The sequence below is a fragment of the Panthera pardus genome, unplaced genomic scaffold (genome assembly GCF_024362965.1).
Source record: "Panthera pardus isolate Hobbes unplaced genomic scaffold, ASM2436296v1 HiC_scaffold_19, whole genome shotgun sequence".
Taxonomy (NCBI): Eukaryota; Metazoa; Chordata; class Mammalia; order Carnivora; family Felidae; genus Panthera; species Panthera pardus.
In genome coordinates, this window is record NW_026526754.1 from 9,718,031 (window position 1) to 9,790,119 (window position 72,089).

Genomic DNA, 72,089 nt, shown 5'->3' on the forward strand with positions numbered 1-72,089 from the left:
TTAATTTTACACAGAAACTTTTGAAGAACTGGACAGTGGCTTCTTTCTGTTGCAAGTCTTTGTCTTATCTCATTATCTTCTCTTGGGCCTCTTGGTGTTTCCAGCTCCTTTAGAACTAGTTCCTTGTATAAAATATCCTCTACTAAAATACCTGGCATAAACTCTATTTCCTTGACTGAATCCTGACTGTGATTTTTTTTTTAATATTATACATGGAAATCAAACCTATTTTTTCTCCTAAGTTTCTTTTCTTTTTCCTAAAAGATAATGAAAGAGACCATAAAGTTATTAGTATTGTCACGTTAATTAGATTATGCAACTTGAACGATTACATGCCATCTCTATCCTGGTGACAGTTCTTTTGAACCCATTTTATTTCCCCATCTCTGTGTGTAAGTAGTTTACTTGGAAAGGGATTCCAAGATGCTCTAGGAGAGAAGGAGGGAAGTGAGACAGGTAAAGGAAGAAGCCAGTGCAAGGAGGATTGATGAGTAGGGGGCGGTTGATGGCAATTGGGATGCAGTCCTATTTAGGACTTTGAAGAAATTGTATAGAGCATGTCTTAGAGTTTTCCCACCTGAGAGGCATGGAGGCTGGGATATCTCTTCACTGTTTTTAATTTGTCACTGGTTGAAGACTACTCCCCAGTATGAGAAATAAGCTCACCATCCCAGTCAAAGGAGGGACACAGAGACTCAGAGAACAGTTGAACAAGGCTTTAATCAACATTCTTGGAAGAGTGGGTATCTGATGGACAGGCACACAAGGGGCAGTTATAGCAGACAATTTATCTCTTAGTGTGCAAGTCCTTCCTCTGGTTCCTCATTGGCTGACTCCTACAGAGGTTACAGTCTTACCCTGATGTCACCTATACCCACGTAATGGAAAAATTAGTCTGATTGGAACAAATGTACATTCCCTGAGATGATGCAGAGACTTTTAGTCCCTCCTCCCTTTGTTCTTTGGCGCATGCTCATTGCAAGCCCCTGAAAATAAGCCCACAAAATGGAGAGGGGAAGAAGAACCAGTAAGTGAAGGCTCTAAGAGTTTGGGACTCCATTGTGGTGGTGGTGGGGGGAGCAGGGGATTTCATACATATTTCCAATGTAGTTGTAAACCTGTTCACTAGACAACACAGCTTTTATTTGGTATTTCTGAAAATGAATCTTCTCCCTTCTCACACCAGGGAATTCATACTCTCAGCCCTTTGGGTATGGTACTGTGGCTGGAGAAAGTCCACAGGCAGTGACCCAGGTACTTGTAGTAAGAGGGGCTGCGAGAGAGTGTGTGTGTGTATGTGCATGCACACTTCTGTTACCATATGCCTGTTGGTGGGAGCTGGGGGAGATCTGTAAACACCTTGAGGGTAGAGACCTTGCATTTGTAGGTTTAAATTTTACTTGTAAATAACATCTAGTTGATTTTATGCATTCATGAAAGAAACTGCCACAAGGAAGAAGCTTCCTGAATCTCAGGTAGGAACTGTCACCTTATGTTTACATTAGAGCTCTACTTTCAGGTATTAGCTCATCTCAAAGTTGTACATGTTGAGAAAGAACCACAAATCTTCAATTTGTAACCAGACCATCAGCTGCATTATCAGCACACCTTGATTGAAGCCCCACAGAAATACAAAGTGAAAATTTCCTTGATGCCTTTAGCTGCCCAGAAGGGAAATTAAAATCGTATGCCTAAACTTTTCATAGACACAAAGCAGAATGCTTCAGAAGTTCATGAACAATGACAGGTATTAAAAGAAAAGATAGATTAAAAACCAGCAAGCTGTAGGAGTTTCTTAAAACAATGGGCCAATAGACAGAACATGTTTAAATAAAAAAGCAGTGATAAAAATGGAAATTAGTGGTTGCCTGTGGATCTCTTAACCAGCAGAAAAAATTTAGATGGAATCAACTCTCCTCCCTCAGATTAAGGCTGTGTTTTCATTAGTTTGAAAGCAAAGGTGATAGAAAAGTGGAGAGTTTTATAAGTTATTGAGAAGTGACTTGTCTATTTGTTAAAGCCATTAACATTTAGGAAGTTTCTCTCCCATTCTTGAATCTAGCCCAAAACTCCCTTGGGGCAGGGCTGGCCAGATCTAAACCATTTTAAAGACTTTTCAGTTACTCCTGCCCCTCCAAACAGGTCTTGGTAATCACTGTTATAGAAGTTAATTACAGAAACTTGACTATCACTGCCTTGACCTCTATATTCTGGAGTAGGAAATGGTATTTAATCGTATCTGGCATAGTTTGCCCATTCGGAAAGTGACAGCAACTTACAGTTTGCACATACCATCTTGCACCTTCTATTTAATGCCCTCAACTCCCCCCGCCCCCCATAATCCTGACTGTTTCTTCATGGACAGTGTAAATTTATGCCAATCTTGTCACCTCTTGGAACCTCAGTCTCCTTGGCTATCGAGTGCAGATAATAACAGTAGCGATTTGGAAGTACTTGGGAGAATGAGATGAGAACATGAGTGCCAATAGCTTCCTGCAGAGGCTAGACACAGTAGTGCTGAATGAATGGCAGCAATTGGGATGACATCCATGTCCTTCAGCTCCATTCATCGGTTCAACAATACTGTGAAAGCCTTATCTGAAAACCCTGGTTTTGAGCTCACCTAAAGAACTTACCACCAGTATTTTGAACGTTATGAAAGGACCCTTGAAAGACTTGCTAGAAAGTCCTCATAGGAATTTTCTCAAATTGTGAGTCAGGGGTGAATGCATGCAGAACGCTTCCTCCATTATTTCTCTGGTATTACCAAACAACATGAAATATGCTGAAGCAGAACAGGTGCTGGTGCTGTGGTCAGATGGTTGCTGGTGACAAAAGATTGTTGAGCAGAAGTGATGATTACTATTTTGGTGAGGAATTCATTCTCAGTGTGTAACTGTAACAGTGAAGGGTGTTAAGTGGCTTTGGCTCTTTATAATTATGTACGTATTAAAATCAGGATTTTCTGTGGCTGTTAAGGGAGAATTGTCCTGTTGGTGTGAAACTTCATCTTTTTTTTTTTAAGGTTTATTTTATTTTGGGAGAGTGTGGGGGAGGGGCAGGGGGAGAAAGAATCCCAAGCAGGCTCTGTGTTGTTAGCTCAGAGCCCCATGTAGGGTTCAATCTCACAAACCACGGGATCATGAACTGAGCCGAAATCAAGAGTCCAGTGTTTAACTGACTGAGCCACCCAGGTGTCCCTGGAACTTCATCTTTAAAAAAAATTTTTTTTTTAATGTTTATTTTTGAGAGAGGGAGAGACACAGAGCGTGAATGGGGGAAGGGCAGAGAGAGAGAGAGAGGGAGACACAGAATCTGAACCAGGCTCCAGGCTCTGAGCTGTCAGTGCAGAGCCCGATGCAGGACTTGAACTCACAGACTGCAAAATCATGACCTGAGGTGAAGTCCGACATTTAACTGACTGAGCCACCCAGGTACCCTGTTGAACTTCATCTTTTTAAACCCAGTGAAGATAAGCCAAAACTCCTTTATTATAATTAGTCACTGAGAGTTCCTTTCTTATCACTGAGCAACTTATTTTCAGGTTTTTATAAACCAGATTTATATATTGGATCCGGATATTTCATAGTTAAGATTTTTCATTAAAAATTTGATAAACATTTTAGGGATACAGTTATGGCAAGCAAGATTTTATTTAAAAAAAAATTTTTTTTTAATGTTTTATTTATTTTTGAGACAGAGACAGAGCATGAATGGGGGAGGGTCAGAGAGAGGGAGACACAGAATCCGAAACAGGCTCCAGGCTGTGAGCTGTCAGCACGGAGCCCGACGCAGGGCTCGAGCTCACGGACCGCGAGATCATGACCTGAGCCGAAGTCGGCCACTTAACTGACTGAGCTACCCAGGCGCCCCGAAGAAAGGCTGGATTTTAATTTATAATAATGTTATGCTTCGTTTTGAAATAAATATAGACAAGTAAAAAACAAAGATGACCTAATAAAATTTAAAATAAAATATAATAAGATTGAAGAGTGGGTGGCTTACAGGTGTGAGAAAAATTGTGAATGGTGGTACATAACAACTAAAGTTTAGGACCATGGGCCTTACTGCATCCAAATTCCTCAGCATACCTTCTATGCTGAGTTGAAGAGTGTGCTCCAAACTACTAGAACCTCAGAATGTGAGAAAAATAGAGTTGTAGATGTTATTATTTAGGAAGAAATCCTATTGAATTAGCATGGGCCCTAAATTCAATCACTGGTGTTTTTATCAGAAAGGCATGTAACAATAGAGACAGAAACTGGAGTATGCTGCTACAAGCCAAGGCTTGCCAGCAACCACCTGAAGCTAGGAGAGAGACAAAACAGATTTTCCCTCAGAACCTTCAGAGGGAATAAACCTCACTGACAATTCGATTTCTGACTACTGGCCTCTAGAACTTCAAGAGAGTAATTGCTGTTATTTGAAGGCACTCAGTTTGTGGTACAGCAGCTGTAGGAAACTAATACCTTCTCCCTTCTCAGTTATGTTTATCATTACTATTTAAGTTTATTTTATTTTGAGAGAGAGGGAGCAGGGGAGGGTCAGAGAGAGACAGGGAGAGACAGAATCCCAAACAGGGATTCTGTGCTCTCTGACAGCACAGAGCCCAACTTGGGGCTCAATCCCAAACTGTGAGATCATGACCTGAACTGAAATCAAGAGTCAGACACTCAACCCTCTTAGCCACCTGGTGCCGCCCGCCACCCCCACCCCCAGTCCTCTTTATACTCATTCTTTCTTTCTTAATATTTCTTGAAGATGTATGGTGCTTCACGCTTCTGTTCTGGGCCTTTTCCTTTGTTTGGAAGATGCCTTATGCTTTCCTTCTCCTGCTTCTCTCTCACTGTCTAGTGAAATGTGTTATAAGCTTTGCTCTAATTGACTGCTTCACAATCTTTCTTCCTCCCCCCTCCCACTTCATGTGTACACACTCAACCCTTCATTTGTATCACACTCTTGTATTTTCTCTTCCCACAATGTTAGGGAGAGTTTTTTGTTCAGTGTCTGCATCTCTATTCAGCCATGAACTTCCTGGGAGTTTGTCTGTTTTTCAGCTCCTGTACCTTGGGATGTGATGGGCACATAATCAATTTATATTAAATATTAGCTTAATTAATGAAAATTTCTCTTTTTGTTTCTATCTTGTAAAATCCTTTTTAAAGCTTTTGAAAATTCTCTTTGGAGGATGTGTATAAAAATGAATGTTACTTTGGCTGTCAAAACAGGCCATGGTGAGATCAAAAGTTAAGTCTTTTTGCCCTTGCTGTTAGAAATTGTATTTAAAATTTGTTTAATTTATAACTTATTTTATGAAGACAAATGGCAGAATAAAAGGAATAAACGAATAAATAACTGTCTTGAAATTCTGGAGAGTGAAAGCTTTGGTGACTTCATTGAAGGCCATTAAGAGTAAGGTCACTGTCAGCAAATTAGAGAAATATTTCCATCCGATTAATTGAGGTGAGTTCATAGTATTAAAGACCTGAAAAGCTTTTATGCCCAGAATTATTCTTCATGCCATCTCCTGCCACAGTGTGTGGGAAATAGTTTAGGGAGAAAACTTGTGGGAAGAGGTAGAAAAGTTTTTTTTATTCCAAAATCAGTTGAGGATGATAATAAGACAGCTAAGTCACTGAAAGACCCAGAAAGAGTTGTCCTCTAAGGAGAGAAAGAGAATTAAAAGGGGAGAAGACCAAGTATTTCACAGATTCTCTGTCTATTGAATTCTTGTGTGTTTTTAGAACTATTTTCTGGCATGACAGCATTGACCACTAGTTATGGTGATCTTTTGTTCACAGAACTTGATTCCATCAGGTTCTTAAAAACCATAAATCAAATCCCAATGAGATTATGAATTTGAAAAGGCTACTTGTGGTTGTGTTCTAAAATATCAGTTCTATGTAGTGAAAGAAAAAAAATATTAGCAAAGTGGCTTTTGGTAATAAAGTTTCCTGTAAGACATAATTGGCAAGTTGTTTTTGTGTAATCTTTTCCAGAGAAAGCTTTTTTACAAACATTATTTTATTTGTAGGTGAGAAAGAATCACCCCTCTGGGGCGCGTGGGTGGCTTAGTTGGTTGGGCGACTGACTTCGGCTCAGGTCATTGTCTCATGGTTCGTGGGTTTGAGCCCCACGTCAGGCTCTGCTGACAGCTTGGAGCCTGGAGCCTGCTTCAGATTATGTGTCTCCCCCTCTCTCTGCCCCTCCCCTGATCATGCTCTGTGTCTCTCTGTCTCTCAATAATAAATAAACATTAGAAAAAAAAAAGAAAGAATCACCCCTCTACTAGAGGTGTTCTTGGTGCTTTTACTGCCTGGGTCTCTATTTGGGGCCCCTGTCCAGTGAGTTAAGTCATTTCCCTGCAAAGAGAATGTTTCTGAAATTGCAGCTCTCCCTTCTACTTATGGGGGTGGTGCTCATTTCCAACATTGTCTGAAACTCCTAATACAGACAAACTTCTGAAAATACGTTAAAGGAGAAAAGATAATTTGAACCGCTCTGAAAGTCAGAGGCTACAGATAAATACAGTTGATAGTGGCTGCTTTAGTCTATGTTTCAGTTCTCTTTTGCCTGGAAGTTAAAATGATAGATTTTTCCCCTTATGTTTCTGTAGGCTGACTGGGCTTACTTAGCTGGGTGGTTCTCCCGCCTCATAGGATGTCAACAACTAAGGTTACTCTGTTGGTTGCATTCATTTGGCATCTTGGCTGGGAGGGAAGTTCCAAGAAACCTTCACTCAAATGTCTCATGTTTTGCTGTTTCTCCACATGTTCTCTTCGTGTGGCTGGCCTGGGCCCCCTAAAGGCTAGGGCTGCATTTACTACAGTGTCACTTCCACCTAAGTTAAAATCCAAATTCAATTAGACTCCATTTCTTGATGGGGAGAGTGCTTTGTTCATACACAGAGAGTAAATAATTGATGGCACTTATTTGTTTTGTTTTGTTTTTTGAGAGAGAGAGTATGCATGTGTGAGTGGGGGAAGGGCAGAGGGAGAGAGAGGGGGAGAGAATCATAAACAGGCTTCACACCCTGTTTGAAGCCTGACCTGGTGCTTGATCTCACAATAGTGAGATCATGACCTGAGCCAAAATCATGAGTAGGACACTTAACTGACTGTGCCACCCAGGTGTCCTGATGGCAGCTTTCTTTGGAGCATACTTGCCACAGCCTCATTATTCACTTTAAATTAGCACTATTTAATTTTGTAAATCTGATTTTTTTCATGTGTCTTCAGCTTCCTTGAAAAGAACAATCTTACGTTTACTTGCCAGTGTCAGCCAGCATTTTCTGGTTCTTTAGGGAAGGTAGCCCTAATTATTCTTAGTAATTGGTACTGTTGAGTTAGGCCTTGATGTGTGCTCAGAACTGAGTTTAGTTCTTTATGTATGTGAGCAAGTCCTTATAGCAAGCCTATGAAGAAGGTATTACTTCTCTTTTCTTGATTTAAAGAACTGAGGCTTTGGACGGATAAGAAACTTGCCCAAGTTCTCAGAGCTTATAATATAGTAGAGCCAACTTTGAAAACGTAGAGGTTTCTGATTTCAAAGTTGGTACTTTTGTACTGAAATATTGTAGCTCTTTTTTAGGCCCATTATGAAATTTCTTTTAGAAACTGCTGTCAAATTCGTCTCCACTAGACTTGTTGACTTCACTGAATTCTCACAGAATCACGTGAAATGGATGCTCCTGTCCTTGGCACGCAGACTAGGACAAAGGTCTGTGAAATGATTTTATTAACAAATCCTCCCTCCTCCCCCCTTTCTGACTGCAGGCTTGTCTAACAGCAGAAACATTTTTTGGGACTTTGGCAGTTTCTCCATACCACCCCTTGACATCTCCTTTCCATGCTCACATATTACCCACCTGAGCAACGTGGGAGACATTTCCACATCCTCAGGTCTTACTATTTTCTTGTCCAGTATTAGCATATTTTAATTACATTTTCATTGCTGAAGTCTTAGACCGTGGCTGTCCAGACTGCAGAGAATTTTTCAGTAGGTTAAACAAATATAAGACTGGCTTTTACTATTTTGAGTCTTAGATTCTTGTCATGTTCTCTTGTGAACTTTATAGTCTGTTAAATTTTCTACTGCATTCCTTTAGGCCATTGGTACTTTCTGAGACTTTATTTCACTTTGATGTTAATATTTTATCTTTCTGGTCATGTATTTACTGTTCACCATCATTAAAAATAGTTAAATTGCTCAGTCACAGGCATGGATTTTTATTAATACCCTTGAATTCCCTGAAACCTGTTTTGGTGATAAAAATGACAAATATATCCAGAAATTGGTCAGATTTGGCTATTGGTTTAAATTTGTTAAGTTTATTAGAATTTTTCTGTTACTTTTTGGAGAGGACATAGAGGTAGAACTAGAAATGACCATAAAAAATTGACTTCCTCCCTTTTGCACCATGAGTATAAGAGCTGGGGAGTCATGATGACACCAACTTCTTTTTTTAATGCCAAGGTGAAGATTTTCATTCAAGGTTGAAATTGGTACTGCATCTAAGACCTAAAATACTGGATGAGCTTCCTAAATGTAACCCCTAGTTACCTGCATTGTCTTTGGAGAAGTTTTTTTCCTAAGAAATACGATGCAGAAATCCATAAATTGTGTTTTTATTTTTAATTCAAAATACTTTGTAATTTCTGTTTGATTTCTTACTTTCCCCATGGATTACACACCATGGATATCTTATTTTGTTTCTAAATATTGGGGGATTTTCCAGAGATTTTTCTGCTACTGATTAATAATTTAATTTCATTGTCATTAGACAGCCTACTTTGTGTGACTTGAATACTTAATAATTTTTTAACACTTCTTGTATAGCCCCAATATACTCCATCTTAGACTAGAGACATATGAAATGAATATATATTTTTCTGTCTCTGGATGAAGTATTATATGGATATAAATTAAATCAAGTTGGTTAATATTGTTTTTCATATCTCCTATCTTAGTGATTTTCTACTGTTCTGTCAATTACTGAATTACTTTATTTCATGTATTTTGAAACTGTATTATTAGGTACATAAATATTTGAGATTTTTATGCCCTCTTAATGAAGTAACCCCTTTATCATTATGATATGACTTTCTTTGATCCTTGACAGTCTTTGTTTTAAAATCTACTTTGTCTAATACTAACACAGCCACTTCGACTTTTTTCTCAATTTGCTAGTACGGAGTATCTTTTTCATTCTTTTTACTTGAAAAAAAATTATGGCAGCATAGAGTTTGGTGTTGCATCTTTATTCTCCCAATTTAACAATCCCCAGCTTTTAATTAGGGTTTTAGACCATTTACACTTAATAAGGTTATTGATATGATTGTGTTGGAATCTACCGTCTTGTTATTTGTTTTCTGTATGTTCCTTCTGTTCTATGTTCCCTTTATCTTCATTTTCTCCTTTTTATAAAAAAAATATGTTTATATTTAGTTTTGAAGAGGGAGAGGGGCAGAGAGAGACAGGGACAGAGGATACTAAGCAAGCTCTGCACTGACAGCAGTGAGCTCAATGTGGGGCTCAAACTCACAAACCATGAGATCATGACCTGAGCCAAAGTTGGACGCTCAACTGACTGAGCCACCCAGGTGCCCCTCTGCTTTCTTTTAGATGAGTTTTTTATTTTTATGAATCTATTTTGTCTCCTTTGTTGTCTTATAGGTTAAAACTGTTTTATTGGTTGCTTTGGGGTTTATATTACACAGGTTTAACATAGCACAGTCAACATTTAAGTGATACACGTACAGTGTAAGAACCTTACAATGGTATTACTTCCTTTTCTCCTGGCCTTTAAGCTGTTGTCAACACATTTCATTTTTATGTGTGTTCAAATCCCTACAGTAAATTGCGTTATTTTTGTTTCAAACGGTTGATAATGTTTTAGAGATTTCAGTTAAAAAGCAAGTTTTTATTTTTATTTACCTTTGTAGTTTCTATTTCCAGCTCTTTGTGTGCTTTGAGGTTTCCATCTGGTATCATTTTCATTCTGTTTGGTGCACTTGCTTCATTTCTTGTTCTGCAGGTCTACTAGTGATTGACTGAGTTTTTGTAGGTCTGGGGAAGGTCTTTATTTCACTTGCATTTTTCCATCTATTTCCCTTTTTTAAAAATTTTTAAATTTTTATTTACGTAATCTCTATACCCCTTATGGGACTTGAACTCATGACCCTGAGATCAAGAGTCACATGCTCTTCCAACTGAGCAGGCCAGGTGCCCCTCTTTTTTTTTCCCCCTCCCAGTTAGTATTTTAAAGATCTTGGTACACTATTTTGTAGCTTATGTTGTCTTTAATTAGAAATGTACTGTCCGTTTTATCTTTATTACTCTGTATCTAATATGTCTCCATTTTCCCTCTGTGGTTATTTTTCACATTTTTCTCTTTATCACTGATTTTAAGCCTGGTGATTATCATGTACCTTAGTTTTCTTGTGTTTTTTTTGTTTATTTTTTTGTTTTTGGTGCTTGGGGTTCATGGGAGATTCTTGTATTTTTGTGTCCCTATGAGTTTATTTGGGCAGATGTGGGAATGGGGAGGACCTCGCATCTAAAAGAAGGTGTTGGGGCTTTTGGCAGTAAACCTTGGCCTTTACTGTCAATCCAAGACCCAGTGTGGCAACAAAACTTAATCTTGAGGTTGTGGAACTGATTGCCCATGAACTCCTCCACCCTCATGATATGGATTGTATGGGATTGGGTGCTGTGCTGGGCCCCCATGTCATGATAGCCCTGGGTGACATTGTCCACAGTGGCTAGGTCCCTGTACATCCAGCATATGTGGGTGTCATTACAGGAGTTGTAGCACAGCTAGGTGCCAGAGTTGTGTAGCTGCAGGGGAGGTATCTTAAATACCTGCTGCCAGTAGACCACTTTCCTTGAAGACTTCTTAAGCTGAGACAGAAAGTATGAGAAACAGGACTTGGCTGTGACATGATTAGGTGCAAAGATTGGCATGTGGTAGAGTGCAGGGAGTGGCATTTGGGAGTGAGTAGGCAGTACTCCACCATCTTATATATTCTTGGAGTCTATCTGAGGCCTTCATGGTGCCCACTTTATGCTTGCTGCCACCCACAAAATGAGCTTATGGTTTTCAACAAACTTGGAAATTTTTCAGTCATTATTTCTTCAAATATGTATTGCTTTCTCATCCTTTTAGGGATGCCAGTTACCTTATATTTGGCCCTATGAGGTTGCCCCATGGTTCACTGATGCTTTGTTAATTCTTTTTCCTGTCTTTATTTCTATCTGTGTTGCATTTTGTATAGTTCTTATTGCCATGTCTTGAAGTTGACTAATCTTTTCTTCTGCTTGGTCTAGTCTCTTCCATACAGGATATTTTTGATCTCATACATTGTAGTTTTCATCTCTAGAAATTCAGTTGTGTCTTCTTAAAATATCTTCCAGGGGTGCTTGGTGGCTTAGTCAGTTAAGCAGGTGACTCTTGATTTTGGCTTAGATCATGATCTCAGAGTTCATGAAAATTGAGCCCCATGTTACGCTGTGCACTGACAGCATGGAGCCTGCTTTGGATTCTCTCTCTCTCAGCTCCTCTCCTGATTGCTTTGTCTCTCTCTCTCTCAAAAAATAAATAAAGAAACTTCAAAAAAATTTTTTCATGTCTCCATTTAACATGTTGGATCTTTCTTCTATCATTTTCCCTTTATAATTCTGTCAGTTGTGATTTTTATGTTTCAAAGCCATGTGTTGGGAGCATACAAGTTAATACTTTGTACATATGTGTGTATTCATGTGGGCATATATGTACTGTGTATGTACATGTGTGTATATATATTTTTTCCTGTATCTAAATATTTAACATAAATACTCAAATTTAATATATATCTATGTTCTTACATGCAAATACATACATTCTTTCCATGTATGTAATCATACCTATAAATTCCATATTTATGTATATAAATCTTGTGATTTTTCCCCCTTTATTTTAAATCCTTTTGCTTTATTTTCTACATTGATTACTAAAATTACTAAAAATCACTAAAATTACTACACTACCAGTCTTCTAGTTAGTATTTGATAAATCTGTTCCCACATTTTTATTTTCAGTCTTTCAAGGCCCATTTTTTTAGGCCTATCTCTTGTAAGCACCATAGAGCTGAATTTCATTTTGTTCTTGTATTCTTTGAATTAGAAAGTTTAATATGTTTACAGAGTTTTCTCTTAGTCATTACAAAGAATTAAGTAGTTATAGCTAATACAGGGGGAAGCATAGATGTTTAAGAACTCTCTTACAAAGTTCTTGGTCCTAGACCCACTTTTAATGATTTCTCTGACTTTCTTTCTTGAGTAGAGCCTGGAATTCCAGTAGTGTCCATGACATTATCTTTATTTATGGCATATAAGCCTGAAGACGCTGCTAGAGAAAAATGGGTCTTACTTACATAAAGTGGGAGACTGTATGCAAGGTACTCTCCTGGTCTCTTGTCTCACACAGGAACTGGTCTCTTAAAGCATTTATGCATAATATCATTTTGTACTCTGCTTGGAAGTTAATTTTAAATAATTTCTATCTTTAAAATAAACTTATTTCTTAGTGTTTAGATTTTCTAATTGTCTATCACTGCCATATGATTTAGTTTATGAAGTTACTTCTTTTCAGATGATCATAAGTTTACTTGATCAGTGTTATGGTGACAAAAACCTTTTTTTTTTCCTAATAAACCATGCAGTGTTCAGGGTCGTTTATGATGAGTACAAGGTAACATGCCTGTTACATAAAAATAAAATAATTGTTTTTGTAAAATGAATTGGAAGATGTGGCATAATTAGGCAGTAGGCATTTGTATTCTCCTATTATCACTTTAGAGCTGCAAAAAAATGGAAGTAATTTATTTCATCTTGGTAATGCTCCTTCTTTCTGGTCCAACAATTTATCAGAAATGTTAATCCAGCAAGCAGTAAGTGGGGGGCGGGGGAAGAGGAGGAGAGAGGGGATTTAATATTAGCCTGGAAATATTGCACAACTCATTAAAAATGTAATCATGCGTAAAATGAGATCAATGAAAATTTATCTAAAAGTGCAAGGAAAAGGCATTTTCTAGTATGATACTGGATTTAATAGACTGGATTTTAATTTAGTCAGTTTGCTACAAAAAAATCCCTCCAGGCTAAATAAAACAGTTTTCCCTCCCAGTCATTGTACAGACAGCTAATTTTCAGACCCCTTCCTTCTGATATTCAATCTTATCTCTTGCTGGATATGGGTTTTGGTATATTGCAGAATTTGTTTTCTTTACATTTTCCATTACTGCTTTCATTTGCATGATAAATGATTAGAAGTAGAAACAGGAAAAAAAAACCATGCAGAACATTTCTTTATTAATTTTGTTTAAATTAGAGTATCTTTCTTATTCACACTTCCGCTGCCCTGTTTAACAACCAGTGTATCTGAGAATTATTTTAATAATTTGTTGTATAGTTAGAGAAAAGGGGTACACACTTTTTACTTTGTTTATGTAACATTTTATTTTGTTCTTACATTTATAGTTTACATTTTGGTTCCTATCTTGTGCTGTTAATGATGAGTTTTCTCTTAAAAGAAACCCTTGTATTAAATGTGAGCCTGAGATGCAGACTTTAAAATATGTTGACATTGATGAATTTAAGGATTTGAAGATTTATTTTGCAGATGATACCCTTGTGATTATTAATAAAAAGGATTTGTAAAATTGTGCTTTATTTGAGCTTCTCCCCTTTCCATTTTAGCTGTTTTTCTAGTCTGATAATTTAGAAATCTGATATAACTAAACAACACATCAATGAAAATCGTCTAATGCCTTATGTTCACCTAAGATTGCAAATGGTTAAAAAAAAAAAAAAAAAAAAAGGCTAGCTTCATCAGTAAAAACTTGCCTGAGCAAAAAATTATGTAAGCTGAATAAATGGTTCCTGCAAAATCTGTTTATAAGAGAGGAATCCTATATGATGATTTTAGGATAATTCACATAGGTAGCTTTTTTTTCTATTACACAGATTTTACATAAATACTCTCATGTTGTAAAAAAAAAAAAAAAAAAAAGTTAAGGGGTGCCTGGGTGGCTCCATCGGTTGAGCTTCCGACTTCAGCTCAGGTCATGATCACGTGGTCTGTGAGTTCGAGCCCCACATCCGGCCCTGTGCTGACAGCTCAGAGCCTGGAGCCTGTTTCAGATTCTGAGTCACCCTCTCTCTCGGCCCCTCCCCCTGCTCATGCTCTGTGTCTCTCTGTCAAAAATAAACGAACATTTTTTAAAAGTTTAAAAAAAAAGTAGTACAGTTAATTGAATGTTACATCGGTCATTCCTCTTATCTACTCTTTTCCCTAAAAGTAACACACTGGCTAGCAGCTACTCTTCCTGACATTTTTTTCTGTCAAATAGATATGTACCTCTAGAAATACATTAGTTTTCATTTTTGTTAAATTATTCTAACATAAAAGTATATGTAATAATTTTGTATGAATTAAAAATTTTTTCACTTAATATTACATCTTGAAAATTTTTCCATTTCAATACTTAGAACTGTATTCTGTTGAACTGTTGTGTAATATTCCATAACGTGGAGCTAGAAAGATCTGGAAAGAACAAAGTGTCCAAATAGAGAAATGTTAACCATGACAGACCATGGTGCAATAAAAACCTCTGTGCATATTTCTGTGCACAGTGGAAATGTTTCCTTGGGAAAGATAACAAGAATCAAGCAAGGTTAATGAGTGTATTTCAGTTTTTCTGAAAACTGTTTTACCTGAATCCTACAGGTTTTATTTGGGTCTCAAGTCATTTTAAAATAGTTTACAGGTTCTATACTGATTTTTCTCTTAAATATAAGAGTTACTGTCAAAGGGTTTTATAGTTTCTGAGTCCATAGATGTTTTTGGCTATCTTTTTGATGATGAATCTAATTTTATTTTATTGGGTCCAGTCAATAAGCCTTATATGATTTCTGCTTTATGGGAGTTGATGATATTTTTTCTTCATTACCTAAAATGTTACCAATTTTCTTTTGTGAGGGTCCCTGACTTCTTGAGAAAAATGTTCTTTAATGTGCTTAATGCTCTATTTTATATCTGTTAGATCAAACTTGTTAGATTATTTAAATATTCTATATTCTTAGTTTTTCTTCATCTCTTTTATCTGCTGGTTCCAGGTAGCTGTGTTGTTAGACATACCCCAAAGTTGATATGCTCTTTTTGGTTTTTTTTAGTGCATTTGGCTAAAATTTTGTATTTTTTTCTGATGCTAAGAATTACTTACTATATCTTTTCTTACACTGTTATTGTTACTATTTCTGTGTTGTCTTATTTTAGATACGTGTTTTACATACAGCCTATGGAGTTTTTATTGTAAAATGAAAGTTTCTATTTCAGATTTTTATTTTAATTTCAATTAACTAACATACAGTGTTATATAAGTTTCATGTGTACCATATAATAATTCAAACAATTCCATACTTGATCCAGTGCTTATCGTGATAAGTGTACTCCTTAACCTCCATCACCTGTTTAATCAATTCTCTCATGCCCTACCCCTCTGGTAACCATCAATTTGTTCCCTATAATTAAGAGTCTGTTTCTTGATTTGTCTTTCTCCTAGTTTATTCCCTTTGTTTTGTTTCTTAAATTCCACATGAGTGGAATCCTATTGCATTTGTCTTTCTCTGACTTGTTTTGCTTAGCATTATACTCTCTAGCTCCATCCATGTCATTGCAAGGGGCAAGGTTTCATTCTCTTTAATGGCTGCATAATATTCCATTGTGTGTGTGTGTGTGTGTGTGTGTGTGTGTGTGTGTGTGTGTGTGTGTATATATATATATATATATATATATATATATATATATATATATATAGACACTAAATCTTCTTTACCCATTCATCAATCAATGGACACTTGGGCTGCTTCCATATCTTGCTTATTTAAATAAGGCTGCTTAAATGTAAGGGGGCATGTATTCCTTTGAATTCGTGGTTCTTGTATTCTTTGGATAAATACCCACTAGTGTGATTGGTGGATCATAAGATTGTTCTATTTTTTTTACTTTGTGAGGAACCTCCATACTCTTCTCAAGAATGGCTGTACCAGTTTGCATTCCCACTAGTAGTGCATCTGTATTCCTTTTTCTCCATATCCTCACCAACACTTGTTTTTGTGTTGTTGTTGTTTATTTATTTTAGAGAGAGATACAGAGTGGGGGAGGGGCAGAGAGAGAGGGAGACACAGAATCTGAAGCAGGCTCTGGGCTCTGAACTGTTAGCACAGAGCCTGACGCAGGGCTCAAACTCACAGACTATGAGATCATGACCTGAGCTCAAGTCGGACACTTAACCGACTGAGCCACCCAGGTGCCCTAACAGGTATTGTTTCTTTTGTTTTTGATTTTAGCCATTCTGACAGGTGTGTGATTATATCTCATTGTAGTTTGGATTTGCATTTCCCTGATGATAAGTAATGATTGTGTCTCTTGTCCATCTGGGAGTCTTCTTGGAGAAATGTTCATTCATGTGTTCTGCCTATTTTTAATTGGATACTTTGTTTTTTGGGTGTTGAGTTTTATATCTGTATACATTTTGGATGCTAACCCTTTGTTAGATAGGTTAATAGCAAGTATTTTCTCCCATTCCATAAGTTGCCTTTTACTTTTAATTGTTTGCTTCACTGTACAGAAACTTCTTATTTTGATAAAGTCCATAGTTTATTTTTGCTTTTGTTTCCTTTGCCTCAGGGGACGTATCTAGAAAGAAGTTGGTACAGCCATGTCACAGATGTCACTGCTTGTGTTCTCTTCAAATTTTCTATTTTTAAAATATGTTTGTATTGATTTATTTTTGAGATAGAGGGAGAGCACAAGTGGGGGAAGGCCAAAGAGTAAGAGAGAGACATAGAATCTGAAGCAGGCCCCAGGGTCTAAGCTATTAGGGCAGAGCCTGACACGAGGCTCAAACCCACAAACTGTGAGATCATGACCTGAGGTGAAGTTGGATGCTTAGCCCACTGAGCCACCCAGACACCCCAGATTTTCTATTTTTAATAGAAAATTATTCTTCACCCATACTTAAAATGTGTTTGGACTTACCTTATTTATGTTTTTTGTTACAATGTGCCTTTTTTTGTTTTCCTCCTTTCTGCCTAATTTTGGTTGATTGGATTATTTTATTCCATTTTTTCCCCTCCACTGATGGTTTGTAAGTTATACTTCCCATTTATTTTCTTTTATTAGTTACATTGATAACTTTAACAAACACATTTATTGTATATCTTTGGACCATCAGGTAAAGTACCTGTTGTCCCTGAATGAGGTGAATATCTGATGTATTTTTACTTACCTCACTTTCCATCTTCTTTGGCACTTCTCATGTCTTGAGTTCCAAGTTGTTAAAATATTTTTGTTTGTTTAAAATCAACATGTAGTGACATTTGATTAATTTTGCTGGTGTCTTTGCTCACCCTTGCTTTTTATTTCCAACCTCTCTGTCTCTTTTTTTCTGGAGTACCTTTTTGAGAAATTCTTGTTAGAGAAAGTTTGTATATGGTAAACTGAAATCTTATATGTCTGAGAATGTCTTTATTTTGAAAAATAATTAGGCCTGTAGAATTTTAGGTTCAAATCCTTTTCTCTTAGAACATTAGTGATACTGTTTCATCAGAAATCTGAAATAATTTCAGTTTTTACTTCCTTTTAGGCCATGTCTTCATGTGTGTTATTTTTCTCTCTGGAATGTTTAAAATATTTTTCTTATTCTAGGTAATAATAAAAAATTTAAAAAAATTGCACTTAGAATTCTTCCATCTCTTCTCTCCTGCCTGTTCTCCTCTCTATAGATAAAAATTTTTATGAGATTCCTGGTTATCTTTTCTATATATCTTTATTCAAAGGAAAGTAAAAGCAAAGGTGTATTTCTATTTCCTTTTTGTTATAGAAAAAGTAGTATACTACATAACGTTTCTGAATAGGATTTTTAAAATTTAATTTAATTTTAAATTTCATTATAGTTAATACATAGTGTTACATTATTTCAGGTGTACAATATAGCAGGTGTGTGTGTGTGTGTGTACACGTATGTGTGTATAATACATATATTGGAATATTATTCAGCCACAAAAAAGAATGAAGTCTTGCCATTTGACACAACATGGATAGAGCTAGAAAGTATAATGGTAGGTGAAATACATAGGCCATTTTATATGTGTACAGTTATATCCGTGGGATAGATTCCCAGAAGTAGGACTGCTGGGTCGAAGGGTAAATGCATCTGTATTATTAGTAGAGATAGCTAGATTACTCTCCATGAGGGTTGTACCATTTAACTTTCCCATTAGCAGTGTACCCTCTGAGCCTGTTTCACTCCAACATTAACAGTTGTCAAAATTATGGTGATTTGTATGTTTTTTTTTCTTTTTACTAAGGACTGTGTATCCTTTGTCCATTTTTATTTTGGATTGTTGTTCATGTATTCTTGAATATAGGTAATCTTCATAAATTAGAGAGATCAGGTTTTATAATATAAATCTTAAACTTCTCTCCTCCCAGATTACTCATGGACTTTAATTTTGCTTATGGTGTTTTGTTGTTGTTGTTGTTTGTTTTTTTTGGGGGGGGGCACGTATAAGGTTAAGATTCTTACTCATTCAAGTTTACCAATTTTACATTGCCTTTGGATTTTGCAGTCTAACTTCTAGGGACTTCCCCACTCCATTGAAAAAAACTTTTTTTTTAATGTTCATTTTTGACAGAGAGCGAGCGAGCATGAGTAGGGGAGAGGCAGAGAGAGAGGGAGACACTGAATCTGAAGCAGGCTCCAGGCTCTGAGCTGTCAGCACAGAGCCTGAAGTGGGGCTCAAACTCATGGACTATGAGATCATAACCTGACCTGAAGTCGGATGCTTAACTGACTGAGCCACCCAGGCGCCCCTTCCCCACTCCATTTTTCATGTATTTCTAGTATTTCATTTTTTACCTTTAACGCTTGGATCATTTGGGAGTTTTTCTGTACAGTGTGAAGTTGGGAAACAACTTTACCTTTTCCCAAACTGCTACTCAGCTGTCCAGACATTTATTAAAATGTCCTTCTTCATCTCAGTAATTTGAAATGTTATCTTTATAATATAAATTCCTATTTACATTTTGGTCTATTTATTTTTATTAATTTTTTCTTTAATGTTTGTTTATTTTTGAGAGAGAGAGTGTGCAAATGGGAGAGGGGTAGAGAGAGAGGGAGACCCAGGATCTGAAGCGGGCTCCAGGCTTTGAGCTGTGATCACAGAGCCTGACGTGGGGCTGGAACCCACAGAGTGTGCACCACGAGATCATGACCTGAGCTGAAGTCAGACGCTTAACCGACTGAGCCACCCAAGTGCCCTATTTTGCTCTGTTTGGTCTATTTATGACCATTTTGGCCTGTCTCTTCAGTCACCAGTTACACATTTTTAATTAGTGTGCTAAGAGGTCTATTTCTTAGATTTCTTCTCTTCAGAGTTTTCCTAGATATTTTAAAATTTATTTTTCTGTATGAATTTAGAATCAGTTTGTCTAGTTTTAGGTAAAAACAAAACAACAAACAAACAAAAACCCCACCTTGTTGGTATTTTATTGGATTACATTAAATTAACTGAGAGAGAATTGACTTTTAAGTCTTTCTTTCCAAGAATACAGCATCTCTTTCTCATATTACTATTTATCCTTTGGTAGTAGTTCTTTTCCCCTGTCATTTGGTTTTGCACATTTCATATTAAGCTTGTTCCTAGCTGTGAATAGGCTCTTCCTTCCATTATACCTTTTAACTGTTGTTTTATTATATAGAGTGTATTGATTTCTTTTTAATTCTACATACTGCCACCTGATTGAATTATCTTGTATTTTGCTGTGGTATTTTAGTGGATTTACTGGGTTTACAGATACAAAATCATATCTCAAAATAGAGATAGCTTTGCTTTGTTTCAATCTTACACCTCTCAATTCTCTCTCTAATCTAATTGCATTAGTTCAAGTTAGTGTTAAATATGGTGATGACATCTTTGTGCCTAACGTTAGCATTAATGCTCCCAATGTTTCTACATTATATCAGAAGTTGACCTTAGGGCTGATTTTATGTGTGTGTAGGTATGCACCTGCATGCACTCATCTACCCAGATCCCCCCAGCTGCCCCAGAGGTCACCTGTGGACAGTTATTTTCCATAAGGCAGACTTCCTGGCTCTCTCTGCTTAAGCACATTCACTAACTGTGGGAGGGTGTTCTTGGCCTTTGTGAAGACAAGACAGGGTATCCTGTGGGACTCTTGCTTCCAGGGTGGCCCCTTCACCCAGTGAGGTTTGGAAGTCAATAGATCAAATATTCAAGCTTCTTCATCTCTTCACCTCTTTAAGAGATGTGTTCCACAGTCTATCAGAACACTATATTCTAGAAGGTTTAGGAAAAGGAGAGGATAGAGAGTATAGCTGTTACTGTTGCCCAGCATCTGGCATATGGTAGACACTCTGCAAATTCTCTCTGTGGAGAGGCTGATTAGGGATAAAGGAATACAAGGTGCTAATCTTACCCAAATGGCCCTGGGTGCCCAGGTTTGTTGAGTCTTGGGTAGTCTTCTGTGGAATCCTTGATCTAAGGGCAAATGGAATGGAACTCCTGGTGCTGCTCTTAAATCAAGGCACATGTATTGGCAGTTCTCATAATGGAGGCAGAACTTTATCTGGAATCTTTTAGGATTTGCTTCTTTCTTTGACATTAGGAAAACTTGCCAGAATTTGTGTGTGTGTGTGTGTGTGTGTGTGTGTGTGTGTGTGTGTGTGTGTTACCTCCCCCACCCCTCTCACTCTTTTCTTCTTTGCCTCCTAGCAGACAAATTTACAGTTTCTGGATCTGTCTTATAAATATTTTTTCTTCCTTAATCTCTGAGGTGTTTATGTTGTGTTTTGAGTGAATTCTTGGGCTATATTTTCAACTTGAAGATTTTCATTTTCAGCTTTGTCCATTTTGGTTTTAGATAACCAATTGAGGATTTAATTTCATTGATTTTTTTTAATGTTTATTTTTTCAAAGAGCCAGAGACTGAGCTGTCAGCACAGAGCCAGATGTAGGGCTCTAACTCACTAGCTGTGAGATCATGACCTAAGCCACCCAGGTGCCCCTAATTTAAGTGATTTTTAAAAAGATTTTATTTTTTTAAGAGCAGTTTTTGGTTCACAATAAATGTAAGTGGAAGGTAAAGAGATTTCCCGTATTTCCCATATGTCTCCTGACCCCAGCATGTGCCTAGCTTAAGCCATTATCAACATCCTCCACCAGAGTGGTACATATCTTACCACCTGACCTTGTCATGACATATCCTGCTTAAAGTCCATAGTTGACCTTAAAGTTCAGTCTTGGTGTTGTACATTTTATGGGTTTGGACAAGTGTGTAATGACTTATATTCATTATTATAATATGTATGTATAATATTATATGGAATATATTATTGTACGGTAATATAGTATCATCCAAAGTATTGTCACTGCCCTAAAACCCTCATATTCCTCATCCTCTTACCCTCCAACTCCTGGCAACCACTGAGCTTTTCATGCTCTCCAAAGTTTTGCCTTTTCTAGAAAGTTATGTAATTAGAATCATAGAGAATGTACCCTTTTCAGATTGCCTTCTTTCACTTAGTAATATGCATTTAAATTTTCTTAATGTCCTGTCATAGCTTGATAGCTCATTTCTTTTTACTGCTAAATTATATTCTATTGCCTGGATGTACTTAGTTTATTTGTTCATTCAGCTACTGAAGAACATCATGGTTGCTTCCAAGTTTTGGCAATTATGAGTAAAGATGCTATAAACATCTGAGTGCAGATGTTTTTTGTGTGGATATGTTTTCACCTCCTTTGGGTAAATACCAATGAGCAAGATTGCTGGGTTGTATGATAATTGTATGTTTAGTTTTATAAGAAATTGCCAAAATGTCTCCAAAAGTGGCTGTATCATTTTGTGGTCTTAATAGCAGTGAATGAGAGTTGTTGTTGGTCTACATCCTCACCAGCATTTACTGTTGTCAGTGTTCTGGATTTTGGCCATTCCAACAGGTGTGTAGTGGTATTTCATAACTGTTATAATTTACATTGATATGAAATATGATGTGAACATCTTTTCATATTCATATTTTTAATATATGTATCCTTTTTGGTGAGGAGTCAAGGTCTTTAACCCATTTTTAATTGGATTGCTTTCCTATTGTTGACTTTTTTTTTGTAGTTGAAAGTATCTAAATTATTTATTGAAAGAATTTTTAAAAGACAGGTTGAATACAACCTCAGTCTATCATTTTGGTATATCTATGTTCCAGAAAAGGTTTAAGATAGTTAAACTGTTACTATGTTATATTTTGCTGTAAATTTTAGGCATAGAAATAAGTCTTCACCAGAGCAAATGAAATGCCACTTAGGATAAAATATTACTAGGAACAACAGAAAGTTGTAAAATATGAAATTTTGGGTATCTGAATGATTTACAATCAAGAATGATCCATATATTTACTTTAGTATGCAAAACAGGAATCATGTTCAGCACTCTAATACAGTTATGCAGATAATTGTGGAAAAACAAGGACACTTGATCCTTTTCCTGAATTAGCAATAACAGACACCTAGAAAGGAGTGAGTAGGTCCCCTCAGAAAGATCTCAATTTCCTTATGAAAGAAAATGACTAATGTGCTAATTAAGGGAAAGGAAAATAATAATATAACCACTCAATGTCCATAATGTCTTTGCTGTTTACAAGGACCTTCCATATATTGTTGATCCTCATAGCCACCCTATGAGGTAGACAGGTTTCAGTTATGCATGTAAAAAAATTTCTTTTTAACATATATTTATTGTTGAGAGACAGAGACAGAGCATGAACAGGGGAGGGGCAGAGAGAGAGGGAGACACAGAATCCGAAGCAGGCTCCAGGCTCTGAGCTGTCAGCACACAGCCTGATGTGCGGCTCGAACCCACGAACTGCGAGATCATGACCTCAGCAGAAGTCGGACCCTCAACTGACTGAGCCACCCAGGCGCCCCTCAATTATTCATTTTAATGAAGTATTTTCTCCATAAACACTGAAAAATGCCCAGAGAAGTTTGCTCCTGGACCCTAGTATCCATGTATTTAAATAAGTAAAGCTTTAAAACAGATGTTTTTCTTACTACCTTTAGTTTCAGAGTTGCATTAAACATTTATTTTCACAGCGTACCCTTTACAAAGATAGTAAGAAATTTCTGAAGTCCACCTTTGAATTCTTTTGAGATTCACTCTGGCTAAGCAACATTTTTAATTGAGAGAAGTGTTTCTTAGTTTTGCTCACACTCTTTGAGGAGCAAGTGAGTGTTGAGTGTTGAGATGTTGGTGTCCTGAATATCAAGGTTGAGCTCTTGCATTTGGAACCACACGTATGATTTATGTTTGTAGAACTCAGAGTCTTTCTGGTGTCTTCAGGCCAAGTTTAGTCATAGGAGTGGTAGGACTGCTTTTCAGTGTGGATAGAAAGCTTCTACTTTCACCATGATATTTAACTGTTCTGTTGCATGTTTTACAAGTAATCAACACACTTTTGGGGTCTTTGTATTTTTTCTCAATTTTTGCTTCTTTAAAACTGAGTGTATATTTTCTTGCCTCTCACTAAGAAGTTTATGTATTTTGGGTGGCAGTTTGGATTTGGGTTTGAGGTACACTTGAGAGTTATCCAAGATGAGCAACTGGAAACAGTGTGCACATGTTCCTTCAAAAGTGATGTTATCATTGTGTGATGAACTGTAGGCCCAGAGGAGATAGTGGGCCTGGCCTGGCCAGCTCTCCTGTAGTTGCCATGCTGTAGCCTCAAAGTAGTGCTTCTGCCTCTTGGCTATAGCTGCTGGAAGCCGCTCCCTGCAAGATAGGAGACTCCAGGATCTGGCAGCCTGCTGGACTTTGACCTCTGAATCCCTTCCTATTGTTGACTTTTAAATTCTTGGTTTATTTTGGATAGTATACCTTTATCAGATGTGTCTTTTTGTTTTTATTTTTTTTAATGTTTATTTACTTACTTTGAGAGTGAGAGAGAGAGAGCATAAGTGGGGGAACATAGAGAGGAGGGACAGAACCCCCGAGCAGGCTCTATACCATCAGGGCAGAGTGTGATGTGGGGCTCGAACTCATGAACCATGAGATCATGACCTGAGCTGAAATCAAGAGTTGGTTGCTTAACCATCTGAGCCATCCAGGCGCTATCAGATGTGTCTTTTGCAATCATTATTCACAGTCTGTGGCTTGTCTTCTCCTTTTATTGATAAATCTTTCTCAGACCATGAGTTTTAAATTTTAATGAAATTCATCTTATCCATTATTTCGTTCATGGATTGTGATTTTGATGTTGTATCTAAAAAGTTACTGCCATTCCCAAGGTTATCTAGATTTTCTTCTACGTTATCTTCTAGTTTTATAGTTTTGTATTTTATATTTAGGTATGTGATCTATTTTGAGTTAATTTTTGTGAAGAATATAATGTCTGTGTTAGATTTTTAGATTTATGTTTTTCTATGTGGATGTTTATTTGTTTCAGCACAATTTGTTGAAGACACTATGTTTGCTCCATTATATTACCTTTGCTGTTTATTTATTTATTTTTGAGAGAAAGAGAGAGAGAGAGAGAGAGAGAGAGAGAGAGAGAAGGAGTAGAGGAGGGGCAGAGAGAGAGAGGGAATTCCATTCCTCTGGGCTTGAACCCATGAGCTATGGGATCATGACCTGAACCAAAATAAAGAATTGGATACTTAACCAACTGAGCCATCCAGGCACTACACTGCTTTTGCTGTTTTTTCAAAGATCAATTGGCATGTTTTTATGTAGGTCTATTTCGAGGCTTTTTATTCTGTTCTGTTGATCTGTTTGTCTCAGTGACAAATTTTTGCTTATTTCATTTCTAATTTGTTTTTATTCATAGTTGCCTGCTCTTATTTTATGAATGCAGTGTTCTGTCATATGTTTGTGTGTGTGTATAAATAATTTGTGCATGTATAAATATATATATCAATTTATATACATTATAAACATTATATATGTAAAATATTAAATATTAAAAAATATGTAATATAAAATATTAATGGTGCAACAGTGATTTCAGGAGTAGATTCCTTAATGCCCCTTACCCATTTAGACCATCCTCCCTCCCTGTTTTTATATCCCTCCAGCAACCCTCTGTTTGTACTCTATATTTAAGAGTGATACATGTTTTGTCCCCCTCCCTGTTTTTATATTATTTTTTCTTCCCTTACCTTATGTTCATCTGTTTTGTATCTTAAAGTCCTCATATGAATGAAGTCATAGGATATTTGTCTTTCTTGGACTAATTTTGCTTAGCGTAATACCCTCCAGTTCCGTCTAGGTAGTTGCGAATGGCAAGATTTCATTCTTTTTGATTGCTGAGTAATACTCCATTGTATATAAATACCATGTCTTCTTTATCCATTCATCCATCGATGGACATTTGGGCTGTTTACATACTTAGACTATTGTTGATGGTGTGGCTATAAACATGGGGGTGCATGTGCCCCTTTGAAACAGCACACCTGTATCCCTTGGATAAACACCTAGTAGTACAATTGCTGGGTTGTAGGGTAGTTCTATTTTTAATTTTTTGAGGAACCTTCAGGCTATTTTCCACTTTGCATTCCCACCAGCAGTGCAAAAGAGATCCTCTTTCTCTGCATCCTCGCCACATCTGTTGTTGCCTGAGTTGCTCATGTTAGCCATTCTGACAGGTGTGAGGTGGTATCTCTTTGTGGTTTTGATTTGTCTTTCCCTGATGATGAGTGATGTTGAGCATTTTTTCATGTGTCGGTTGGCCATCTGGATGTCTTCTTTGGAGAATTGTCTATTCATGTCTTTTGCCCATTTCTTCACTGGATTATCTGGATTATTTGTTTAAAGGCTGATTTCCTTTTTTTTTTTTTTTTTAGTTATTTTTTTTAATATTTATTTATTTTTGAGACAGACAGAGACAGAATGCGAGTGGGTTAGGGGCAGAGAGAGAGGGAGACACAGAAGCCAAAGCAGGCTCCAGGCTCTGAGCTATCAGCACAGAGCCCGACGCAGGGCTCGAACTCACAAGCTGTGAGATCATGACCTGGGCCGAAGTTGGACCCTCAACCGACTGAGCCACCCAGACACCCCAAAAGGCTGATTTCTTTTTTTTTTTTTTTTATTTTTATTTTTATTTTTTATTTTTTTATTTTTTAATATATGAAATTTACTGTCAAATTGGTTTCCATACAACACCCAGTGCTCATCCCAAAAGGTGCCCTCCTCAATACCCATCACCCACCCTGCCCTCCCTCCCACCCTGCCCTCCCTCCCACCCCCCATCAACCCTCAGTTTGTTCTCAGTTTTTAACAGTCTCTAATGCTTTGGCTCTCTCCCACTCTAACCTCTTTTTTTTTTTTTTTTTTCCTTCCCCTCCCCCATGGGTTTCTGTTATGTTTCTCAGGATCCACATAAGAGTGAAACCATATGGTATCTGTCTTTCTCTGTATGGCTTATTTCACTTAGCATCACACTCTCCAGTTCCATCCATGTTTCTACAAAAGGCCATATTTCATTTTTTCTCATTGCCACGTAGTATTCCATTGTGTATATAAACCACAATTTCTTTATCCATTCATCAGTTGATGGACATTTAGGCTCTTTCCATAATTTGGCTATTGTTGAGAGTGCCGCTATAAACATTGGGGTACAGGTGCCCCTATGCATCCGTACTCCTGTATCCCTTGGATAAATTCCTAGCAGTGCTATTGCTGGGTCATAGGGTAGGTCTATTTTTAATTTTCTGAGGAACCTCCACACTGCTTTCCAGAGCGGCTGCACCAATTTGCATTCCCACCAACAGTGCAAGAGGGTTCCTGTTTCTCCACATCCTCTCCAGCATCTATAGTCTCCTGATTTCTTCATTTTGGCCACTCTGACTGGCGTGAGGTGGTATCTGAGTGTGGTTTTGATTTGTATTTCCCTGATGAGGAGCGACGTTGAACATCTTTTCATGTGCCTGTTGGCCATCCGGATGTCTTCTTTAGAGAAGTGTCTATTCATGTTTTCTGCCCATTTCTTCACTGGGTTATTTGTTTTTCGGGTGTGGAGTTTGATGAGCTCTTTATAGATTTTGGATACTAGCCCTTTGTCCGATGTGTCATTTGCAAATATCTTTTCCCATTCCGTGGGTTGCCTTTTAGTTTTGTTGGTTGTTTCCTTTGCTGTGCAGAAGCTTTTTATCTTCATAAGGTCCCAGTAATTCACTTTTGCTTTTAATTCCCTTGCCTTTGGGGATGTGCCGAGTAAGAGATTGCTACGGCTGAGGTCAGAGAGGTCTTTTCCTGCTTTCTCCTCTAAGGTTTTGATGGTTTCCTGTCTCACATTCAGGTCCTTTATCCATTTTGAGTTTATTTTTGTGAATGGTGTGAGAAAGTGGTCTAGTTTCAACCTTCTGCATGTTGCTGTCCAGTTCTCCCAGCACCATTTGTTAAAGAGACTGTCTTTTTTCCATTGGATGTTCTTTCCTGCTTTGTCAAAGATGAGTTGGCCATACGTTTGTGGGTCTAGTTCTGGGGTTTCTATTCTATTCCATTGGTCTATGTGTCTGTTTTTATGCCAATACCATGCTGTCTTGATGATGACAGCTTTGTAGTAGAGGCTAAAGTCTGGGATTGTGATGCCTCCTGCTTTGGTCTTCTTCTTCAAAATTACTTTGGCTATTCGGGGCCTTTTGTGGTTCCATATGAATTTTAGGATTGCTTGTTCTAGTTTCGAGAAGAATGCTGGTGCAATTTTGATTGGGATTGCATTGAATGTGTAGATAGCTTTGGGTAGTATTGACATTTTGACAATATTTATTCTTCCAATCCATGAGCAGGGAATGTCTTTCCATTTCTTTATATCTTCTTCAATTACCTGCATAAGCTTTCTATAGTTTTCAGCATACAGATCTTTTACATCTTTGGTTAGATTTATTCCTAGGTATTTTATGCTTCTTGGTGCAATTGTGAATGGGATCAGTTTCTTCATTTGTCTTTCTGTTGCTTCATTGTTAGTGTATAAGAATGCAACTGATTTCTGCACATTGATTTTGTATCCTGCAACTTTGCTGAATTCATGTATCAGTTCTAGCAGACTTTTGGTGGAGTCTATCGGATTTTCCATGTATAATATCATGTCATCTGCAAAAAGCGAAAGCTTGACTTCATCTTTGCCAAAAGGCTGATTTCTTAATGTAATGTTAATGTTTCCAAGTTTCATCCATGTTGTAGTATGTACCAAAACTTCATTCCTTTTTATTGCTGAAAAGTATTTCGTTGTATAGATACACCACATTTTATTTATCCATTCATCAGTTGGACACGTGACTATTAGGAATAGTATTGCTGTGAATATTTGTAAGTTTTTGTGTTGACATGTATTTTCAATTTTCCTTTGTATATACCTAGGAGTGAAATTTCTAACTCATATGGTAACTCTAGGTTTAACATTTTGAGCAACTGTCAGACAGTTTTACAGAGTGGCCACACAATTTTACTATGCCACAGTAAAGTATGAGGGTTTCAGCTTCTTCGTGTGTCAATTCTTCCCTTGTTTGATGCCTTTTCTTTTGTGATGTTGGTTTTCCTAAAATGTTCAGTGATTCTTGGTTGTCGGCTCCTTATTTTGGAGATTCTTGGTTGTAGCTGTATACTGTTAAGTTTTGGATGTTCTATAATTCAGCAGATAACTATAACATGTACATAATTTTAAGCTACAATTAACCCAAATGTTCAGAAAATGGAAATGGATCTTCCTAATTAAAACAAAACAAATCAAGAACACAAAGCAAAAAACCAAACCCACTTTGCTTAAATTCATGTGTTGAAAATTCTTTAAAAAACATTTACATTTTTGTAAAAGGAAATTTACATAAGTTTATGTTTTACTTGCAAACTGTGTTTGTAACATAAAATAACACTGGAATTTTGGGGATTTCAAACACCTTAATGTCGGTTATGTGAGTATGAGTGGCTCAGGTTGGACATGATGATGATGATGATTTTTACAAGTTCCCTTGCTAAATGGACTCTGTCATCTCCCAGCAGTTCACTGAACATGTTGAGTCCCTTCCAATGTTGGAGCATCTTCCATGCTGATGCCTGCTGAGCATGCTCCTGGCCACTTTTTGTGTCTTGATTCCAGGCTGCTCATTTGATAGAGAATAGAGTCAGTGCTGAGAGTATGCAAGGCAGTTTTAGGCATCAGAGAGAGGTACTGTTGAGAACGAGTCATGATGTCTGTGCCTCTAATAGGCATTCAGGAAACAAGGCCATGCTCTCAGTGTGGCACATGGTTGTGCAAAGGCAGAAGGCCAGTACAACTTCCTGGACAAATTTGGCATTACCTAGGGGTGAGTGCTGTAGACTACAGTTGTACCTGGGTCTGAGAATGGTACCTGGTCCCGGGGGATTCAAGATTAGGAAAGCAAAGTGAATTACAAATGTAAGTGACTATGGAGCTGGATCTTAGCTGTGAATCCTGAATGGGCCATACCTAATTTATTGAATTTGTCTTTCTTTCATGTGCATAAATTGGAGGTGGTGCCATTCTGGGTGTGCAGGAATAACATACCTTACCAAGGCCACTAGAAAATAGGGTCTGCAAGTAAAGAATTTCCTGCTCAGAAGTCCTACATGTATTCCTATTCTACTCTGAACCACAGGTAGGCACAGTAGCTCAACTTGGTTTCATAGAAGCTGGATCATCTATATTTTTATGCTAACTACATTTCCCACTGTGAAGTTTTCTGCATAAATCCATATGCTACTTTTCTCCCCCAGAGTAAGAAGTTCCCTTTAGGTCAGGAAATTCCAATCTTATGGTAAGTTAATGTCACAAAATTTCAAATATTACTACTTAAAAGTAGTATTTCCTATGTGGTGGCCATTCCTTGTGGTTACTACAGGAATATACATTACATTGCAGTACATTAAAAAATACATTATTTGTACACCAATATAATTGTTGAACAAAATGGATTCCTCTCTTGTGTGGGTTGATGTGTTCTTTTCTTCCCTGGCATGTTTTATTCCAGTGGCTGTCTTTTAATGTCTAATCAGAGATATTCCACAATGCATGCCTCCATTTGGCCAATTTCTTAGAATGTGAGTGTTTCAGGTCTGTAATACAGGAAAAATAAGAATCATGCTTTTTCACTATCAGTTCTGACTACTGGTGTTTGACCTAGGAGTTGGAAAAGTACTTTGTGATTGTTGGAGAACAGGCCTTTCCTAATATATGCATGGTGTCATTATTGTTATTTTGTGATCTACTTAATGTTATCAGATTATGTCCACCACTTTCCCCATCTGTTCTCTATGTTATCTTTTGAAATATTCCCCTGGGTGGACTATGTGGGATTTGCCTTTATGGCATTGTGTACTCGCTTTTGTCTATCAGCCCATTTTTCTACAAATGGATTGTGATCTCACTGCTTGTTGGGATATCCAGATTCAGGTTGTTTTTACAGTTACGTGTACTAGTCTGTAATATTCTTGTTCCCAAAAGACTGAAAAATAAAAATTTCCACATTGTACAATTAAAGACAAAGTGCTCTAGTGGGAAGGCTTTCTGTTTTTACATGGGAGGATATAGTATGTATACACATAATTTGAATACCTTTTTAGAAAACATGCTGTTGACTTATTAAAAATGAAAATGGGGGACACCTGGTTGGTTCAGAAAGTTAAGCATCCAACTTTGGCTCAGGTCATGGTCTCATGGTTTGTGAGTACAAGCCCTGTGTAAGGCTCTGTGCTGACACCTCAGAGCCTAGAGCCTGCTTTGGATTCTGTGTCTCCCCCCCTCTCTCTCTCTCTCCTTCTCCTACTCATACTCTATCTCTCTCTCTTTCAAAGAAAATTATTTTAAATAAATTTTTATTTATTGATTTTTGAGAGGGGGAGAGAGAACAAGCGAGGGAGAGGCAGAGAGAAAGGGGGACAGAGGATCCAAAGTGTATTCTACATGGACAGCAGAGAGCCCGATGTGGCACTTGAACCCATGAACCATGAGATCATGACCTGAGCTGAAGGCAGATGCTTAACCGACTGAGCCACACAGGCACCCCAAAATTTTATTTTAAAATGAAAATGAGGGATGAGATCAGGGATAGAGGAACTTCTATTTTAACAGAACAGCCATAATTTTCTTCTGCTGCTAGTGATGGGAATGTAGATACTCCTTTGTAGTTCTTCTAGAGTAATTCTGTAAACACATTTTCTTTTGGTGGAAAGAATCCTATCTCTCTAAGAGTACTTGTGTATCTTTTCTATGGACAAACTTAGTTGACTTTCATGGACCTTTAATGATTGAAGGATATTACGTTAACATTGTATAAAATGGGATATTTCGACATTTTTTGGTTGCAAGTACTAAAAAACACAAACTAATATAAACAAATAGGGAATGATGTCTCAACTACCTGAAAAGTACAAGTGGGCTTTAGTGCAGGTGGATCCAGGAGTTCAGATTTCATCACCAAGACTTACCAAACTCTCTCTGCCTCTTTGCCCTCTTATGTTGGTTTGTGCTCAAGTAAACTCTTACATGTGTTGGCAAGATAGCTCCCAATGGTTCCAGACTGATAGACATTTTCCAGGGGAAGAGATCATTTTTATCTTGAATTCTCCAGCAGCAAACTAGGAATTAAGCTCTGTTAGACTTGGGTTATGTGCCCATCACTATTAGGAGGATGTATGCTGATTGGCAAGGCATCACTTCCTCCTGGATCTGGAGTTATAATCCTCTTGAACCACCTGAACCACTGCACAGAGCATTGAAGTAGAGTGATATCTAAAGGAAATCCCACCTGCAGGATGCTAAGCAGGCAAAAATAGCAGCTGTTTACTACAAGTGGTGACTTGGAAGACACATAGGATTTTCCCAGAGCACAGAAAAACTTCTGTACACATCAAGGAAAGCAGTACATAGAAGAAACACTGAATTTTTTTAGTCCTAGTGTTGCCTTACAGAATAATCAGAACTGATTCTTTCATTATGATGCACCTTATTCTTAATAATTAAATATATAACAAATAATGACTTTTACACTCAAATATTTAATTTTTGTTCCAGAATATTAAGTATAATTTGTTTAATATCAAGGAAAAATGATTAGCTACCTACACACCAAATCTTGAAACTTGACTTACTTAATTATCATCTGCCATTGAATATTTTATTTTTCAGGTGAGAAGTCTGTGAGGCAGAGAACTATACTCCCCAGAAACAGTTTATGCTTAGAAGCAAATTTTGTATTTGCTGCTATCTGACTTAGAATTGAAAAAGATGAGCCCAGTATGGAGAAGGGAAGTACTGACATTTGCAAATTAAGCTGCTGAGAACAGTACTTTAAGTTGATCTGTGAATTTTCCTCATCATGGTGTCTCAACCCACAAACATGGTTGAGAATGACTGTCACATGGTTGATAGTCATTTAGTGAGCAGGAAATAAATGGGAGAGAAACATGGTCAGCTAATACAGACTCCCGTTATTGTGCTCCCCTTACCAGCAGGGGGAAGTTGGTTTGCTTTCTCTGGTGTTGCGCAGGTGTAGGCAAGAATCTGATTTCTTGGTGGAAGGAAACCTTCCTCATTGGTGGGTAGCAACTGCAGTACAACTTGTGGAGGAGGAAATTTCCAGGGGCAGAGGTTGCAAGAATGGGAGAGGACAGTCTGTGCCAATGTAATAGGATCACGGAATCACAGAACGTTAGAGGTAAGAGGGATTTTTGAGATCATCTAGTCCCACATGTCATTTCATACAGGAAGAGAATGAGGTGATGTGACTTATGTAGGGAATCTTTTGCTCAATGTGAGTGGCACATGGCCTAATGGGGAAAGTGTGACCTTTGGAGGCAGACAGACCAGTGTATACTTGCCTTTCTCCTAAGAGTGCAATCTTGAGCCATTGACTTAACATCAAAGTGCTTGGGACATGCAGTTGTTTAGTGGGGCATTAATAGTGATAGTGTAGGTAAAGCACCTACTGGAGTGCCTGGCAGGTAGTGTGTGTTCGGGAAATACTAATTGACTTCTCTCATGCTAAGAAACACCTGACTTTTTTTTTTTTTTTTTTAATTTCCTTTAGTTAAATATGTGATCTCTATCTTGAAGAGCTCTTGTGAGCCTTTACTTTATAAAACCTAGCGCAGTGTCACTGATGAGTGCCAATAATCCAATCATATTTTATTGATTTGACTTCTTTGAACCTAAGCCTTTTTCATGAAGCAGGGGGATAGATCTGAGTTCATATTTACTTGATAATATTAGGTGCTTTGTTTCACATCTTAACATGGAAGTCAATGCAAATATAAGTAGAGATGACCATAGTTACATGTAACACAAAATGATTTCAGAACTTGAACCTAGTTTTCCCCTCCTTTTTTTTAATCTCCCATCTACCCACTCACCCTCATTGCCAAGTTCCCACCTTACTGGCTTTCAGTACATTCCTCCAGAACTAAGTTTCTCCTCCACAACCTTGACGCTCTGCCTGATATGTTCATTTCCCATTCTGCTTGACTCTTTGTTGTCATTCAGCTATTTTAAAAGCTCTTTGCTGATCAGCTCTCTGAGATGGCCCTTAGTCCTTCTATATCACATGAATATGTTACATTTTCAATAGAACACTGTTTGCTTGTTTATTGATACTGTTTGCTCCCAATGAACTATTAACTTATAGTAAGTAGTTACCATAGTTATCTCTGTTATATGAATAACTACATAGTAACTATGTAGTTGTCACTCTTCTCATTGCATAATCAGTGCCTATGGCAAGTGCCCTACATACCGACAAGTGCTCAATAAATATCTGTTGGGTTAACAAAGGTTGATTTGAATGACCCATATAGGTGGCACTGTGCACTATTAAAAGAGATCTGGGCCAGTATTCTAAAACTACTTCTACCCCAGATTATGTAATTTGGGAAGAGAATTCCACCTTTTGAATCCTGATTGCTTTTCTGATAAGCTAAGGAAGTTAAACTAGGTCACATAAGGTTTCTTAGCTCTTCCATTTTGTGATTCTGTGTCTTTTTTCTTCCCTGCTGGACAATTGACAGGGTTCAGAACACACTACCCCAAAATATGACACCAGATTTTAAGCTGAAGTAATTTGAGAAATAGCTGGTACAGAAAGGACTTTGTGACCTCTCCCTTCGTTCCTGAAGGAAGGTACTAAGATCCTCATGTGAGAGGTGCCCTTCTTACACCCAGAGGAAACTGTCTCTTATCTGCCAAGATGGAGGAATGCTGAGAGGAAGTCCATACCAACAGGCCTTGCTCAGTTTCCTCCAGTTACTATTTTTAGCTCATACCCTTTTGCCCTATCAAGTATTCCCATCATTGTTGACTTTTTATCAAACCTAGTATAAAAACTCAGGCTTAACTGCTTATTCAGGTCTTTCATTTTCTTATGAATGCTTTAGTGTAGGGCAAAACTTAGATTAAATAAATACTTACATTTTTATCCTGTTCATTTGTTTTTGTCAGTTTAATTTTCAGGCCCAGCCAGGAATCCTAAGAGGATCGAGGAAAGTTTTCTTTGTCCTATACTATCTAACAAGAATTTACTTTTATAAGTACAGGTGATCTTTTAGATGGCTTTTGTGTATCAAAACACAAAGCTCATGCCAGCTGGTAGCTGATGAGAAAGAGGTATTATCCAAGAAAGAAAGAGTAGCTTTACATGGGGTGAATTATTCCAATACTAGTGGAAGATACATCCATAAGCACTAAATAATTTTTCTGATAAATGGAAGAACTGTAATAGCAATTAAAGTAAATATACCATTCAAATTATTTCTTACTATGTAATTTTAAGAAGAGTTATATAGGGGTACCTGGGTGGCTCAGTTGGGTGAGCATCTGACTTCAGCTCAGGTCATGATCTCATGGTTTGGGAGTTTGATTTGAGCCCTGCATCAGGCTCTTTGTTGTCAACACAGAGCCCCCTTTGGATCCACTGTCTTCCTGTGTCTCTGCCCCTCTCCTGCTCATGTTCGTTCTCTCTCTCTCTCTCTCTCTCTCAAAAATAAATAAATACTTAAGAAAGAAGAGTTGTATAAAATTACAGGTCTTTTGTGATTTCCTTCATGAACAGATACTAACAATTTGCGGAATTCTTTTCCTTTCTCACACCATTTGCCTTTCACAATAGAGAGTACTATTTAAATACTCTATTTTAGTTTCCTATTGCTGCTTTAATAAATTAACACAAACTTGAGAGTTTAAAATATCACAGATTTATAATAGTTCGGGAAGTCACATATCTGAAATGGATCTTATTGGGCTGAGATTGAGGTGTCAGCAAGGCTGTGTTTCTTCAGGAGGGTCAAGGGGATAATTTGTTTTCTTGGACTTTCCATCTTTTAGAATCCGTCCACATTCCTTGGCTCATGGCCCCTTCCTCCATCTTGGAAACCCACAATGTCCATATATGTCTTTTTCATACCATGTCACTTTGGTACTCACTCTGGGCCTCCCTCATCCACATTTGAAGATCCCAGTGATTACATTGAGAATTCCCAGTGTAATCTCCCTTTTAAGGTCAGCTGATTAGTAGCCTTAATTCCATCTGCAACTTTAATTTCCCTTTTCCAGATAATGTGTTCACAAATTCTGGGAAACAAGACATAGATATCTTTGGGGGGTCATTATTCTGCCTGCCACACACTACTTATGAGAAATGTGGGACCCAAGGAATTTAACAAAAATCCCCTACCCCTGGACAAGCAGAGCAAGACTAACTCCATTTTGTGCTACACCCACCATCTCATGTATAACACCTACATGACCTACTTATTGCTTAAGACACTCCCCACCCTAGTCAAGCCGCTGAGCACACCCTTACTGGAAACCAGCTCATATAAGAATGCGGAACCCCTAAACGCCAAAGAATGTAAACCCTGCCTTTTGCCCGCCAATTCTGACCAGAGTGATAGGCTAGTTCAAACAGTTACTATAGGGTAAATTGTAATTCAATTGGCCACCTGTATGTGGACTGACATGACTATGCAAATTTATGTGTGTGTTACAATCTCATTGGCCACTGGTCCCTATAAAACTGCTACGCCTCTTAACCTAGGGGTCCAAGTCCCTGCTCCGCTGTGTCAGGTATACTTGGGCCCAAGCTCGAGCTTGCAAATAAACCCTCGTGTGTTTGCATCGGTATCGGCTCCTTGGTGGTCTCTCGGATTTGAAATTGGGGGCATTACAAGAAAAATAACAGCCTCTAAAGAAAACCCAATTCCAAGGCATCTGCTGAACTGAAAACAATTTATGTATTAATATGTGAGGATAGCCACATTCTTGATTTAAAAAAATTTTTTGTAATGTTTTTATTTATTTTTGAGAGAGAGACAGAGTACTAGTGAGGGAAGGGCAGAGAGAGAGAGAGAGAAACACAGAATCCAAAGCAGGCTCTACTGACTCCAAGCTGTCAGCACAGAGCCCAGTGCAGGGCTTGAACTCACAGGTTATGAGATCGCTACCTGAGTGGATGTCGGTCGACTGAGCCACCCAGGTGCCCTGCCACATTCTTGACTTAGGAAGAAAGGTGATTTATGCAAAAATGTACAAATATGACCAACTGCACAATAGCAACTGAGGAGAACAAAGGCAAAAGAAAACAAACTTACAACTTGCAGCCCATTAACAAGTACTTGAGGCAGGCAGAGTGACCTTCCTCCAGGACCTCAACTGCCTCATTGTAAATACTTTGCTAGACGCAAAAGGCAACCTTAGCTTGACAGTAGCCGGACCTCCAGGATCCTGTAAGTCTTTAACATAGAACAATCCCTTTAGAAACTTCTTTATCTCTACCTCCCCAAGATACAGGTGAGCAGTCCTTCTCCAAGTATATGGCCCTCTGATATACATCTGAGGGATCTAATGAACTTTATCTTAGCAGCTAGCCCCTCAAGGTCCTGTAAGCCTTGCTTCCAAATTCCTTAGAGGCTTTAGGCTATCCCTAACCCCCTCCCAACTTGAAAGTGTGCAATCAGTCACTCCTTACAATCCCAGGGCAGCTCTTTTTGCCCGCTGATCCTGTCCCCGTGCTTTAATAAAACCATCCTTTTTGTGCTGAAGATGTATCAAGGACTCTTTCTGGACCGTGTTGGCTCCCGGACCCCAACATCTCACAGCAGAATCTGCTAATATTCCCCTGTGGAACATCAAATGTAAATTTCTACTTTGCTTAACCGGTAGCCAGATATACAGAGGAAGGAAAAGTTAACTTCTGGCTCTGATTCATCACTTTTATTGAAGTTAAATTCTTTTGTTTTAATGCACACTTGATTGAGCAAGCATTTATTGAGGCAGTTATGGTTTGTGGGAGAAAGACAGTTGAAGAAAGAACAAATGAATATAATGTAAATCAAATACTTGGCCCTTTTAAAGTAACTACAAAGACTTAAATGTGTGTTCTTAATGGTAATTTTTACAAAACTCCAATAGGAGGCTTTGACAGTGATTGTTTTGGTGGGGAGATGGGTTTTCTTTTCACATGCTAATCACCTGCTCCTGGCGATATTTCTCTCCTTGACTGCAGTCACAGAATTGAATAATTTATGGAGTGAATTTTGTTGTAAATTTATTGTGTCACAAGCAGGTTGTAATTTCACTAACAGTTCACTTAAGTTATTAAGTTAAAAAAAATGTGGTTGATAGGATAGTGCATTTCGAGGTTTTTTTTTTTCCTCCCTGCAAGTTCACATCTTACATATTTTCAAAACAGAGTACTTGCCTAATTTTTATTCAGAATCTGATATGCGAGAAGGAAGCACACATTAACATAAGTGGAATTGCATTTGCACACTGTTGTTGAATTTTAGAAGTCGTAAACAAATTATTGAAGATTTTATGGAGACAGAAATAACATTAAACCCCCAGTGCTGTGGAGCTCCTGCCATTGTTTTCTGAATAACTGTCCCCGCTTGCTGATGACGAATGAAGAGTTGGTGGTATAAAGGTGAAGATGCTCCTGGGAAGGGAAAAAGCCGCATTAATTCCTTTAAATTTTGCTTCAATTCCGAGGTTAAGATAATGACAAATTATCACTCCCCCAAATCTTATCAAATCCAAATGGAATACAATGGAGAATAGAAAAAAATCTTTAAAAATCTCTCACAGGGGTATCTGATTGGCCTTCATCTACATTCAAGACATTCTTAGGGCTTCTCTTTTAATGACCATTCTGCTGTGATAAGAGGAAACATTTGGCCACTGCAGAAACCTCTGCTTAGTTTCTGCCCCCAATGCTTCAGCATTCAGCAAACACACATTTAAGGTCTCCCGTTATTTACATTGAAATTTTTCTATTGACCCTGCCAGTGTGAATGAATTTCAAACAAGTCATTTCTTTCTCTGCATAGATGATTTCCCTAGGTTCCTGGTGGGGGTCACTTTTAATTCCTCTAGGAGTACCCTCTATTCCTGTTAGCACCCTGAGGATTTGCTTTCTGTTTTCCACCCTGTTGCCTGCATGTGGCCCCCCTTTCCTCGCACCCTACCCTGAGTATTCCAACTCTTATGTGGGGGATGCTGAATAATAGCCACTATTCTTCAACAGGAATACTTTATAGGCCTTCAGAATAGACATTTTCACCATCTGTTACACAGAATCTGGAAATGTGATGGGAAAACAGGTTATAATTAACTAAAAAAGGGGCAAGACTGTGTATCTTAATGCATTTAGAGTTGAGGAAATAGCCTCTCAAATTTCCATGAAAAGAAACGCAGCTTGCACTTTTTTTTTTAATTAGTAGAATTTTTTTGGAGCCATTTGGGATTTACAAAAAATTAAGGGGAAAGTACATATACTCCCTCCTCCCCCACCCAGTTTCTCCTGTTAACATCTTGCGTTAGTGTGTACATTTATTACAACAGATGAGCCAATGTTGACACTAAAATCATTATTAACTAAAATTCATCATTTACATTAGGGTTTACTCTTGGTGTTGTATATATTCTATGGGTTTTGACAAATGTATGATGTGTGTCCACTATTACGGTATCCTGTTGAAGCATAAGTCTGTGAAACTGTTCATCTATTTATCTCTACTCCTAAAGCTTTGGTAATCACTCTTCTTTTTATTGTGAAGGGGTTCAGGACAAGTCTCTCTAAAATGTGCCACTTGGGCGTGTGGAATATCTTGAGTTGAAGATAATCGAGTCCCTGTAGACTCAAGAGAGTCCCTCACTTAACTACTTAGAAGACTCTAAATTAGGAGTCTTTCCCAGAGTAACCATTATCACCAGAGATAAACTTTATCTGAGTCACCCATCTGTATGGTAAGACAAACATTTAATTACCAAACATCTGCTCTTCGTATTGTCCTGTGAATTACCTTCCTCCCCTTGAAGTGCCAGGCCCCTATTCCATTACTTAGCTCCGGATGGCATATATTCCTCATTTTACCTTTCTGTCTTTGAACTTCTTTATGTGATATTCCTATATGTATGGAATGAAATTTCATTTTCTCTGTTAATCTGTCTCATGACAATTTAATGCTTAGACTAGCTGTAAGAACCTTTGAAGTGCAGAGAAAAAATTTTCCTTCCCAACAACTGTTTCCATAGTTGGGCCTTTTCCAGCATGTCATAAAGTTGGAGTCACACAGTAGGTAGCCTTTTCAGATTGGTTTAGCAATATGCATTTAAGATTTGTCTTCTGTGGCTTGATAGTTCATTTCTTTTTAATTGGTGAATAATCAACTTATACTTCTAATTGTATAGCATTAAGTTGGAAACTCAGGTTTTCTGATACAGGTGAAAAGGAAAAAGATTAAACTTTCACTCTCCTGGGTCCAGGTTGGCATCTCATTTAACTGATTTAACAATCCACATGGGAAATGAGACTCATTAATTTGATTAGGCTTCATATATTCATATTAACATTTTCCCTTGGTTAATTATAAATGGCATACAGTGTCTAGTCTCTTGGTCACTAAGAAAAAGAGACTTGTTTTTAATGCTTTTTATACACTTTATCTGAAGCCAGTTCGGGAAAGTTACAATTCTGTGTGTCTGTATTTGTCCCATATGAGGCACATAGTCAATCCACAATTTTTTTTCAACACATACTGGATATTAGGTATCAGTTTGTACACTGCAAAAAGAATGGTCAGTAAGATTGGTGAATAAGGCTTAAAACATTTTTACTGTAAAGAACACAGAGGCAATAAACAAATAATAATTTAGGTCCTAAAAAGTTCTATGAAGATGATAGTTCAATGGAGTGGAGAGAGCGTATGTGTATGTAGTCTGTGCAGGTATGCATAGGTGTGTGTAGTGTTTGTGTATAGTGTGTGCATTTGTTGTGTGTGTGAGTGTGTGCCCGTGTGTGTGTGTGTGTGTGTGTGTGTGTGTGTGTGTGTGTGTGTGTGTGTCAGGAGGCAGGTTGCAACTGCTTTTGCTAGGGTGTTCAGGGAAGGCCTCTAAGGAGGTGACAATTAATTTCATGAGCCGCAGACAACCATATGAACATCTGGGGAAGGGCATTGTAGGCAGAGGGAACAGCATGAGCTGCAGCCCTTACTTGGGAGCTGCCTTTATGCTAGGAACTGAAAGAAGGCAGATGTGATTGGAGCAGAGCAAGTGATGGGGAAATGGAGATGTAGGAAAGGCAGGTAGGGGCTAGATCTTATCTGGCCTTATAGACCAGGAGTTTTTGTTCTAAATGTATTGGAAACAGTTAACTTTACCCAGACAGAGGTCTGGCTTTTGCCCTCAGCTCCTGGGAGCTCTATGGGATGCCCTGCCTGATAAGTGTCTTTGTTTACCTGGTGGTCCTGAGTCACACTGGATAGTTTAACATTGTGATTTATTGCGGTTGTTTTGGGTCATAAGTAGCAGCTCAACTTCCAGAGGGACTGGAGGCTAAAGATCAGGCATATAGATAACCAACCATATGTAGATGATTGAACCCCAATAAAAACTCTGGATACCAATGCTTGGTTGAACTTCCCTGCCTGCTTGGCAATAATACCATGAGTATTGTCACATATCTTTGGAGGGAAGAGTTAGTTCTATCCATGACTCTCCTGGGAAAGGACAACTGGAAGCTCTGTGGAGAGCTATCCTGGACTCTTTCCCATGTTCCTCTTCCTTTGGCTGATGTTAATCTGTATCCTTACTTTGTAATAGACCAGAACCATGAGTATAATAGCTTTCAGTGCATTCTTTGAGGTTTTCTAGCAAGTTACCCAACCTGAGGGTGGTCTTTGGGATTCCCAAACTTATAATTGGTGACACAAGTGAGGGTGGTCATGGGGACACTACAAGTTTGTAGTGGTGTCAGAAATGAGAGTGATCTTGGAGTCTCCTTAAATCTGCAGAAGCCATTGGAGTTTAAGCAAGGGAGGATCTACATTTGATTTGTACTTTAAGAGGATGGCTTTGACTACTCTGTTACAAGGCTGTTAGAGTAGTCTGGAAAGAGGTGGTAGAGACTTAACCAGGAATAACATCAGTGGAGATGGTGTAGTTAGATAAGGCACATTTTGTTGATTAAGTTGGTAGTATTTACTGATGAGTTGACCATCATATTTGCTGTCACAGACAAGTGTCTATGACTGGCAAATAAATGCCACCATTAAATACCAATAAGTTTTAAGCTGTATAGCAGGAAGACTTTGTGAGTAATCTGGAAAACTGTTGCTGAGTTTTTTAAGCAAGACCTTTGAGCTCATTGTCTCCTTAGGAGTATATATTTTTTTGTTATTTCAACTTTTTATTTAAATTCCAGTTAACACACAGTGTAATAGTAGTTTCAGGTGTAGAATTTAGTGATTCATCACTTCCTTAGGACTGTATTGTAGAACATTTTTAATACTGTACTATTAGTATTCACAAACCTTCCAGTAACAATTCTCTTTAAGTGTATAGTTTAGGAAAATTGGAAACGACCTGGATTTTATGTATTGGGTGTGCATTTGGCAGGTGGTACTGTTTTTAAGGTTGTTGTGCTATTGTGTCATGCCTCATGCCCTGGGGCATTCCAAGAATTTCATGAATCTTCTTTTCTTCTGCATTGGATATAAAATGAGTGTCAACTTTGAAGAAATGTGTACAATTTCTAGCACTGGGTCTGGCATATAAAAGGTACTAGATAAATATTGGCAGAATGAAGGAAGAAATAAATGAGTGGCATTTTAGCCTTGACCTTCATCCTAATAAGCATACAAAGAGCTCACAGGTCTTCAGGTGTTAAGGTTTGGGAGGGGGGCAGACAGAGGTCCTCACTACTATACTCTACCCTCTGGGTAACAGTCTAAAGTTTGGCTCAACTGAAAAGGATATTATGTGAATAACACCAATACTTCTATTAGTTCAAACCCATTGCCTTTTTTTAGATTAAAAAAAAAATGATTTTGTGTACTCACTATATCTTCCTGCTGGGTTCCAAGCATTAGGCTGGCTCTGGGGATTATAAGAGCAAAGAAGACCTCATCCTTACCTTCAGTGATCTCATGTTCTCAATGAGCAACACTTCCTTAGAGGGTAGGGAGATGGAGAGAATGGGAATAGTTTTACATGGGACAAGACATTTCCTGAGGTTGAGGCCCAGATGGCATGCTTTGGGGAAAAAATAGAAAGCAAGAAGCAAGAATACTGGAGTTACTTTTTATTTCTTATGTGACTCACTTCTACGTTGGGTAGATAAACAGGATCAAACGTTCAAGTCTGTCACTTCTTTTCCTACTTAAAGACATACATTTCATAGCACTTCTAAGCAGCTAAAAACTCTTCCTAAACATTCTCTATGAATTTTTGTTTTTCTACTCCATCTTGCTCTGGGCCCTGGGGAGTTTATGACCCCTTCCTCAAGTTCTATAGTGTCTGGGGCATCCAGGTGGCTCAGCTGGTTAAGTGTCTGACTCTTAATCTCAACTCAGGTTATAATTTCTCTGGCCGTGAGATAGAGCCCTGCATCAGCCTCCGCGCTGAGCTTGGAGCCTGCTTGAGCTTCTCTGTTTCTCCCTCTCTCTCTTCCCCTCTCCACTTTCCCACGTGTGAGCATTCTCTCTCAGATAAACTTAAAAAAAATTCTACAGGGGTTTTAACAAGGAATAAAACAATGAATTATTTTCAAATGGTTTTTAATCTGTGGGTAGATAAAGCAAATTCTTAACTATATGATGAGGGGGATAATAAAGCAAGTTAAATGCAAAGTGCTCTAAGGGGAGAGGAGGTTCTGGGTGGGGGACACAAATGATATCTGCTGGGAGGGGAGGTGGGAAGATGGGAAGTGGAGGGGAGGATTAGGAAAGGTGCTATGCTACAGAGAGCTATGTTGCCTGTTTGTAGCCTGTTGTGTTTTCTGGAATTTTGCCTGCTGGCTGATGTCAGTTTAATGGCTTGAAATGCACCACAGTGAGAATATTGACCCTGAAGCTGGTAAATGCTACAACTCAGGGCTTCCTCCATCCAGTGCTGATTGTTGTTGTTGATTGTTTATGTTTGTTTATTTTTGAGAGAGAGAAAGATAGAATGTGAGCAGGGGAGGGGCAGAGAAAGAGGGGGACACAGAATTTGAAGCAGGCTCCGCACTGTCAGCAAACTGCCGTTTGCTGTTAAAAACTGCTTGAAGCCACAAACTGCAAGATCATGACCACAGTCAGATGCTGACTGAGCCACGCAGACGCCCCAGTGCTGATTGTTAAACATTGACCATCACCCTACTGGGTGTCGGGAAACCTTGGCTCTGAGATGAACCTGGGATGGGAAAGGGAAAACTCTCTAGGTAGAGCACCTAGCTCATATCTAGGCATGGAGGCAAGTAAACGTTTGTGTGTATGTGTGTGTGTGTGTGTGTAGAACAGTGCAACAGTCAGTATGAATGAAGGGTAGGATAAACCTAGAAGAGGATCAAGAATAAGCTGGAAGGTAAGTTAGGGTCTTAGATGTCAAAATACTCAGCTAAAGGGTTTTATAAGTTAATTTGATAAACGGTGAGAGCCATGGAAGGTTTTATATATAGCATAAGAGTGAGACAAGCAGAGATGATGTTGCACAGTTTATTTAGTCTGTCATCCAAGATCAAGGTCTGAAACTCCTTGTCTAGGGTGCTCCATGTGCAGTCACTTTACAAAACTTACAGCTCCTACTTTTACAATTTCTGTTCATTCCATCCCCTCCTTTCCATTGAAGGTGAGGAGCCTGGGAAGGGACCTTGGGTGTAGGAAAGAGTTTCTGTCTTTGGAAGCCTTTCCACATCAAAATGACATCTTTGGCATTTGTAGGGATGTGTGAGTTAAGAGATCTAATTTATTACTCTGTCCCCCAAGATGGTCAGCAAGTTATTTCAATTTATTGACTAGTTCTTCCTTTCCTCATTGATCTTAAAAGCCAGGATACAAACAGCTAATAATGTTACAATCCAGACTTAGATCATCAGACTGTGTGGTGCTTTTCCCAGTGAGTTCCAAGTATACTAGCATCCCTAAGATGATCTAAAACCCTTTCCTTTATTGCAGAGTTTTCTAACCTGTAAAATCAATTGGCTTGTTTTAATTGGGTTCCCCTACAAGCAGGCTCTGAGACAGAGTAGGACATTGGGGAACTGAAACAAGGAAGGGAAGGAAGTCAACAAACATTCTTTTATGATGCAAATTACCATTGTGGGTAATTAGTTTTGGTCTTAATCTGTGTAATAAAAATGATAACAGCTAACACTCACATAGTGCTTATTATGTACTAAGTACTGTTCTAAATGCCTCCTAAATCTTAATACATTTATTCTTTAAAAAATCTCTTTTATTGTAGTTGACATACAATGTTACATTAGTTTCTGGTATACAACATAATGATTCAACAACTCTGTATGTCAGGCTATACTCACCACAGATGTAGCTACCATCTGTCACCATACGATGCTGTTACAATAACCCTTGACTATATGCCCTATGATGTACCTTTCATCCCCGATTTATTCATTCCATAACTGGAAGTCTTTATCTCCCACTCCCCTTCACCCATTTTGCCTCAACCCCCCTCCCCTCTGGCAACCATCAATTTGTTATCTGTATTTATGGTTTTGTTTCAGCCTTGTTTGTCTGTGTATTTAAATTCCACATATAAGTGAAATTGTGGTATTTTTTTTCTGTGACTTCATGTAACATAATACCCTCTAGGTCCATCCATGTTGTTACAAATGGTAAGATCTCATTTTTTTATGACTGAGTAATATTATATATGTATGTACCACACCTTTATCCACTCATCCATCAATGGACTCTTGGGTTGCTTCCTTATTGTAAATGATGCTACAATAAACAGGGCAGTGTGTACATTTTTTTGAATTGGTGTTTTTATTTTCTTTAGGTAAAGGGCCAGTAGTGGGATGGCTGGATCATATGGTACTTCCATTTTTTATTTTTTGAGGAATTTCCATACAGTTTTCCACAGTGGCTGCACCAATTTACATTTCCACCAACAGTGCACTAGGTTTCTTCTTGGTCCACATCCTCACCAACGCTTGTTATTTTTTGTCTTTTTTATTCTAGCCATTCTGACAGGTGTAAGGTAATATACTTCATTGTGATTTTGATTCGCATTTCCCTGATGATTAGTAATACTGAATATCTTTGTGTCTGTTGGCCATCTGTAGGTCTTTGGAAAAATGTCTATTCAGGTCCTCTGTCCATTTTGAAACAAATTATTTGTTGCTGTTTTTGGTATTGAGTTGTATAAATTCTTTATGTATTTAGGATATCAGTCCCCTTTTGGATATATAATTTGTGAATATCTTCTTCCATTTGGTAGGTTACCTTTTTGTTTTAATGATGGTTATCTTTGCTGTGCAAAAGCTTTTTATTTTCATGTAGTCACAATAATTTATTTTTGTTTTTGTTTTCCTTGCCTGAGATGTATCTAGAAAAATGTTGCTAGGGCTGATGTCAAAGAGTTTACTGCCTATGTTGTCTTTTAGAAGTTTTATGATTTCAGGTCTCACATTTAGGTCTTGAATCCATTTTGAGTTTGTTTTTTGTGTGGTGTGAGAAAGTGGTCCAGTTTCATTCTTTTGCATGTAGCTCCAGTTTTCCCAGAACCACTTAGTGAATGGACTGTCTTTCCCCCATTGTCTTCCCTCCTGTGTTGTAAATTAATTAACCATATAAGTACGGGTTTATTTCTGGGTTCTCTCTTCTGTTCCATTGATATTTGTGTCTGTTTTTGTGTCAGTACCATACTGTTGCCAATATTATAGCTTTGTAGTATATTTTGAAATCTGAGGTTGTGAGACCTTCAGGTTTGTTCTTAAGATTGTTTTGGCCGTTCAGGGTCTTTAGTGGTTCCATACAAATGTTAGGATTATTCTAGTTTTGTGAAAAACACTCTTGGTATTGTGATAAGGCTTACATTGAATCTGTGGATTGCTTTGACTAGTATGAAGATTTTCACAGTTATTAATTCTTCCAATCCATGAGTCTGGTATATTTTTACATTTATTTGTGTCATCTCTTCTTTCATCAATGTTTTACAGTTTACAAAGTACAAGTCTTTCACCTCCTTGGTTAAGTTTATTCCTAGATACTCTTTTTGGTGCAGTTGTAAATGGAATTGTTATTTAAATTTCTTTTTCTGCTTCTTTGTTACAGATGGCTGTATGTTAATTTCGTATTCTAGAACTTCACTGAATTCATTTATTACTTGCAGTAGTTTTTTTTGGTGGAGTTTTTAGGGTTTTCTGTATATAGTATCATGTCATCTGCAAATAGTGACAGTTGTACTTCTTCCTCACCAATTCAGGTGCCTTTTATTTCTTTTTCTTGTCCAATTGCTATGGCTAGGACTTGCAGTACTGTACTGATTAAAAGTAGCAAGAGTGGACATCCTTGTCTGTTTTCTCATCCTAGATGAAAACTCTCTGTTTTTCTCTATTGAGTATGGTGTTAATTGTGGGTTTTCATATATTGCCTTTATTGTTTTGAGGTATGCTTCACCTAAACCCACTTTGTTGAGGGTTTTTATCATGAATGGATGCTTAACTCCTACATTCATTTTTTTTAGTGTTTATTTCTGAGAGAGCGCACACACGTGTGAGCATGAGCGGGGGAAGGGCAGAGAGAGAGAGAGAGAGAGAGAGAGAGAGAGAGAGAGAGAGAGGGAGACACAGAATCTGAAGCAGGCTCCAGGCTCCGAGCTGTCAGTACAGAGCCTGACACGTGCTGGAATCTACGAACTGTGAGATCATGACCTGAGCCAAAGTTGGACACTTAACTGATTGAGCCACCCAGGGGCCCCAACTCCTAAATTCTTTATAACAATATTATAATTGTTCCATTTTATAGATGAGAAGACTGAGGCAGGGAGAGTAGAGTCAGTGTTCAATGTCACACAGCTTGTAAATGGCAGATTCAGGAATCTTTAGGACTTGCATAGACTATAGGACTGATTATCCAGGGGGAGATATTCTTTATAGTGAAGAGGCTGAAAAACCAGGACAGTTACATCACCAGTGAAAATTGGTGCAAGGTATTGCTTTTGCCTTGTAGTAGTTGAGCTGTTGTGAAAACCCAGGCATGTCCCTTAGATATGCCATTCTAATGAAACAAAGTTTCGAAAATAATTTCCCAAAGAAAGCCTTTTCAGAAAATACTGATGAAAGGAGAGTGTCCACTTAAATGATATTAAAATGGATTTGTTATAATGCTATATATAGAATGAGGAATGGAGTAAAACACAAAAACAGAAACCTTTTATTTTTAATAGCACTGGTATATATATCCAGTTGCTTTCTTGATCTCTGTATATCAAAAATTAAAAAGAAAATATTTTTACCTTTGTTTTTTTTAATTAAAAATACTGTTAGGACTCTAACATTAAACAGAATATGTTTAATTATTTTTTTAATTTGAAGACATCTTTATTAAAAAATTTATTTTATTTTTTAAATTTACATCCAATTTAGTTAGCATATAGTGCAACAATTGATTTCAGGAATAGATTCCTTAATGCCCCTTACCAACTTAGCCCATCCCCCCTCCCACAACCCCTCCAGTAACCCTCTGTTTGTTCTCCATATTTAAGAGTCTTAGTTTTGTCTCCCTCCCTGTTTTTATATTATTTTTGCTTCCCTTCCCTTATGTTCAGCTGTTGTATGTCCTGAAGTCCTCATGTGAGTGAAGTCCTATGATATTTGTCTTTCTCTGACTGACTAATTTCACTTAACATAATGCCCTCTAGTTCTATCCATGTAGTTGTAAATGGCAAGATTTCATTCTTTTTGATTGCCAAGTAATACTCCATTGTGTATATATACTACATCTTCTTTATCCATTCATCCTTCAATGGACATTTGGGCTCTTTCCATACTTTGGCTATTGTGGATAGTGCTGCTATAAACATGGGGGTTCATGTGTCCCTTCGAAACAGCACACCTGTATCCCTTGGATAAATGCCTAGTAGTGCAATTGCTGGGTCGTAGGCTAGTTCTATTTTTAGTTTTTTGAGGAACCTCCATACTGTTTTCCAGAGTGGCTGCACCAGCTTGCATTCCCACCAACAATGCAAAAGAGATCCTCTTTCTCTGCATCCTTGCCAACATCTGTTGTTGCCTGAGTTGTTCATGTTAGCCATTCTGACAGGTGTGAGGTGGTATCTCATTGTGGTTTTGACTTGTATTTCCCTAATGATGAGTAATGTGGAGCATTTTTCTTGTGTCGGTTGGCCATCTGGACGTCTTCTTTGGAGAAGTGTCTATTCGTGTCTTTTGCCCATTTCTTCACTGGATGTGGGCGTTGAGTTTGATAAGTGCTTTATAGGTTTTGGATACTAACCCTTTATCTGATATGTCATTTGCAAATATCTTCTCCCATTCTGTCGGTTGCCTGTTAGTTTTGTTGATTGTTTCCTTTGCTGTGCAGAGCTTTTTATTTTGAGGAGGTCCTAGTAGTTCATTTTTGCTTTTGTTTTCCTTGCCTCTGGAGATGTGTTGAGTAAGAAGTTGCTGTGGCCAAGATCAAAGAGGTTTTTGCCTGCTTTCTCCTTGAGGATTTTGATGGCTTCTTGTCTTACATTTAGGTCTTTGATCCATTTTGAGTTTATTTTTGTAGATGGTGTAAGAAAGTGGTCCAGATTCATTCTTCTGCATGTTGCTGTCCAGTTTTCCCAGCACCACTTGCTGAAGAGACTGTCTTTATTCCATTGGGTATTCTTTCCTGCTTCGTCAAAGATTAGTTGGCAGAATGTTTAATTTTTAATCTGCATTTTATTTATCTGTCCCATCGATGTAGTTGGTGCTCACTTAGCCCAGGATGCAGGTCAATAACCTCCTAATCTGAATACTTCATGGTTTAGGTGACCATTTAAAATGCTATCTCTCTTCTTTAAGTAACCTATTTCATTTCTTGCCCTTTCTGCACATGCCATTTTGTACTTTCCAAAGCTCTGTTGGCCACATCAAAAAAATAGCTTCAAGGCAATGTTTCCAAAAGAATTACAAATGAATTACTTTTTTTTTAATGTTCATTTATTTTTGAGAGAGAGAGAGAGAGAGAGAGAGAGAGAGAGAGATAGCATGAGCAGGGGAGGGGCATTGAGGGAGGGAAACACAAAGCAGGCTTCAGGCTCTGAAATGTCAGCACAGAGCCTGATGAGGGACTGGAACCCATGAACTGCAAGATCATGACCTGAGCCTAAGTCAGACGCTTAGCTGAGCCACCTAGGTGCTCCACAAATGAATTACTTCTAAAAATTAGAACTTGATTTGCACCATAATGGCAATAAAATAAAATATTTTTATTTTATTTATTTATATTCAAATTAGAGCATGGTTGTTGGTGATTTGAAATACAAAGGTATTTTTTTTTTCTCATACTTTAAGAGCAGTGTTAATGTGCTCCTTAAGCACATTAGCTACTTAGTCTTGTGGAAAATTAGGTAAAAATAATACAAAATTTTAAGAAATGTGGAAAAGTTGTTGGTCAAAAAAGTATATGAAACCAGTGTCACTCCCACTATTATGTGTTGTAAATAAACACATCAATGTAACAGCTAACATTTCTGGGTCAGCAGCATCTGTCACAGTGCCTTGCATGTTGTAGCATTGAATAAAAGCTTGTTGAATGAACAGATGGATGGATATATGATGGTTAATTTTACGTGTCAACTTAGCTAAGCTATAGTACCCAGATATTTTGTCAAACATTATTGAAGATTCTCTGTGAAGGTATTTTTTAGATGTGATTAACATTTAAATCAGTAGACTTTGAGTAAAACAGATTATCCTCCATAATGTGGGTGGGCTTCATTTATTCAGCTGAAAGTTTTTTTTTTTTTTTCTCGAAGTTTGTTTGTTTAATGGGAGAGAGGGAGAGAGGGAGCACACAGGGGAGGGGCAGAGAGAGAGGGAGAGAGAATCCCAAGCAGTCTCCATGCTGTCAGTGCAGAGCCTGACGTGGGGCTTGAACTCAAGAACCATGAGGCCATGACCTGAACCAAAACCAAGAGTAAGATGCTTAACTTACTGACCCACCTGGGTGCCCCTCAGTTGAAAGCTTTAATAAAACCAAGACTGACTACCCCTGAGAGGAGGGAATTCTGTAGACTTCAGAAGTGAAATACTAACTTCCCTGGGTCTCTAGCCTGCTAGTCTTGGGATTTGCCAGCCTCTACAATCATGTGAGCCAATTCCTTAAAATCACTCTTGGTGTTGCTGTTGCTTGATCGATCTGTATCTGTCTGTCTATACACCCTAATGGTTATTGTTTCTATTTGTCTGGATAACCCTGAGTAATACAGGATGATAGCTATTAAATAAATGTATTGTGACTTACGTATTAGAGAAGCGAAGGCACAAAATGTATCCTTCCAAAATCTTGTGTCAAGATCAATACCAACTTTGTTTTTGTACTATTGAAATATTTTTGAAACTAATTTGCCTCGGGGTGAAATTTTTTCTTTGTCTTTTTTCTTTTTCATTTCGTTACCCAAGCTTCTCATACCTTTCTTCTTTTCCTCTCTAGATACCCTTTGGATTTATATTGACTTATCCCTTTAAAGGTGTTTCTAGATTTGTACCAGAATTTGATTTGATCTAAGGGTATAGGAATTTCTGTAAGTGTTGGGTACATTCTTTTTCTGGGTTTTCCGCTGAGTAGCATTGGTGACCTTGGTCACATCACTAAGTCTTTCAGTCTTATTTGATAAATAACAGTCTCTAAAATGTGTTGCAGCTCTAAAAGTTGACAATGGCAACCAATTTACTTAGTTACATTTAAAAAGGAATCACTAGGTCTTTGCGGAATGTAGATTAATGCTTATTTTATTGTGAAAATGATGATGGCAATAATAATTCTGTTGGCTTTTGTTACCTTGTGTTCTAGTGGTCTAGATAGGATTATTAATTAGACTAAATAAGAGGATATAAAGCCCTGTGTCCATCTTATAGGCATCCATGACTATAGAGTAGTGGCAGTCAGATGGCACCATAACAGGACAGAAACACAGCAGCCATGAAGGAATTGTAGAACAACATTCAGGAGAGACCACTTCACTGTTACTTCTGCAAATGTGCCATTGGCCCAACCCCATTAGGAGGCCATGACAAAGGTTTGGGTCCACGTGAGGGTGAAGATTTAGGGCCAGTTATTCAATCTAGTTTATTCCATATGGTGTTTATTCTGTACTTTTAAATGAAGAATTAAAAAAAACTTCATGATGTATCTAGTAAATCAAAAGGAATCATTGTTGAGGGGTCTTTTAGTCCAGTAAAACTTAGTCTGTATATATAAACATTCTATTGGATGGATAATTAATAAGGTTATTAATTAAAAATTTAGATGAAGAGTTCCTTTTCCATATAGGCTACTGTGATTTCTGATGCTTGATTTGATTAAATGTTTCACAGAGTTGATACCTTCCCACTGAGAGTTATACACATTACCTGAATTCTTTGAGCCAGTGGTTGCTTCTGATGTAGGCCTCTTAACAGTGTTCTTGCAGTTGAGGGAGTATTGATCAGTTTGCCAGCATTATAGATTTTCATCAGCAACAGTGCTTCTGAAACCAATGCAGAGTTGTCTTTGAGAGAAACTCCTGTCCCATAAAATTTTTAAGAACTAGAGCAATGACTATCTGTTTTGATTATTTTAAGTGCAGCCCTTTTTGGCAGTCTGGTACAGAAGATGACCTCTTAGAGCCCTTTTCAGTAGTGTGATTTTTAAGATTCTTTGCTGGAAAAACTAACTGAATCTCTTGCAGAAGTAGATCAACTAGGGACTCATAAGTGTTCATTGTTTTTCATTTGAGAGTCTTTTGCTGCATTGAGGATAAAGACTGGCTCATTGCTGGGGATTAAAGGGTTTTGAGGCAGGCCAAACGATAACCAGCTGGCCTAAAGTAAAGTTGATATTCTAAGCCTTTGTTTTATATCCCCTGAAGATTTTATGTTTACAAAAGAATTCATGATGAATTTTCCATTAGTACATGTTGGTACCCTCTAAGTCTTATCATAGAGGAAAAGGGAGAAAAAGTTTAGGAAGATAAAAGGAAGGAGGTATATAACATAGCAAATGTGAGTGAGAACCAAGAAATTTTACAGGCCTGAAAAACACTTGTGGACCTAATAACGTCTTTTTGGAAACACTGAAGGCAAGACTGGTGAAAACTCCATATTTTCACCAATCTAAACAAAAATCCTCAATTAAGGAAAATGGAGCTTGATAGTCTCTCTTTTTTTTTTTTGTCCCCCATAGTAATTCTTTAATAAAAACTGTGTGCTTCAGAGATAGAAACATTGTAATCTGAACAAGATGGCTTGTGCACAGTCCTTTAGACATGGTGCTGTGACATTTAGCTGAGAATCAACATTGCAACAGTTGAGAAAGCACCAATGACTCTCCGTTTCTAAGCAAAGGCAAGGGTTGCTGTTGGTATTTTTAGGAGTGATGTACCCACTGAGATAGAAGGTCAGTCCCATTTTCATGAGGAAGTTTCACTTTGATCTTTACTTTTTACCTCATCAGGATTCTGAACAGCATGCCAGGGCAAACCTTGCTTTACTGTGAACACTTAGCTGCCCAGGCAGGGGTAAATGCAGGAGTTACAGGGCCTAAAGCTTACACAGTTTTAGAGCCCTCTAAAGGGCTCTTTTTGTGTGAAGAACACACAAAATGATTGATATAAAATTAAGTGTGAAGGTAAACACTTAGATTGAGAAAAGAAAAAAAAAAGATTAAAACAGTTTACAATAATGACATGACCCAGGAGATAATATAACATTTTTATTAATTGCCCACTACACCTCAATGATACTTTTTTATTTGTTGTTTGTGGCTATATAGTCTTAATTTTTAAATTTAATTTCAATTTTTCCACCCAGCTTTAATGAGATATAATTGACATATAACATGGTGTCAAGTTAGTGTACAATGTGATTTGATACATGCACTTCATGATAATTTTTAAATTTTGCTTTTCATTGAGAGGACAGATAATTCAATCTTTTTTTTTTTTTTTTTTTTTAGCATGGCTGATTGGCATTTGTTTAGAAAAAATTATTTTAAAGAAAAATTTATTTTAGCATCCTGAATCTTTATTGGTAGTGGTATTTGGAATTTTAAAATGGTTTAGGATTCAAATTGGGCAAAATTGTCCCCAAGTTTCTTTTCTGTATGGACTATGAGATTTCCTTAGACAGTGAATAATCTTGGTCTTTGAATTGATGACAATCATTTGTTGTCAATGTCCTTGTACATTGTATGTTTTATGTGATTTTCATCAATACCAGAACTTCCTGGCAACTCAGGAAAAATTTAATCTTTCCCCAATGTGTTCATTTGTGTTCCTCCTCTTTTTAATTTCAGGATCAAACAATCCAAGAATGTATTCATTATGGCTAGTTAACACTTATCTCTTGGTTTAATGAATTAATGCTTAGGTATGATTTAAACATTTTGGATCCAATTCTTTTCTTGATGTCAGAGTAATTTCTATTGATTTCAACTCCCATCTTTATCTCTTTTGTTACACATTCATCATTTTTTATTGGAACTTGCAGATCTTAAATAAATAAGTTGAAAGAAGCCAAAAGGTACACTTAGTATACATCCAAATCAGGAGTCTTTAATTTCTTCCTTATTTGATTAAAACCTTGTAAGACATCTTTGAAAATTATAGTAAAAATGGTGTGTTTAAACATTCCTCTTAAAGGAATAAGAATGTATGGTGTGTTCCGTTGTGCATGCTGTATTGATTCTGACAGGAGAGCATCTATTTTGACTATGCGTTGATGAGAATCAAATCCTCTGCTTGCAATTTTATACATCTGATGATGGGAAGAATTTTTTTTAGACTAGGTTCTGGCTTGATGCCTTTCAAACATCATCATATCAGGATACAACTCATGACCCTTCTCCTTCATGTCTTGTAGCTATGCGAGTGGGCACAGTGGGAAGTCAGAAGTATTCCTGGAAGCCATTCCTTTGGGAAGATGAGCAATATTTTCACTCTACGTGGAAGGGACAGCAAAAACACATCACTATATCCTATAAATCCCAAATCACTGTATTCACAACTTCCCCTTTCCAAAACATCAAAAATGCCTGTGGTAACTCTAATGCCACCTGACACAGGGGAAGTGTGACAGAGAAGTCAGAGTGGAAAGAGACAGCGTTTTAAGTAATTATGGTTAAAAATATCTTGGCTTTGAAAATTTTATAAAATCTAATTGTGAGAGTCCCTCCAGGGCTTTGGAAGGAGCTACGCAAAAGGAGAGGCCCTTGAGCTGAAACTTCATTAGCTGCACAGTACAGATGCCTCAGCCACAAAGATACAGCACAATTCATATGTTCCACCAAGGTCTTCTCTTGGTCGTTGATAGGTCTCTTTCTGGGGAACACATTTTTTTTTTTTTTATAAGTTACTCAAGTTCATTTTTGTATCTAAGTAGTTTCTAAAATACTTTGCTTGTTATCGCATCTTTCTGGCTTTTCCTCTTTCAATTCCTTCTATCCATGTGTTTATCTTGAAGGAAACCTCTATCTGGACATATGTAGTCTTACGCAGTTGTGCAGTTTTAACTCAGGTGTGAGGCCAGGTATTTTCCTTGTCTTCCATAGTTGTGTGTGAGAATGGTTCATATGTGCATAGGCTTTGGTTGAGTGTCAGAGGCTCTCTTGAATCTACCTTAAGCATCATATACATATTGGTTTTCTTTGAGAATTTTCGTCTTTGGATTTTTTTTAATGCTTATTTATTTTTAGAAGAGAGAGAGCAAGCACAAGCAGGGAGGGGAACCGAGAATCCCAAACAGGTTCTATGCTGTCAGCACAGAGCCAGATGTGGGACATGAACTCATGAACCATGATACCATGACCCAAGCCAAAATCAAGACTCAGATGCTTAACCAACTGAGCCACCTGGACGCCCCTTGTCTTTGGTTTAAAGATAATTCTTGGGTGCCTGGATGGCTCAGTTGGGTAAGCATCTGACTCTTGATTTCAGCTCAGGGCATGATCTCGCGTTCCGTGAGTTCAAACCCCGCCGTCATGCTCTGTGCTGAAAGCTCAGAGCCTGGAGCTTGCTTTGGATTGTGTGCCTCCATCTCTCTCTGCCCCTCCCCTGCTTGCACTCTGTCTCTTGCTCTCCCTCAAAAATAAATAAAAGTTGAAGATAATTCTTCAAGTTTAATTTTGCCCTGAATTTTTGATTATAGCTCTTAGCAAATTAGGTATAAAAATGGCTTGTCCCCATTGTGGGTGGGAATGTGACAACTGGGATGATGGTCCCTGATCAAAGACTTGCCACACAAGCATAAACAAATGGCCTTTCTCCCTATATCATGTGCTTGCATAGCTGTGTGTAAGGAATCTTCCAGAGATTAGATAAGGGCATCAGGAGAGGTTATAAAAGTACCAGTGGTGGAGACCTATGATACTACTGTAGTGAGCAAAAGCTACAAACTCTAGAGGGCCCTTAGCTGCCTAGTCCTTGGTCTTTCCCTCTGTAGTTTTGTGAAATGAATCACTAAGCCAGACAAATGGTGGCTGGAAGTTATTTCCTCGTGAAGAAAGTTTTTTTTTTAAGGTAGCAAAGTTACTCTTGACAGAGATAATTATTTCCCACATATATGAGAAATAATAACTAAAGATTTTTTAAAAATAGATCATTCATAAGTAAGGAAAGCAATATCTGGTTATGGTGGGGTTTTTTTGAGGTTATTTTCTTAATTAAAAAACTAAAGTTCTTTTATATTGTAGGAAATTCACTGTAGTTCAGATGTGAGAAACCAAGTGAACAGTTTATATTTTCTCACTGTATTATTCTAATCTCTCTTTAGGTCAAGGTTAAGTGGGTCTAGAAAAAACAGACATCTGTGTTTGTAATGCAATAACGTGTAATGAGTGTGGTGACTTTTTCTAATTTACCTCAGCTGGATATGCAAATGGAACAATTAAACTTGTAACCCATAACTCTATGGGGGAACTGATGGGTAACGAAAGTGCAGAGTATTTACTGTAGCTAATGGGAAAGTTGTTGGATGATAGGAATGTAATATGTTCTATTTGCAAATGTACTAAAGAGCTAGTTAGCAGTGTAAATGAGGATTTGGTTATTTAGGAATAACCTTCAAATTGGCAAAATTAGTCCCAACAGCATGATTAAAATAAAAAAAAAATCAATCTTTTATTTTATGGTGTTTGGATTTGCTAACTACAGCTTGTTATGTGTATTTAGAGATCTAATTTTGGGGATGGGACAGTAGTCTCACCATGGATGTAATGCATCAATGCAATATATTAGTGCTTTATTTTTATGTAATATTTTTCTTCAAGGAACTCAGATTCTTTACAATAATCAACTGGTTACTCTCATAACATGCTTGCAAGACTCAGAGTTATAATAGTAACTGTATAGATACACAAATCAGAGATTCATTCATTTGCTTAAGTTCTGTCACTGAAGACCCTGGTGTACAATTTAGGTATTTTGTCTCAGCCAGTATTTAAAAATTGTTAATGTTTTTAATTTGTTTTTGAGAGAGAGAGAGAGAGAAAGAGCATGAGTTGGGGAGGGGCAGAGAGCGAGGGAGACACAGAATCTGAAGCAGGCTCCATGCGCTAAGCTGTCAGTGCAGAGCCTGATGTGGGGCTCAACATGAACAGTGAGATCATGACCTGAGCCAAAGTTGGATGCTTGACCGACTGAGCCACCCATGTGCCCTTGGTCTCACCCAGTATTTAGACAAAACAATGATTTGCTTCCTGCAGCCAGTTATAAAGCTTTCCATTTTGTAACCTCTTGTCTGTACAAATTCTCTAGCCTCCAGGAGGAGTCAAGAATCCTTCCCCCTTGATACCCAAATGACCTTCCCTGAAATATTCTATAGTCACAGAAACAAATGAGTAAAGAGTTGCAGAACAGTGTGAAAAAGGCAAATCCCTCAGGTTAATGAAGTAGAGACAAGTCCTTCTTCACACACGGCCTAACAGAGGACTGTGCATAAGGCATTAATAAGAATATGGACTGTTAGGATCACAGACGGTGTTAGGGCTGATTCAGCCCGCCTTCCTTATGATGACGCGTGGATTGCTTTATACTGCAACGTCCTCCTTGACCAGGGGCCGTCTCACTTTTGGGCACTTGTAATTGCAGAAAGCTAGCAGGTATATGGGATTGCCGATAGACCTCCCCTTTTGACCTATAAAATGGCATTATCCTAATTCATCTTATTACCTTCCTCCTTATCATAGGCCAAAATCTAACTTTCGGTCCTATTGCTACTTGGGAATGTTCTAAAAACTGCTCCGGAGAAGAGATTTTAAAATCTATCTTGGGAACACTGTTCTGCTATTTCACATTTCCTCTGTTTTTACCCATTATAAGTATTAAATATAAGAAAAGCAATTTGAACCTTCCTTATTTCAAATTTACATCTTTGAAAATGATCTATATATCCTAAATAGAATTTATTTTTGCTCTCATTCAGTTTTGTTTATACTCTATTGGTCTGTATACTATTTTGAAGATAAAATGAGGTAGAGGGATAGGATTTCACCATGAAATTATTCCCTGAAATTCCCTACATAAGAATCCTATTCCCTCAGTATAGCTGGTAAGAAGAGAGTCTTAAATCCCCCCTTTGTCTCTGTACACTGTATTTCTTCCAAAACTATAAAGAGCACCATAAAATAAAGCTCAATGAATGTAATACACAAAACAAATCTCATCACTAGTATGCATTAGGATGTGCTGAAATCTTTCTTGAAAATGTTTTACATTCATCCCAGATTCAGTCAGAAATCATCAACGGATGATAAAACTACTGGAAAGTTTGAAGAACAGGATATTTAAATGGTCTTAAACTTTGTCCCTACAGATGATAAATGGAAAGCAACTTTAGAGTGAAGAAATCTGATGGATACCACCTTAACCAAGTCCTCAAAGTTAATATTACCCCTAAGGGGACAAAATGATAGCATCAGCCTCCTGATAGGTTGGGATTAAACCAAGGACATAATATCACTTCAGTGGTATTGCTGCCCAAAATGTATTCAGTATAACCTAAATCTGTAATCTTAAGTAAGCATCATTGAACCCATACTGAAGGATATTTTCCAAACTAATTATTCTATTTTCTTCAAAAATTTCTTTATCATGCAAGATAAAGATGGGTTTCTAGATTCAAGGAGAGTAATGAGGCATGGCAACCATGTGTAATGTATAGGGCCAGGTTGCATCCCATACTAAATACTATACAGGATAGTATTGGGAAGGTTGGAGAAATACGAAAATGGATTGTTTAGTGGATAATGATGTTAATATTCAATTCCTGACTTAGATGGCTGTACTATAGTTAAATAAAAGAATATCTCTGTTTTTTAGGAAATAAACTCTGAAGTATTGAAGTCCTAAAGGAACATGATGTTTACAATTTACTCTAAAATGGTTAAGGACATAAGAGACTCTTAAATACTGAGAACAAACTGAGGGTTGATGGGGGGTGGGAGGGAGGGGAAAGTGGGTGATGGGCATTGAGGAGGGCACCTGTTGGGATGAGCACTGGGTGTTTTATGGAAACCAATTTGACAATAAATTATATTTAATATAAAAAAATAAAAATCAAGTAATGTTGGATAAAATACAAAAAAATGTTTAAGGAAAAACTTTTTATGGAATCTTTTTATACTGGTCCTGCAAATTTAAACTTAAAATTATTGCAGAATAAAAAGTTTAAAAATGTTCTCCATTAAAAAAAAAATCTGTAGACTTGATGGAATTTCTTCTTTTGATTTCATATAGATGCCCCCCCCCCCCCCCCCGCCATAGCATTAAACAATCAGCATGTTAACTGCTATAATGAAGCATGGTAGCACATGAAGAAATGGTCCCAAATGTTCCCAAGGCCAGCGCACATTTTTTTATTACTGGGTTTTATTGATTGTAAGATCATATTTGCACATTTTCAAAATCCAAAGGAAACTTAAAATTGAAGGTGTGTATCATAGTTTGTAGCATTTTTTTTTTCTTTCTTGATGCTGCTTAAGGTCGTGATTTGATGAATGTCAGATTTGATAAAATATGGTAGTTGTTAATCCTGTAGGTCCTGGGTTAATATAAAAGACAATAAGTTGGTAGAGTTTATTTTTTTTTTCAAGAAATCCTTGGGAGATCCTAGCCTGTGGAACCTCAGGCTTCTCCAAGATACATGTTATTTTGGACTGAGAATGAGATCTGTAACAAAGATACTCCTTATCCAAGCATAGCATCTCAATCTGGTGCTCCTTTTAGCTCTTCCAATACAACATCCTACTTAGCCTCCATAACCTGATAGGGGTGAGTGAATGGGAGACCAATGACAGAAGAGATCTGAATCATCAGCTTGTCGCTGCAACTTTCATTTTGAAATTGGGAATATTTGTATATTTTCCTCCCCTCTTCAACTTACTGAATATAACCATGGAAGATTCCAGTGTTACTAAAAATTTTGGTGCTTGAGTCCCTCCTGTAAGTCCAGATTCAATCGATCAAAATGCTACATATTACTGAGTGCGGTTCTCAAAATGTGTTCCCAGCGTGGCAGCATCAGTATCACTTGGGAACTTGTTAGATACTCCAAGTTCCTGGGGACCCCTTCACCCTGCCACACATCTGCTGAATCAGAAACTTTGGGGCTGGACCTAGTTATCGGTGTTTTTACAAGCGCTCCTATGCTGATGCATGCTAGACACAGTTTGAGAACCAGTGATGTGGGGGAAATGTAAAACACAAAGGAAAACATGTTTGTCACTAGTGATGCTGTTTGATAGTGAAGGAAATGTGAGCATGAGGAAGATCATGATTGCCTATTTCTAAGCAGCTATGACTCCAGACACTCTTAATTAGTGCTTAATTAGTGGTCCAATGTGCATACCATCTCTAGAGGGAGAAACAGCCTGCACTTTTTTGCTTGAGTTGATAGCACATCATAGGTGAGCAGAGTGGCAGGTGTCTCAGGAAGCACTGGCCATTGTGAGTCATCCCACAGTGTGCTGGTCAGCAGTAATTTGAAGCAGCTCTTCCAACATTTGCCATTTTGATTGTAATTGTCCCTTTTTTTTGGCGGTTCTTCTATTTTCTAAGGTGTAGGATCATATGCATCATGTAAAGTCAGGGGGTTTGATATACTAGTGATTTTTATTATTTTTTCAAAAAGAAAATTTTAGGCTGTGCAACTGAGTTGGGTGCTGGCGCTCTCATGAGAATTTGGTCTCAGTTTAGACTCAATTGTTGTTGCCACACAGAAAGCATTTCCCACTGATTTTAGTTACGGGTTGGTTTAACTTGATTGGCTTTCTCTTCATTATGGGTCGTGTTTTCTTTTTGTATAATTTTTTTTACGTTTATTTATTTTTGAGAGAGAAAGACAGAGTGTCGGCAGGGGAGGAGCAGAGAGAGAGAGAGGGAGACACAGAATCTGAAGCAGGCTCCAGACTCTGAGTTATCAGCATGGAGCTATATGCAGGGCTCGAACCCACAACGGTGAGATCATGACCTGAGCTGAAGTTGGACACTTAACCGAATGAGCCATCCAGGCTCCCCTGGGTCCTGTTTCCTTTACATGCCTGGTAAAAAAAAATTTTTTTATGGATGTAAGCATTGTAAATTTTACTTTGTTGGGTGCTGGATATTTTTGCATTTCTATATACTTTCTCTGACATTTTTTTTTTAAATTCAGTGAAGTATAGTTGACATAGAATGTTATATTAGTTTCAGGTGCACAACATAGTGATTCATCAGTTCTATACATTATGTTCTATTCACCACAAGTGTACCTGCCATCTGTCACCATACAACATTGTTACAATACCATTGACTACATGCTCTATGCTGTACCTTTCATCCCTGCGATTTATTCGTTCCTTAACTGAAAGCCTTTGCTGTCCACCCCCCATTTGCCTCTCTTGTCCATCTCTATCTACCCTCCCTCCCTGGCAACCACCAGTTTCTCTTTTTATGGGTCTGTTTCTGCTTTGTTTTTGTCAATTCATTTGTTATGTTGTTTAGATTCCACATATAAGTGAAATCATACTGTATTTGTCTTTCTCTGTCTTATTTCACTTAGCATTATACCCTCTAGCCGCATTCATGTTGTTGCAAATGGCTACATCTCATTTATTTATGTCTGAGTAATAATCCATTCCGTATAGACACATCTTCCTCATCCATCTGTCGATGGACACTTGGGTTGCCTCCATATCTTGGCTATTAAAACTAATGCTACAGTAAACATAGGGGTGCATATATCTGTTTGGATTAGTGTTTTCATTTTCTTGAGGCAAATAGCTAGTAGTGGAATTACTGGATTGTATGGAATTTCTATTTTTAATTTTATATATTCTTGAGGTTGGTTTTCAGAAACCGTTAATTATTAAAGGTTGTTTAATCCTTTTGGGTGTTGCTTTTCAGATTTGTGAGGCAGGACCAGTGTTACATTTAGTCTAGTCTAACTGTTCTCCACGACTGAAGCAAGACCCTCTGAATACTCTGTCCAAAGCCCCTTGAATTAGGAGATTTCCCAGTTTGGCTGATTTGAACAGGCATTGTTGACTCGGTGAGGTCCAAGTTTTGTTCCTTCTAATCCTTCAGATGGTTCTTCCTCAGCTATGGTGTGAGGATAGTTTTCTTACACCATGTGCTGGTCAGTTCTCTAATGACCGCTTGAGGGGAGCCTCTGGAGATCTCTGAAATCCCGTCTCTGGCCAGCTCTCTCCTCTCTAGCATTCTAGAGCCTGCTTGGCCTCCCCAGGTTTTTGGCTGTATCTCTTCAACTGAGGGCTTCACTGGGATGTTCCTGGATTCTCCTGTTCATGCAATGTGGCCTGGAAACTCTCTCTTGGCACCTAGCTGGGGCAGTTGTAGGGCTTACCCTGTCTCCCATTTCTCAGGGATCACTGTCCTTTGTTGTCTGGTGTCCAATGTCTTGAACACTCTTGCTTCACACGTTGTGTCCTGTTTATGATTGTTTCAGGTGGGAGGATAAATCCAGTCTCAATTACTCAGTCTTGGCTGGAAATAGAAACTCTTACTGATTTTATATATGTAGTCAAAGCAGTTAAAACAATTCATAATTTTCAAAATATAGTGTTTCCGTTTAAAAATTAACTATAATGCGGGGCGTCTGGGTGGCTCAGTCGGTTGAGCGTCCGACTTCGGCTCAGGTCAAGGTCTCACAATTCATGAGTTCCAGCCACATGTCGGGCTCTGCGCTAACAGCTCAGAGCCTGGAGCCTGTTTCAGATTCTGTGTCTCCCTCTGTCTCTGCCCCTCTCCCACTCATGCTCTGCCTGCCTCTCTCTCTGTCAATAATAAATAAACATTAAAAAATTTAAAAAAAAATCCATAATGCTTGCTTAAGCTTAGGGGATATAAGGCAGTTACAATGCTGTAAATTTGTGGACAGTCCAGTGTGTGTGTGGTTGTGCATATGTATATGTATGTATACACATGTGAAATCCATTGCGCTGCTTACATGTTAAAATGCTAGTATGTTGGATTGTATGTTCACTGTAGAAAAAGCATGAAAACACATCCCCTCCCTGGGTTCCCTCTTTAGCTTCTTCATTTAGTAATGCTTTCTCCAGGTGGTTCTTTGTTATACAGGTGTGTCAGGTTCATAAAACCAAAGTCAAAGCAGAGAAGAACCACAAGACTTTAATAATTTTGTTATATCATCAATCTTTATAATCAATCTCAAAATAGCAAAATTTCCTTAGTTTGTTTGTGTAAAGAGACCATACTCCAAATGATTCAAGGCAGTCCTTGAATATAAATGGAGGTCATGGAATAGTCTGGAAAAGTCAGAATAGGGCTTTGGAAATAAAAAGATAAGAAAGAGAAGAAGAAAAAACCAGTTTTTAGTTTAGATGGGCTGAACTCTTCAGTAATAAGAATGTACAGTTTCTATTTAGAAATGGATTTTTCTCTTTGTCTTTCTTTTAATGGGGAATTAAATTACAAGTAAAAATAGACCTGATTCAAAACATATTGTTAACTTAGTAAAATGATTTGTTTTTACTGAAAAATGACTTGTGAGTTGATGGGGTGTTTCATGTATTTCTACTAGGTTCAGTTATTCATATCTCAAGTACAACTAACCACTGAACTTACATTGTGGTAAATAGTCACTAAAATTTGCCTGGAGGCAATTTCTTAAATACAGATGTGTAGTGGTTGGAGAGAGTTAATTTACTTCTTGAAAGACTGGATTTGAATACTAATTCAGCATGTAAATGTCACAGTTTGCAAGCTTCAAGAGTTACAGTGATTATTCCACAAGTACAATATTTGAATAATCATAATTTCTTTTCATTATGGAAGAGAACAGATGATCATTCAGCCAGTCATAAGCACCAGCAGCGATACTCCTGGTCGCAAACATAATCTGAATTCATTGTTTTCATTATAATAAATGTGCAATTCATAACTAGATGTTAATTACTAAATAACACGGTTTTCCAGTTTTGATCTCTATTTGTCTCCATTTCCAAAGATCTATGTTAATTAAATGATGACTCTCTTCCTTAAAATAATTTTTAAAAATGACATTTCAAAATAAGGATTTTAAACAATGTTTAAGACAAATATTGAGTATTCTATCACTGTCTCTTAAGCTAATGAAAGTTTAGTTGTCTAATAAAGGATATTAAAGTAAATCACTCCTGTGACTTACTTCAAAAGCTCGTTTTACTTGAACAAAATTATTAACCCAAGATACGTGTATATCTAAAATGGTATTTCTCACTGTTCTCCAGAATAGCTATTTCACTATCACCTGGGATACCTGTTAGAAATGCAACTTTTCCAGCCCCACCTCAGACCTACCTAATCAGAAACTCAGGGCATAGGGTCCAGTCTTGTGTGTTTTAACAAGCCCCTGGATGATTCTGATCCTTGGTAAAGTTGGAGCACCTGTGATTGGAAAGAATGCTTCTCCAATTGCCAACAGATGACAGAAGTGCTTTCCGCAAGAATTTTCCCCAGTATTCATTTACATCTCTGAAACCCTTGTCATAAATCTGATTTTGAACTGTTAGTTGAAGCTAATTAGGATATGAACCTATTTAGAGTGAATAAGTGCAGCCTTCTCTAACCATTTTTTCAATTTAATGCCCAAATGATCATTTCATTGCTTTAGATGAAAGTAACTAATTTGTCTTCTGATTTCCAAACTGTAACTAACTCAAGCTAACCAGGAGAGTTTCATCTAATTGGATCAATTCTTGATGGATAAACTCACCAGAACTAATCCGAATGCAGAAATTTAATTTTTCATTTGTCTTTCTCCACCTGCAAAAGGGGGGAAAAGAACTAACTGCTGATAGTTATTGCTGTTATCTGTACCATTTCCACCTTGCATTGAGTCATGAAACACACTAAGACTTGCTTCCATGTAAATCTGTTTCCATAGCTGGACGACTGGCAGTGAGCTCTTACCTCTAGGAGAAACTAAGTAGATAGTAGGCTATTTCAAAGCCAGGAAGAGGGAAAAAAAACTGTTTTATCCTCTTGTCTGCCAGGGGAAAAGAAAGACCTTTGAAAGGTGAGTTTGAGAATTTTTCCAGCCTTGTAGGACATAAGTTTCTTAAATTAAATGCTGTATCACCTTAAAGGGTTGATAGTATTATGAAAATTTATGGCTGTGCACAAGTGATAGAAAATCATCGCTTGTGATGAGAAATTTCTCCTGTGAGTTGCAATGAAGGATATTTGCTCTCTTTCAAACTTGAAATGAGTACTGGGTATTAATATTATGAAATTTAATCTGACATTTAGGCACTTGTCAGGTTCTTTAATTTATTCTTATTTGGATGGCCTCATGAGATTCATGCTCTGATAAGCAAGGAAAGTTAGTGGTGGCTAAATCTTAGCATGAATTTCAGACATATTCATGATTTTTGTCCTCAGAGGTAGCTGGTGTATGCAGGTAGTATCTGAAAAATGGGTTAATTTTGGTAGTCCTGTGCCTTCTGGATTAAGCCTCCCAAAGTAGTCATTACAAAGCAACAAGCTTGGAATAGCAAATCCCTGGTAGATACATAGGAGAAAATGGTTAGGTGATTTTTTTTTCCTGATGATTTCATGTGTGATCATCACTGGATGCTCTATGGGTTTTTTTTTTTTTAATGTTTTTGTTTTTCCAATTAGATGTTAATCAAACCATTAGTTATGGCTTCTACTTGGATTTCCAGCATACAATGAATATGGTTTTTAAGGGTCTGGATAGCTCTATAGATTTGGAATTATAAATTTGGTCAGTTGTATATCACTGTCCATTCCCTAGTTGCCACTCTCAAAAGCAGCTGCTTCCAACACTTTCGGCTATTTTGTTCAGAATTTTTCTTCTAAATGATCTGTTACATTGCTATTACTTGCTCCCTACCTTCAGACATTATCCTTGACTTTGTAGCAGGAAGATGAGGAATTTTGAGTCTTTTTATACTATTCTACTCACCATCCCATACTGTCACACTTGGCTTTTTTTTATTTTCCAAACACAGTTACGCCATACTTTTTGGTTAAATTTTAATGTATGTATTATTTTGATTACATAAGTATTGTTATCAACTGAGCTTTTAATGTTGTACACCTTGATTTCCTTCTTGGGGCCAAGGGGTTTTTACTTTCCTACAGATGATAATTGTCCTTTTTTTTGCTTGTTGGCTAAATTTTCTGGGTATATGTCACTAAATCTTTGTTCAAAGTTTGTTTTGGTTACCCTATTTTCTTTCTTTCTTCTCTCTTTCATAGCTTCATTGAGATGGAGTTCACATATAGGATGCAAAGTTCAATAGTTTTTAGTCTATTCACAGATACATGAATCACAGATGCATGACCACAGTCATTTTAAGAAACGTTTACCACACAAAAGAAACCCTGTCTGTTTTGACTGTCCCCTGACCACCCCCCCCCCCCCCCAACCCAGATTCTTGTCCCTCCTCTTCCTGCCACTGCTAGCTATAAGTGACTCTACTTTCTCTTTAGATTTGCCTCTTCTGGACATTGCATATGATGAAGTCATATAATATGTGGTCTTCGGTGACTAGCTTCTTGGTCTTAGCATGTTTTTAAGGTGTATCCATGTTGTGGCATGTATCCCTGTTTCATTTATTATGGCTGGCAAATTTTCCACTGCATGAATATACTGCATTTCTTTTATCTATCCATCAATTGATGGGCATTTGCGTTGTTTTCACCTTTTGGCTATTGTGCATAATGCTGCTGTGAACATTTTGGTACATGTTCTTGTGTGGATATATGTTTTTAATTCTCTTGGGCAGGAGATTCTACATAGGGGTAGTTCTACATAGGGTCATCTGGTAACTTTTTGTTTAACCTTTTGAGGAACTGCTGGACTATCTTCCAAAGTGGATGCACCATTTTGCATTCCCACCAGCAGTGTAGGAAGGTTCTGATTTCTTCACATATTTGTCAACACTTGTTATTATCTGAATTTAAAAAAAAAAGTTGATTTATTTTGAGAGGGAGAGAGAGAGAGAGAGCAGGAGCATGCACGCACACATCCATGGGCGAGCGGCAGAGAGAGAGAGGGGGAGAGAGAAGATCCCAAGCAGGCACTGCTCTGTCAGCACAGAGCCCAATAGAGGGCTCGATCCGATGAACTGTGAGATCATGACCTGAGCTGAAATCAAGAGTCAGATGCTTAACCAGCTGATCTACCCAGGCGTCCCCTGAGAACTGTATTTCTAACAAGTTCCAAGGTGATGCTGATGGCGTGGTTTGAGGATCCCACCTTGAGAACCACTTTTCTAGACACTATTCCAGCCTATTGCTTGCTGCAAATATTAGTTTTCTAAAACGAATCTGCTTGTGTCAGTGCCCCATGTATGCATTTCAGTGATCATCTGGGTCATGCATGGGAGGACATCCAAACTCCTTGGCATGTCCCGGGAAGTAATATAATTTGAGAAATCAGTATGTCTTTGATTAGCTCCAAACTTTTCCCTGCATCCTGTGGGCATGGTAGCCAGACCTCTGTTTTCCTTTGCCTCAGTGAAGGTTGGAGTTATAGACAGAAAGCAATAAGTATATATATGTGTATATATGTACGTATACATTTATTTATATGTTTATATTTATACAAAAACATTAATAGTTTCGTTCTAGTTTTTGTTTTCCTAAAATGGATGTACTCAAAGAGTATGCCAGGGGATGAGAAAGAAAGAATGGGGAGAGAGATTCCCCTTAGGCTCGTAAGATGTTGGGTGGAGGTAGACCTGGGCTTAGGGACCTTGGCAGAGATGTCCAGGTACTCACCATGGCTCATGAACAGTCTGGGAAGAGGCTGGAAGCTCACCATCAAGTTTCTTTTGACACTGAGTGAATTAGAGGAACATTCACTGTGAACCAATATGCAATTCAGACTCAAATATTGTGGTTACTAGTATTTGTTGGCTATCTTACAATTTCCAGGGACTGGGGTAAGTGCTTACAGTGTGCTCCTATTATTGATTATCTCTAGTCAAATGAGAAGACACACAGAGAGGCATCACTGGCCAAAGTTACACATTGATGTGACTCATTTCACCTATGACGTGAAATCTACCTGAGGGAATCCTAGCTCCCTTGCCCCAGCATATCCAACAGCTTCTCCACCTTGCCCCTACATAAGTCATGCATACATTCTTCCCCATTTCCCTTTGGAAAATCCTAGTATATGAGTTCTATTTCCATATCACTCTTATCAACTGTGAGAATTTTACTTCTAGTATATGTGAACTATGAGTCATTTCTGTTGCTGGTATTTGAAAACGTGGGAACCAAGAGTTGGGATAGAAGCTGGTGCAATAACAATTAGAACACGTAAAATTCTGGGTCTTGTGACAGCATCCCTGATGCTGTGGGAGGAAGGACAGGGAATTAGCAGGGGTGTGCAATTCCTGAGAGTGAGGGGAGGGAGGTTCAGAGATACTCTGCCATGCTGGCAAGGTTAAGTAGCATTACTCAAGGTGGTGGTGGTGGTGGCTGCTGCTGCTTTTCTTCCTCTTCTTTTTTCTCCTCCTCCTCCTATTCCTATTCCCATTCCTACTCCTCATCATACTCTTTTTTTTAATTTATTTTTTTAATGTTTATTTATTTTTGAGACAGAGAGAGGCAGAGCATGAATGGGGGAGGGGCAGAGAGAGAGGGAGACACAGATTCAGAAGCAGGCTCCAGGTTCTTCAGCCATCAGCCCAGAGCCCGACGCAGGGCTCGAACTCATGGACCGCGAGATCGCGACCTGAGCTGAAGTCGGAGGCTTAACCGACTGAGCCACCCAGGCGCCCCAATATATTCTTAATCTAGTTACCTTGCAGCAACCTTGCTTTGTGGCCTGGGAAGAAAGAATTTATTTTGAGTCATACAGTGAGAAAGGAACCAACCATATGGGCAAGTGACTGACATAGAAGATAGTTCCTCTTAGTTTATGCATCTGCAAGAAAGCAAAATGAAATGAGAGCACAGAGCTTCTGTAGAAATTACACATTGCCCTCAAGGTATTCTTGCCTCACTGGGTCTACTCCTGTCTGGATTCTAGTCTTGGTCATGGGACTTGATTTGGCCAATGAGATAATAGCAAATACTGTGTAGAGGCTGGAAAAGTACTTGTAATTAGAACTTACATGCTCTAGTCATTGAAGACCCTTCTGCCACTATGTAAACAAGCCCAAGTAGCCTCTTAGAGGATTAGAGACATGATGTGGAGTCACCTCCAATCGTCCAAGCCATGCAGTGGAGGCCACAGACATAAGTGAGGCCATGCCACATCATTATCCCTGGCTGAGCCAGCGCGGATCAGAGCTGGGAGAAATAATTAATGTTTAGCTTAACTTTTGAAGTGGTTGGTTTTATACCAGAAATTAATAGTAAAGCAGCCGTGAGTATGTACTTTTGCTCTGAGAAATATTGTTCGTATCCTCTTCATTTCATGTGCTACCTTTGCTCTATTTTAATTAAGTTCTGTAGGTTTGTCACAATGAGTGTTGGCTCTGTAGTTGGATTATCTGATATAAATTTTGACTCACCTGCTAGGTGAATGGCTTTGCACAAATTGCCAAACCTCTCTAGAGTCGGTTTCCTTATCAGTAAAATAGGTTGTTGGGAGAACTAAATGAGAATGTATGAAAGGCACTTTATATTGTTCCTGACCTATAGTAAGTGATGATTAAATATGAACAATTAGAAGTAGCATGCAATGTTTATAAAGTTTACCATAGGTTAACTCAGGCTTTTGACCCTGTTTTTCCATAAACTTGTATAAGGCTTCTTAAATGTCAATTCTATTGTGAAGTGGATTTTCAGGAATAGACTTCAGGGTTGGTGAAGGATTCTATTTTTATTAGCATTCCCTCCATAGGCCATGATTCCCCCAGGGCAAGGGATCAGGAATATAGCTATATTATTAGTATCCAGCATGGTTTCTGGTGTGCTGTAGATAGTAACTGGCAGTTGAATGACTGGAGTCACCAGGAGTTAAATAGATGCTCCAGAACTCCACATGCTTTTGGAAAGACCCTCTGGTCCCAACATTTTACCCCTTGCCAGCTGGGAACTCTACCTTGCGCCATCAGGATTACTCTCATTGAGGCTTTATCCCTGTTTATGATGGTCATAAAGCCAAAACCATGGAAGGCATTTGAGTTTGTGACCCCTGACCCAAACCCTAATAAACATGAAAGCTCAGTCACATCTCTAAGCCCCCTGCTACCTTGTTGTATTATATGATAGCCTTTACATTATTGTATGCCTAAGATGGATGTAAATTGACATAAATCTTCAATCAATCAGAAAATACTAATAGGACCATGAGTAGAAACTAGGTTTCTGGAGCTGCTGGCCTGATGATGGCAGTTAAGATAGATGGATGAACTTGTTCATGTAGCAGATAAAGTTAATGTTCTGCCTCCTGTTTACTTGGCTTACAACTGAGCCCACTTGGGGCTGCTGTGTCTATAGTTTCTATGCATTGTGGCAGCTTCTGTTTCTAGTCCTGTGTTTCTGCTTCTCTTCCTTTGGGAAGTGCTGAACTAGGCTGTCAGGAAGCTGGGGATTTAACCTTCTATTAAAGTATTCATTAAAATACGACAAAGATAGCTCATGATATGAAGAAAATGTGAACAATATTTCAGATAACAAAAGTATGCAATAGCAACCCTTAGCTCCCGGGAGATGGGAGTTCATGAATATATTCTCTAGCCTTCCCATCCTTTGGAAGGACACTTTATTTTAAATGAAGTGTTTTTTAGAAGTTATTTACTTAGAGAGAGAGAGAGAGAGAGAGAGAGCGCGTGCGCGCGCGCATGCATGGGGGGAGGAGCAGAGAGAGAGGGAGCGAGAGAACCTCAAGCAGGCTCCACAGTGTCAGTGCAGAGCCAGATGCAGGGCTCAATCTTACAAACTGTGAAATCATGACCTGAGCTGAAACCAAGAGTCAGTCACTTAACCAACTGAGCCACCCAGGCACCCCGTAAGTTTTTTATTTTAATTCCAGTATAGTCAACAAACAACGTAATATTAATTTCAGGTATACAATATAGTGATTCAACAATTCTATACATTATTCAGTGCTCATCATGATAAGTGCATTCTTAATTATCCATCCTGATACCTACCTCCCCTGTGGTAACCCTCTGTTTCATCTCTGTAGTTAACAGTCTGTGTTTTGGTTTGTCTCTCCCCCACCCCTTTGTTTGTTTTGTGTCTTAAATTCCACATATGAGTCAAATCATAGGGTATTTGTCTTTCTCTGACTGACTTATTTTACTTAGCATTATACTCTCTGGCTCCATCCATGTTGCACAGGGAAAGATTTCATTCTTTTTTATGGATGAATAATATTCATATACATGCACATACTAATAAACACCTACCTTCTTTATCCATTCATCTGTTCATGGACACTTGGGCTCTTTCCATAATTTGACTCTTGTAAATAATGCCACAATAAACATAAGGGTGAATATATCCTTTTGAATTAGTGTTCCTGTTTTTTTTTTTTTTTTTGGTAAATACCCAGTACAGTGATTACTGGATTGTAGGATAGTTCTATTTTTTTAAAGTTATTTATTTATTTTAGAGAGAGAATGAGAGTGAGCTGGGAAAGGGCAGAGAGAGAGAGAGAGAGAGAGAGAGAGAGAGAGAGAGAGAATCCTAAGAAGGCTCCCTACTGCCAGCGTGGAGTCGATGTCGATGCTGGGCTCTAACTCACCAACTGTGAGATGATGACCTGAGCCAAAATTAAGAGTCAATGCTTAACTGACTGAGCCACCCAGGTGCCTTTAGGGTAGTTGTATTTTTAATTTTTTAAAAACGTTTGTCTATTTTTGAAGGAGAGACGGGGTGTCAGTGGGGGAGGGGCAGAGAGAGACGGCGACACAGAACCTGAAGCAGGCTCCAGGCTCTGAGCTGTCAGCACAGAGCCTGACATGGGTCTTAAACCCACGAGCTGTAAGATCATGACCTGAGCCAAAGTCAGATGCCCAACTGACAGCCACCCAGTTGCCCCTGATAGTTCTATTTTTAAGGTTTTGAGGA

General features: G+C 38.0%; 1 protein-coding gene and 1 pseudogene across 1 annotated transcript; both read right to left on the reverse strand.

Annotated features, from left to right (window-relative positions):
* Positions 1 to 10,558: 10,558 nt before the first annotated feature.
* On the reverse strand, positions 10,559 to 11,073 carry LOC109270616 (60S ribosomal protein L18a-like; annotated as a pseudogene).
* Positions 11,074 to 23,219: 12,146 nt separating this feature from the next.
* LOC109270615 (UPF0711 protein C18orf21 homolog) lies at positions 23,220 to 33,484 on the reverse strand. The gene is given in 5 exon segments (XM_053906820.1): positions 23,220 to 23,435; positions 23,438 to 23,640; positions 23,643 to 23,948; positions 32,576 to 32,741; positions 33,479 to 33,484. Coding segments are annotated over 5 exon segments (897 nt in total).
* Positions 33,485 to 72,089: the final 38,605 nt, after the last annotated feature.